Source organism: Oryctolagus cuniculus, chromosome 8 (assembly GCF_964237555.1).
Source record: "Oryctolagus cuniculus chromosome 8, mOryCun1.1, whole genome shotgun sequence".
Lineage (NCBI taxonomy): Eukaryota > Metazoa > Chordata > Mammalia > Lagomorpha > Leporidae > Oryctolagus > Oryctolagus cuniculus.
This window is the reverse complement of record NC_091439.1, coordinates 44,264,911-44,336,999: the sequence shown is the minus strand read 5'-3', so window position 1 is coordinate 44,336,999 and position 72,089 is coordinate 44,264,911. Positions and strand designations below refer to the sequence as shown.

At 41.0% G+C, this 72,089-nt stretch overlaps 1 protein-coding gene and 1 pseudogene across 9 annotated transcripts; one reads left to right on the top strand and one right to left on the bottom strand.

Moving 5' to 3' along the window:
• Positions 1 to 2,942: 2,942 nt before the first annotated feature.
• LOC100341370 (probable UDP-sugar transporter protein SLC35A4) lies at positions 2,943 to 3,912 on the top strand (annotated as a pseudogene).
• An 11,218-nt stretch (positions 3,913 to 15,130) lies between these two features.
• Positions 15,131 to 58,146, bottom strand: NDNF (neuron derived neurotrophic factor). Of its 9 annotated transcripts, none has more exons than XM_051819811.2 (6): positions 57,583 to 58,146; positions 36,470 to 36,537; positions 32,670 to 32,746; positions 27,806 to 27,994; positions 19,135 to 19,259; positions 15,131 to 17,159 (listed from the first exon to the last, which is right to left on the bottom strand). In XM_051819811.2, the coding sequence occupies exons 3-6, from the start codon at positions 32,687 to 32,689 to the stop codon at positions 15,766 to 15,768; spliced, it is 1,728 nt and encodes a 575-aa protein (XP_051675771.2). In that variant the 5' UTR covers positions 32,690 to 32,746; positions 36,470 to 36,537; positions 57,583 to 58,146; the 3' UTR covers positions 15,131 to 15,765. The 9 variants fall into 9 exon arrangements, with proteins under 9 accessions (XP_051675771.2, XP_051675770.2, XP_008266126.2 ...); XM_051819810.2 differs by lacking the exon at positions 57,583 to 58,146 and adding an exon at positions 45,935 to 46,021; XM_008267904.4 differs by lacking the exons at positions 32,670 to 32,746; positions 36,470 to 36,537 and adding an exon at positions 45,935 to 46,021.
• Between the last annotated feature and the right edge of the window lie 13,943 nt (positions 58,147 to 72,089).

Here is a 72,089-nt window from a genome sequence, read left to right as displayed (position 1 = left end):
CCCGACCGGGACTAGAACCCAGTGGGCCGGCGCCGCAAGGTGGAGGATTAGCCTATTGAGCCGTGGCACCGGCCCCAACAATTTTCTTATACTAATGCATTAGAGATCTATCTGGAGAAAACTTTTCATTGAAAGAACACCTATTATAACCAATGAGCTGTTGCTTTTCACAGCCCTAAATCCCATCTGTATCCCTCGGGAAATGGCATGTTTTAAAATGATGATATGACTATATAATATTTTAATAAACAAAATTTGCCAGTTCCAAAAAGAAAGAGCATTTTGGAGATTCAGTTGAAAGAATATAATAATTAGTCCTTTCAAAGAAAAATTTCCTTGCTTGGGAAAATTGCTAGACATAATATGATTGATTCTTGTACAAGTAGGGAAGGTATGAATAAATGAGATCTCAGTAACTGGCCATATCTCCCCTTTGAACTCTGGCCGTGGGAAAAAGTTCAGAATTTGAAATTCAACTTGGACCACTAATTAGCCTTTAAATCAGCTTATTACTAATGTTGCAGTCTCATTTATATGTCATCACTCATGTTATTGACAGCCATAAATGTTACGACATTTACCACTCAGATGGCTGAGATATTGAACTCGTGCCGCTACTCTTTCTGCCACATCATAAGTCCCCTGTCTAAAGATTCCAAAGAGCAGCAGGCACAGGAGAAGGATTCCAGGTGACTTTAAGATGTTTGTTGTTTTCACCTGTGACAGAATTGTCTGGCTGTAATGCACGAACATGTAAGTCTTTCCTTTCCCACTACACCCAATTGAAACAGAGAGCTATCAAACCCTCTGGATTTCTGACTGTGTTTCAAAGTTTATGTAAAAACTCAGTTTGAGGGGCCAGCACTGTGGCGCAGTGGGTTAACGCCCTGGCCTGAGGTGCCGGCATCCCATATGGACGCCGGTTCTAGTCCTGGTTGCTCCTCTTCTGATCCAGCTCTCTGCTATGGCCAGGAAAAGCAGTGGAGGATGGCCCAAGGCCTTGCGACCCTGCACCCACGTGGGAGACCCCGAGGAGGCTCCTGGATCCTGGCTTCAGATCGGCATAGCTCTGGCCATTGTGGCCAATTGGGGAGTGAACCATCGAATGGAAGACCTCTCTCTCTCTCTGCCTCTCCTCTCTCTGTGTAACTCTTTCAAATAAATAAATAAATAAATCTTTCAAAAAAGAAAAACTTACTTTGAAAGGCTATAGATATGACAGCAAAAGTACAGACAACAAAACCAAAAATCAAACAGTGGGATCACAATAAACTGAGAAGTTTCTGTTTAACAAAGGAATTAAGTAACAGAGTAAAAAGATAGCTTTTCACTCTGTTTTTACAAAATCTATGGGAGAGGGGCCGGTGCTCTCCTGTTGCACCAGCATCTCATATTGGCACCAGTTCATGTCCCAGCTGCTCCTATTCTGATCCAGCTCCCTGCTAATGACCTGGGAAAGCAGAAGATGGCCCAGATGGCCCCTGCACCTATGTGGGAGACCAGAAAGAAGCTTCTGGCTCCTGGCTTCAGATTGGCTCAGTTCCAACCATTGTGGCCATTTGGGGAGTGGACCAGTGGATGGAAGATCTCTCTCTGATTATCCTTTCTCTGTCTGTAACTCTGCCTCTCACATAAAGTCTTAAAAAATATGGGAAAAATATTTGCAAAATATACATCTGATAATGAATTAATTTCCAAAACACATAAGAAACTACTAAAACTCAATGGCAAAAACCACGTAGTTACCAAATTTAAAAGTGAGTTAAGGACTTGAACAGGCATTTCTCTCAAAGAAGACATAGTAAATGGCTAACGAGGATATCAAAAGATGATCAATATCATTAATTATCCAGGTAATACAAACTAAAACCACAATGATATATCATTGCCTCACATCAGTCAGGTTAGCTATTACAGAAGAAGAAAAAGAAGAAGAAGAAGAAGAAGGAGGAGGAGGAGGAGGAGGAGGAGGAGGAAGAGGAGGAGGAGGAGGAGGAGAGGAGGAAGAGGAGGAGGAGGAGGAAGGGGAAAGGGAAGGGGAAGGCGAAGAAAGGAAGGAAGAAGAAGAAAGAAGAAAGAAGAGGAAGAGGAGGAGAAACCCAAAAACAAATATTACTGAGGATATGGCAAAATTGGAACCCATACACACTGTTGGTAGGAGCATATAATGCTGAAGCCATTAAACAGTATGGGGGTTCCTCAAAAGAATTAAAAATGAAGCTAGGAAGAGAAAATGGTGGATGACAAGGATTCTCTACTCAAGCTAAAGGATGTGGCATTTCTCAAGAACCAGCTGGAAAACCTACAGTGATGCATGGAGATCAACAGTGGCATGAGCCAGGATGACTCACTCTTGTCTTCCCCATTCTGAAGGATTTCCTAAATGGCTAAGTGGTGGCCAAACTGAGGGCCTCAGAAGTATTGGGCTTTGTTGTGGGCACCTACACTGGCATCCACACAGTTCAGACATTGAGGGACTGTTTTTGGTCACTGTGCAAGTGGCTGGACTCTTTCCGGGTCCCAGGGGGAGGCTGGATGAACAGCTAGGGCCTGCAGGTGGAAACTTTTCAATCATAGACACTTTGTCTGGCTTCCCTGGAGGTCACCTTTTGCTTTTTCCAACTTCCTTACCACCTTCATCCTTACTTCTCTTCCAGCAGAGGGTTGGCAGTGGCTTGTCAGCCTGCGCCCTGCACTTCTTTTTCTTCCTTAACTCCATGTGACCGTCTCCAAGAATGTGGCTTCAAGGGCCGTCAGCCCCTCCCTGTCCCAGTCCTGAGTGTGAAGTCTGCAGCTGACTCTGATCCTCAGTATTCTCCCTGGCAATGTGCTTTGGCTCCTCCCTCCTGGGAGTTGGCTCTATAACTTGATTCATCTCAAACACATCACAACCCCTGCTGTGGCTTGCTTGCTACACAGGTCATTCAGGGTCTGGTGTGGTGATGAGTGTAGAGGACAGAGTATGCCAGGCCTGGGCTGTCATAGGCAGGCCCTCAGGACCCTGATGCTACTCCTGTCCACTGCCATGTATGGCACCCATGCCCCATTGCTGGTGTTGTGTGACATAGATAGCCAAGTGCCTTTCTGGTCCTCCTCAGCTATGCTGCTGACAGAATTGCCAAGTTGCTGTTGTATGCTTCTCCCTCCTGGTGTGTTGGCAAACATAGCCCCTAAGAGCTCCACTCTGGCACCAGGCTGCTTCCTTTGCCCTATCAGCTCTGCCGTATGGTGCTAACAACAACCTGGTGATATATCTTCAGTATTACATGGATCCCAGCAACTACCAAGTGTTGTGCAACCTCAAGATTGGAAGCACAGCCCTGTTCTACTGCCTGTGCCTCTGGCACCACCTCTCTGCACACCAAGGGTTAGCACTGCTGCTGCTGATGGCAGTGTGGGCCTGTTATGCAGCAGGTGGCCTTTGAGATCCTGGGAACAGTCTTCCCAAGCCTCCTCCAGCAGCTGCTGCCAGCCCCATACCCCTGCATATCATTCCACTGGGACTGCTGCCCCTCATCCTGTACTGCCTCTTCTCAGGCTTATGATCTGTGTATAAAGAGCTGCTCAAGAAGTGACAGTGGCTGCCCTCAGCACTTCAAAACATTTTTCCTGTGTATCTTCGGTGTGCTCCTGAACTTAGGGCTGCATGTAGGTGGTGGTCCCAGTCCAGGCTTCCTGGAGGGTTTCTCAGGATGGGCACTGCTCATGGTCCTGAAACCAGGGCTCAATGGACTGTCACATCAGCTGTCCTGAAGCATGGCAGCAGCAGTACATGCCTCTGCACTGTGTCCTGCTCGCTGGTGGTCAACACTGTGCTCTCAGCAACCCCCCTGGCTGCAGCTTGCAGCTGCCTTCTTCCTGGTCACACTGCTCAACAACCTGACTGTGTTCCTGTACTATGGCAGCCACTAGCCCCTGACCACCTCCACCCTGACCCTAGACACGATATAGATTGGGCACCACCTTCAGAGCCTCCAACCCCTTCACCTCAGCAGCCCTGTAACAAGTGACTTGTGAGAAAAGCTGTGGAAGTGAGAGCAGCCAGGTTGGTGTCTGGGAGATGGGTGGATAAAGGGATATCCCTGGAAGATGCAAACAGTGGGTTTGGTTAAAGGGATTCTTACCCCTCCCCTACAAATTCACAATATCCAGGTCTGAGAAATGACCCCGTTCCTGAGGAGGGCGGCACTCTGCCTCATCCTGGATGAACGCAGTTGCTCAGATAAGGGTGTGGGTGACAGGTGACTTTCCTTGACCCTTGACCCCTCTGCACTGCCATTCCCTACACCCAGCCTTTGTTCTGGAAACCCCAGAGAGGGCTGGGGCTTGACTCAACTCAGGGAATGTTTACCCTGGGCCCTGGGTTAAGCCCACACTCCTGACCTCTCCACTCACCTAAAGGGACCTCTTGAAGCCCATTGCCACCTCTGAATTTCCTGGGAGGGTCCATCCTTCCCACTCTGGGTCCTGCCCTAGCCTGGAAGTGTCTCAGCTTCCAACAACCTGGGAAAACTCTGCATAGTGACCTTGGACCAGGTACAGGAAACGCCTGTAACTCAAATCAAAGTTTCTTTATAACTAATAACATGATAATAAAACGTTCTAGGGTATGGGCACAATCAGCCAAAAAAAAAAAAAAAAAAAAAAAAACGAACTACTATATGATCCAGAAATCTCACTTTTGGGTATTTATCCAAAGAACTGAAATCAGGATGTTAAAGATATTAGCACACAAAAACTAAGATATGGAAAAAACTTAAATATCCATCAACATATGAATGGACCAATAAAATGTGGAATATAAGAGGGTACTTCAAAGAGTTCATGGAAGATCAGATAAAAGTATGAGTTCATCTTAGTGAAAGTTTGCTTCATAAATGTGAATTATGTAAAAATATGTGTATTACATAAAATGTTTATTACAAAGAAACTGTGCGTGGATTTGAAAACCATTTTTTGCTACTAAGCAAATTCATACTTTTAATTCCATTTTCCATGATATTTCTGAAGTGCTTTCAATGAAGTGCTTTCAATGAAGTGTTTTCAATGGAAGACTGTTCAACCTTAAAAAAGAAGCACATTTTGTAATATGCAACAAAATGGACAAGTCTGGAGGACATTACTCTAAGTGAAATAATTCAGTTTCAGAAAGACAAATACTGTAGGATTTTACTTACATGAGGTGTCTGAAATGGTCAGATTCACTGAATAATAGAGTAGAATGATGGTTGTTGGGGGTTGCAGGGGAGGAAGTGGAGGGTTGTTCAGCAATGAGTGTGAAGCTTGAATTAATAAGGCGTAAGTTCCAGAGACCTGCTGTACAACATTGTACCTATAGTTAACAGTAATATTAATGTATTGTGTGCAAAAGTTTAAACTTTTGCTAGGACCATAGATCTCATTTATATGTTTATCACTATATCATTATGATCTAAAATAGAAAACTCTTGGTTTCTTGCTCTTATTAGAGCAAGTGTTTGAGAAGTAGAGGTTTGTGAGAGGATTGCAAAAGAGAAGCCAGGGGGTTATCTGCTTTTTACCTGACCTCTATGTCTCAAATGCACTGAGCGGAGATTCCTACTTAAAATGTAAATTGTGTTTGCATAATGTCAACATGATTGGTGTGGACCAGAAGCACAAGATCACCTTTTGAAATGCTCAATATAAATGCCAATATAAAAACCACTTGGGCTGGGCTTTAGAAACATTTTCTTTGAACTTACATTTAAATATAGTTGTTTGATTCATAAAGTTATATATGCATTAACCCCTAAGCAACATTCTATATTGTCTGGGGAACACCCCCCCACACACACACACACAAGATTTGTAGGAGGCTAAAGATGAAGACAATTTCTACCCTTTCTACAAGTATGCTCCTTGTTGGCAGAGGAGGCTCATATGCAACAGTGAACATGGGAGAGGTAGGTGGTGGTTCAGCACTGAAATTCAACATGGTTCCTCATGTGACAGATATAGGCCCTTACTGTGTAATGATAGGCTACACACCTTCACAAATCCGGGGCGAATGTCTGGGAAGAATTATGTTTTGGGAAAAAATGAGATCAAGCTGGCATAGAATGTGGGCCAAAATACCAAGTTCAGGGAAAAAAGCCAGGTGCAATCTGTGTAATTCCATATTTGATAAAAATGAAATACATTTTATGTACAAGAAAGGTAAAAGTATTGGAAGGTAAGTGGTTTGGACTCTTCCTTGGATGTTTTCTCAGGCCTGGATGTATGGGCTGCTCCTTTTTTTTTTTTTTTTTTTTTTTTTTTTTGACAGGCAGAGTGGACAGTGAGAGAGAGAGACAGAGAGAAAGGTCTTCCTTTTGCCGTTGGTTCACCCTCCAATGGCCGCCGCTGCAGCCGGCGCACCGCGCTGATCCTGGCAGGAGCCAGGAGCCAGGTGCTTTTCCTGGTCTCCCATGGGGTGCAGGGCCCAAGCACCTGGGCCATCCTCCACTGCACTCCCTGGCCATAGCAGAGAGCTGGCCTGGAAGAGGGGCAACCGGGACAGAATCCGGCGCCCCAACCGGGACTAGAACCCGGTGTGCCGGCGCCGCAAGGTGGAGGATTAGCCTATTGAGCCACGGCGCCGGCTTGGGCTGCTCCTTAAATCTGCTAATCCTATATTCTTTTAGAGTTCTCTTTTACTTCATTTTACTTATTATTATTATTTTTTTTTTTTGACAGGCAGAGTGGACAGTGGGAGAGACAGAGAGAAAGGTCTTCCTTTTCGGTTGGTTCACCTCGCAATGGCCGCTGCGGCCGGCAAGCTGTGGCCGGCGCACCACACTGATCTGAAGCCGGGAGCCAGGTGATCATCCCTTATTACTCCAGCCCCCGTGAGAATTTATAACTCTTTAAATAAAAGTTTTCTTGTAAAAATAAATAATTTTCTTTGGAGAAAAGATTTTGGGTGAAGATTCCAGTTTCACAGTCCATGTTTCAGAAATGTAATTTACATATGAAGTGCTTTAAAAAGCTCACAGAAGGGTAGGTGTGTGGCACAGTGGTCAGGATGCTGCTTGGGGTAGCTGCATACCATGCTCAAGTACTCGGCTTCTGAGTCCAGGTTCCTGCTGCTGCACACCTTGGGAAATAGCAGGTGATGGCTCAAGCACTTGGGTTCCTGCCACCCGTGTAGGAGACCAGGATTGAGTTCTGGTCTCTGGGCTTCAGCTTGGCCCAATGCTAGCTGTGATGGACATTTGGGAAGTGAACCAGCAGTCAAAAAATCTCTTGCTGTCTATCTCTCTTTCTTTCAAATAGAAAATAAACAAAGTTTTAGAATTTCATGTAAATGGAATTAAAGATGACTTTACTTTGCTGCAAAAATCTTCAAATCCATGCATATAAAGAATGGAAAATAGACATTATGACAAATTGCATAGATTTCAAAAATTTTTTGCAACATATATTTACTTAACTCTATTTTCTAAACTTTCTGAAGCCCCTAACATAGATGTGTGTATAAATTCATCCATATATATATACATAAAACATATACAATTAGAAAATTAAAAAACATAGACAATTAGAGAAAAATTTAATTGGGGAGGGGCAAGACCCTCATCCTTTCTTAGCATTGCCTAGGAAAATTTAAGCAAAGAAGTTACATTGACTAATTCCTAGACTCCAATGACAGTACCAGAATCCTGTTACCAGCTCACTTCTTTCCTACGTGGGGCACAAAGATCACTAGCTTTCAGCCTGGAACTTCAGTAGTGACCGTGTGAGTTTCTTAAATGCCACTTGAAAGAACTTACAAGAGAATAAAAGTGTAATGGAGTGCATCATAGAATATCTGTAATACTTGTTGGGCCCTCAAAGCAAACCCTCTATTGAATGAGCAGAAATCTAACACACTCTAAAAGTAGATTTTTGACAGCAAATTCCATGGGAAGCAGTTAGAGTTTTCCCAAAAGCAGTGAATGAGAATCCTCTCTTCTAGCATTGGCTTTATCTATAACTTTGGATTTGACTCAGAGTTGCTTCCCTTATGACATGCAAGAAATTGGGAAAGTTACTTAACTCCTCTAACTCTTGGTTCTTAATTGGTAAATTGTGGCAAATACCAGTATCTGTCTCATAATATTGCCATGTACATAAAAGACTTAATGGCTCTCCTCAGAACATAAGTTCTAGCTCAGGGCTTGGCATACAATAAAGACTCAGTGAATATCTGCTATTAGAAAAACTGTTACAAATGAAACAAGTAAGTGCAGAGGAAAAACAGAAACAAAAACAAAAACAGACAACTCTTTATATGTTAAAACATAGAAAACGTTAAATGGAGATTTATTAACATCATGTTATAGACACATTATATCATATATAAGCATTACAGCTTAAATTCTGTATAATAAGATATCTAAGCAAACATCAAGCCAGTTGGTTGTGGTGGCATAAGTCACCATTAGATGAGAAAATTCTACACAGCAAGAGGAACTTAGCAAGAATTTGTCCATTACTTCTTTTATGTCTCTAGCTCTTCATATTTATCTATGTTAAAGATAATTTGCTTATAAATGTCCAGGCCAACCTTGACTATACTTCAACTTTCTCCCTTTTTATTTCAATCTACTCATATATTCTACCCTGGTGAAATATTGCTTCACTAAAAGCAGTAGAGCCCAGGCCCATACTGATGGATACAGAAAGGTGCATACATTTGTGGTCAAATATATCCACACTTAACTTCCAGCCTCACCTTGTATTAACTTTGAGTGCAGAATGTAATTTCATTGTTCTTTGCCTTCTTCTATTCAATGAGAATACAACAAAGTCTTCATTTCAGAGTTCAAAAGAGGATTAAATAACTTATTTCAAATATTTGGCATTCATGTGCTTAAATGTTGTTGGTTTCCCTACTTTCCCCAAAAGGAATCTTAGAGATTGCCACTCTTTTTGTTTCACAAACAAGAATGCTCAAATCCACAGAAGTTTTTAAAAAAAAAAAACCCTAAGTCCCACTTCTACATCATTTCTACTGCTATCCTTTCTCTCTCTCTCTCTCTCTCTCTCTCTCTCTCTCTTATTTATTTATTTGAGAGATAGAGCTACAGATAGTGAGAGGGAGAGACAGAGAGAGAGGTCTTCCATCTGCTGGTTCACTCCTCAAATGGCCACAACTGCCAGAGCTGGGCTGATTCGAAGCCAGGAGCCAGGAGCTTCCTATGGTGTCTCCTATGCAGGTGCAGGGGCCCAAGCACTTTTACCATCTTCCGCTGCTTTCCCAGGCCATAGCAGAGAGCTGGATCAGAAGCAGAGCAGCTGGGACTAGAACTGGCACCAGTATGGGATGCCCTGCTGCAGGCGGAGGATTAACTTACTGAGCCACAGCGCAGGCCCCTTTCCTTTCTCTTTTTAGCTTGATTAACTTCAACAGAGAAGAGAAAATTCACTGTAATGAAAAAGAATTCTTTTCCTCTTTTTAATATACGTAAGCCATCAAGAGGCTTTTAAAGTAGGAGTGAGCTTTACGAAAGGTAATAAGTAGTCTAAGAACTGTTTTAAATCCAGAGAGATATTAAAAACAGAAGTTCTGTTCTTCCAAGATTTCCGTAGCAGAACGTAAGTGCTCTGTATGCTTTGGCACCAGAAACTCCTGCACTGAGTATTCATCTGCAGGTTTCCACTCGGGCCTCCCAGAATGCTTGCCCATGGAATTGGCAAAGGACCTGGCACTGGGGTTTTAGAACAGTCAAGTTTGCTCAGCACACAGCTGGATCTGAAGCACAGCTCTCTGCTATTAGTCCTCACACAAAATGCAATTTACATGTAAATATTGTGATTCTTCCCCTGCTTTCATCTCTCTGTCATCTTCTTCCATACCTGCAGACCACCCAGGGATAGCCAAAGATAACCCGTGGTCATGAGCATGATTGAAGGAGGTAAAATTCAGCAGCCTGTAATTTACAGCTTGGCCTCTTTATCCGAGGAAGCTTGGTAAGTGGTATTCAGCAGGGAGGGCACACTCACATCTACCATTTAAAACAGCCAAGAGACTCTGTTATGACTTTAAAGTATGTTTTTAAAATGTCATTTGCCATAATTAAGCTGGTTGGATTTCATTTGGTTATTTAAAAAATTATATGAATGCTTGTTTATCTCTCTCAAAGTTCTTACTACATCCAGAAAAAGCAAGAAACCATAAATGTTGCTAAGGCTACTTGTAGCTACTGCAACACATGGAAACTCAGCTCCTGGAACCTGGCCATGTTTGTGACTGTATGAGTTGTTCTTATCAAGCCTCTCATATAGCAATCCATATCTATTGTTATAACTGTAAGGTGTTTAAATCACCATCTCATTATTTCAGCCACAAGGACCTGTAGAGGGGCAAAGAGAGGTACAGGCAAATGCAGAGGCCTGTGAGCTGTTCACAGGTGCTGCTTCTAAAAACTGTTTGCTGCTCAGGTACTGAAGAAAGTAGCTAATGTATTCCTCATTTTATAGTTCTGACTTCATTTTATGGAAAGGGATGGAACTGAACACACCCTGATGCCTGCTGTGTACTTATTAATGTTCTTGGTTGTGTTTATTGTAAATAATTTTTCTCAAAATCAAAATCCTGGCAGATTTATCATTAAATATGGACATTTTGGCTCTTCATATATAATAAGACAACTGTTTATGTTATTCTGTGCTATGCTATAAAGAGAACTTGACAAGACAATAATTGGGTATTTGCTTATTTCTATATCATGGCAATCTGATGGGACATTAATCTTGTCAGATATTTACAGGAAAAGAGAGAGACATGCCAACATTTTGCAATGATCATTTAAAAATGACCGTTTTTAGACAATAACACCAGATTCAAAACCTAAACAACTTGTTTATAACATTGCTTTGTTGCAAGAGGATTAATTTTTTTAGATCGTGCTGTCTGGATCTCATCATCCATAACCAGAGGTGATTTGTTCTGATCTCTCTGTTTTAGACGTTTGTTTTAATTTAAATATTTATTTCAAATTCGGAAGAGTCCCGGGGCAGAGTTATATTGTAAGAACTTGCTAGATATATCTCTAGCTGAAAGTCTGTAAATTATATTTCTAACAAGTTTCAAGAAAACCTTGCAGTTCCATGAAAGTTCCCTGTGGCACCAATGGATGGTGAGTTACATTCAGGTACTTCATTCTTATTTCTGGCTTTTAATGATCTTTAACCAGGACTCAAAGTCCCTTCCTCAGCATGGTGGGAAGGCTAATCCCACCCTGTCTCTATCAGGATCTAAATGGTGACAATATAACAATGGAACTATGCCAAAGACTGAACACTTCAACCAATTTCCTTTCTGTGACGGAAACCAACAGGTCTTATTTCTTTTACGCTTTGAAAGAAAATTTAAAAATACCTTTCCAAGAGGTGTAAGGGTGGGCCTGGAAAGCCATTCTAAGTGACTCCTTTGTTTCTCAAAGGTTGAGAAGGAAGAATGTAAAGAGAAGTGAAGGAAATCTTGCCCAGATCCATGCTCAACCACACCCAGCAAATGAAAACGTCTACCAAGGGGATATAGTTTTAATAGAGGGGATTGGGATCCAGGATAAATTTTCCAGTGCAAGGTTGCCTGTAGGTCAGAATGCACAACCTTAATGAAATCAGACTATATCAAAGCTCTTTGTCCTGGGGCTCTTGATCTCATAGGCCTGTGAGAGAAAGAACTTAAATAAAACTATACCCTGCACACTCCACTTCCTCTCTCTCACTTCCCACTTTCAAAACAACAACAAAGGCTCCAATTCCATGGTTTTCTGGCCAAAAATCTCTGCGGAAAACACAGTGATGAATGTGCCCTGATTTCTCCCAGGTCCTTCAGACAACTACAAAGGGAGGACAGCTGATGTCTGACAGCCGTCACTCTGCCTGGGCCTAGGAAGAGAACCAAACGGCAGATTCCCAGCTGATTTCGTCTCTGCCACACCATTTCACAGTGGGGCAGGAGGTGGCTGGAGGTGCTCCAAATGCCCTTGTTCTAAGTGTTTTTTGTTTTGCTTTGCTTTGTTTTGCTGTGAAGCTAGCCAGAGATAGAGACAGGGACTTATCTTCAGGGCCAGCTGCTGCATGCCTTCTAGAGCGATGCTTAAAGGGAAGTCTGAGTGAAACTTAGAATGGGAGAAGAGGAATCTGCATTCTGTTCTTATTTGAACCTCAATGTTCTTATCTGTAAAATGAGACAGTGGATCTAGATGATCTCTAAAAAGGGTTGGTCAAGTAGTGGAAGGGATTCTAGACTGGTTTCAGGTAGACCAAGTTCTTGAACTCCACACAAGTGTGTGTGTGTGTGTGTGTGTGTGTATTTCCTTGAAGAAGCCTGGGCCCCTTTGTCAAACTACTAAAAATCATTGAATGTTCAATGTCAAGCTCATTTATATGATTTCTTAGATTGAAGTCTGTTCACTTGACTCTTCAGGCCACCAAAATTTTAATTTTTTCAAATGTATGCTGAGTAACAAAAATAAGGAACACATAATGTCTTTTCGGCACTAATCTTTTAATCCATATTTTAAAAAAATCAATCCAGACATTGGTTATAATTCAATCAAGAAAATAATCTGATATGATTGTTTGTAGACTCAGAATAATTTTAACTTAAGAGAAGAGCTAATCATTAAAGACTAATGATATCCAAGATTTAAGCTTGTGTGTTGCAAACCTAGATGAGAAATATCTATTTCTCTAAAAATGACATGGTGACCTACGAACATTTTTCATACAAGTTTGAAGTGGTTAGTTACAGGTAGCACAAACATTCTTAAGGAAATCTAAAATGGCCTTGAAGAATAAGTCACTCAGAAATAATAAATAGCGGGCTGGCACTGTGGCACAGTAGGTTAATCCTCCACCTGCGGTGCTGGCATCCCTTATGGGGTTCTAGCCCCGACTGCTCCTCTTCCAATCCAGCTCTCTGCGGTGGCCTGGAAAAGCAGTGGAAGATGGCCCAAATGCTTGGGCCCCTGCACCCGCATGGGAGACCAAGAAGAAGCACCTGGCTCCTGGCTTCAGATTGGAGCAGCTCCGGCCGTTGCAGCCATTTGGAGAGTGAACCAACGGAAGGAAGACCTTTCTCTCTGTCTCTCCTTCTCACTGTCTGTAACTCTATCTCTCAAATAAATAAATAAAATCTAAAAAAAAAAAAAAGGAAAAAGAAATAATAAATAGCACCAAAATTTATTTCTGCTTAGAAAATGATCCACAAGTGATTTTTTTATACTTAGAATTGATTATTTGTAATCTGGTCAGGACTTCGGAGCCTAGGCAATGCCACTACTTAGCTGTTTCAACTATGAGAAAATTTTTATTGGTTCATTTTTTCTCTGGTCTTAAATGTTCTTTGTTGTCCTTTAAAATACAAAGATAGTGAAATAAATGTCTTCAAATAATCCTCCTTCCTCAATGATATATGACTATATTGGGATTCAAAATGCTCTGCTCTCAATATAGCGATCCTGGAGCTTAATGTAGTCAAGTTTGTGCTTCATATTAGCTACATTCTGTGTTTTTTTGTAAATTAAGAACACATTTTTCTTTATTGTTCCAAGTTTATCTGAATGCTCCAAAAATAAAAACATATCACTATGCATGAGAGCTTTATTTTTAAATGGTTTTCCCCTTCCTTTATGAGCAATAGAAGTTTCATGATGTGTGTTTCATTTTCCTATAACTTAAAAACAGGCAAATTTCACTGGGGCCACAAAAAATACTCAGATTTACCCAGATTATAGAGAAACCACCATCACAGCTGGCTGCAGAGTCAAAGCTTCATTAAATTGAATTGGCCTGATTCCCAGGGCTTTGCAAACATTAAGAGGTATCTGAGAGTTAAGTCTGTCCACTTTAGGAGCTGCAGTAACTCTTTGATTAAATCTAGTCCCATTTAACAATTGCTCAGTATAATACACTTGGATATATGTGAGTGACAGGAGAAAACTGGTTCAACTGATTCAAAGGCACAATTTTAGAATGTCTTCTTCTGAAGAGATTGGTTACATGACCACTGGGTACATGTTCTTTATCTTTAAAAAATTCTTTCAGACAAGGTGTGGTCCATTCTGTTTGTACAGATGTGTTCGATTTGTTTGGATTTCTTAGCACTAAGGAGTTGGATGATATGCTTGTAAGAGGGATGTCTTCTCCTAAGGTGAGAACAGCGCATTTCATAAGGGGCACAACTTCTGCTACCTTAACAATCGTGATTCTGCACTGTATAGGAATGCTACTTATGACCGCAGGCTGCAGGAAAGTGGTCAACATGCAGGGGACAAGGAAACAGTTAAGAAATTATATCTGTCTCCACTGTCATCAGGACACTTGATAGTTTAGAATCACTGACTTCTACAAAAGACAATCTCTGATGTTAGAAGGTATCTTATCCAAATCTATCACCACCTCAGTTTATAAATGGGAAAGGGAGCTGATGGGAGGTCACAGATTTTTCCTTTACCCTCTTTATTTTAGGTGATTGTAATTTCCAGACTTTTCTGAGTCCCGGTCCAGTGTTCTTGTGACTGATTATGATGAATGTATAAAACCTGTGGAGAATGAAACTATACTGTGTGGGCTCTAACAAATGGTTGATTGTTTTTTGCCTAAATTGATATCTACTCAAATTACTTTTGAGAAAGAATCATGAGAATTCAAAGTTAAAAGCAGCAGGTTGTTAATGTTATAAAACAGCAGCTCTTGTAGTTTTCTTGTTACCAACCGAAGTCCTCATGGATGTTTGTCAAATAGCTTCAAGGCAAGATTAAAATAATTATTTTGCTAATATTCAAACAGATGGAAAATACTCAGAAAACTCAATTTTGCACTTAAAATAAATACTTAAAGTATGACATATTTTAGACTGTTAAGGATGATTTCTTGACTACTTATTGCGTTAACAGTGTTTGGCTTGCCCTAGCCTTGCAGTCTCTCAATTCTCAGAACAGCCAGGTACTATTCAATGCCAAAATACAAGTTTTACTGTTTCTAATACTGTAGTAACTTTAGAGGGATGTATCATCTCCTTTGAACTATTAAAAAAGCATCAATTTTGGTGCCAAATTAAAGAAAGGCACCATTTGAGAGGGAGATTAGAAATGCAACACACCAAAGTAATTGCTTAGGAAAATGAACAGTATATAATCTAATATCTTTAATTTTATGTACATGAATATAATGTATGTCAACTTTGTACATGAGATACATACAGCATTTAAACATTTACTCAACAAATAAGAATTTACAATAGCAATATAACTGACTAGAGGGCTGTCCACTCAATAATACTTAGATTAGATCTGTACTTTAACAGGAAAAGAATTTAATAGTTTACAATCATAGAAACACTGACATTTAAAACAAGACTTTATAAAATAATTTATATATATATAATATATATCTCCTAGCATCTATAGAGAGGAATGATTTGCATTTGTGGATGTGTGCAATGTATGGCATCTTTTATATTTTCAGGTAATAAAATAATTTAGAAGCAGTTCATGCAGTGGTCAAAGCAAGGAATGTCAGGTCCTCCGAGATGTCCTCTGTCTTTGACATCAGCCAGCATCAGACACACACCAGGTGCCATGGAGGCACACCAGAGCAAGTCCCCTCCGACAGTAACTCTTAGAAACATCCATAAACACACACTGATAGCCTCCCTTCTGTGGCAAGGGCACCTCTTTTTCTCAGCTGTGGGAGTAGTCAGTTTATGCTTAAAGTGACGTCACGTCCCTCCTGGCATCCTACGTCCCACGCCTCCATGTGGGGTAACTAACAGAACTTCCTGGTCTTCACAACTTTGCTCTGGTACCTCACTGAGTGCCCCCCATGTCCTATGACATAAACATCCAGCAGGTAAGACTTGCCAGGCTGGAGCCCAGTGATTGTCTCTGTGGTCACCGCCTTCTTCAGGTTTTGACCCTGGAAATATTTACAGAGGACCTTTTCTGATTTCTTCCTTGTGTCTGGTCCTAGGCACTGGTTTTGCTCTCTTTTCTTCTGGTCATCATTGTAGTTATCATCCACCTCTTTTTTGTAGATGCAAAACTTGTTTCTTTCCTGGGTGCCTAGCCAAGCCACCGTGGCTGAGGAACAGGTGCGGAGCTTGTCAAAAGCTTTGATTCTTGTGTCTTCGGGGAGAGAGGGAAATGCGTGCTTGCTAGGCCTTGTGCTAGCTAGTATTTTCAACACAGATGCACCCTTCTTGTTTCCTTTCAGTCGAATGAGATATTTTGCTTTAGGTTTTCCTCTCAGCTGAAACTGCCGAATGCCTTCCACATTCTGAGACAGAAACAGCTTCCCGTCTCTTCTCACTTGGATTTGGATAGCGCCCAGACAGGAGTGAATGAAGAAGGTGACTTTTTGGTGAGAAGAGACTGGTGCAAACCTCAAAAACTTTGCTCCCTTCCTTTTAACAAACACATCTGTAACTTTCCCGTCTTTTAGCTCCACTGTCTTCTGTTTAGCTTCTTCTTTGGTCCTGGCAAAGGTACCTACGTAAGCTGTGCTGGTATTGCTATTGCTGTTGACCATAAAAACGTCAAAGTAGTACTGTGTGTTGGGTTTCAGATCAGACACGGTGAAGATGTTCTTATTGCCTATGCAGATTTTCTGAATGTCAGGCTTGGGCCTCGAGTAGACATGACGCCCCAGCTTGGGGGAGGCTTTGGTGAGGAAGCTGCGTTCTTTTACCAAATGATCTGAGTGAAATCCAAAGTGGGCAAAGTCAAAGGGGTTGAAGTCCAGACCAGGTTTCGGCGCCATCATGAAGGCGTCATCCTCGCTCAGCTTTTCCTCCACGGCACAGAGACTCTTGAAATTGTGCTCTTTGTTGATGACCACACAGTACTGGATGGGCTGTTTCAGCAAGGAAGCCGTGGGACTCGGCTTCCAGGCCAAAGTGATCGTGGTGCGTCCCAGGGAGGTCACGTCTACCCTGGGGTCGTAGGGCAGTTCTGGGTATGGCTGATCAGACTCTGGAGTTGTGGTAGCATAGACTTTGAAATGGGTGTCTTTCTCTGTTGAAAGGAGTTCCAGCTGATACAAACCGGCTGGAGAGCTGGAGGATATAAAATACTCAACGTCGTTGCCTTTGTAGGAAAACAGCTCGGTGCCTGGCTCATTCGTGGTCTGCTGCTTCTGCTGTTCCAGAGGTTCCGGGTCACCTAGAAGGCGGCAGAGCAGCACAGGGTCAATGCCAGGGTGCAGCCTAGCTTGCCAATCTTACCTTGTGTTTTGAAGTTCATCTTCTCTTTTTTCTCCATTACAAAAATAAGACATGGTCATTGGGCAGCAAAGAAAAATGACAAAATAAATAAAAATCATCTATTCATTATAATCTAGTAATTCCAGAAACTCTTCTTTATGAATTCTTTGGTTTCTTTCCATCCAGTCTTTTCCTGTACATAATTCAGGTGATTTTCTTTTTTTTTTCCCTGTAATTTAATAACACTTACTCTCATGCATATATGGACCTTGGTAAATTTTCACTTTTTGAATCTTGTTTTTCTCCCTTAATATTATAAAAATAATACTGCTGGCCAATTTGGGGTCTTTATAAATAATGCTCTTGTGTATGTGTGAGGCTTTTCTGATTTAAATATTTCTTCAAGACAAAATCCAATTAGCAAAATTTTCTGTCATTGACTATAAATTTTAGAGATTGCTAATCCTCACTGTCAATCTGCCTAGCAAAAGTGCTCTACCAGTCTTTATTTTGATGGCCAGATAACTCACTAATTAGTATATTGGACAGCATGATTCAAATAAAGAATAAAAGCACCAGTAAAAGTACCTAGCCTTCCAGCATCAAATATGTACATGCTCAGGAATAATAAAGGAGAAGTGCTGCATCCAAACTGATTATTCCTTTTTTTTTTAACTGTTGATATTAGATACCAGTGTATAGATGGATTTTCAGGAACTGATGGACTGGACAGGCAGAATAGGCACTTATCACTGCAGGTAGGAAGTGAGTGGTATTCAGTGTCGGATTCCCACATCATGGGAGTGAAGACAATCACGACTATATTAACGTCAGAATTCCCCTTCCTTAAGTCTCAAGTCTCATCACACCCCCGAGAGGCACTTCCAATACCCTCCTCACTGTAAGTGTGACAGCTTGTTAACATCATCTGCACAACTCCCGGCAGTCACAACTTCACCTTTAAGCTGTGATGCCCTTAAACAGGGGAACATCACTTCCACAACACCATACACATTCTCATTTCTCATGAATCTTGCTATTTGTGGTCTATAATCTGCATCTCTGTTTTTCTTTTCAAATTTATTTTATTAATTTGAAAGGCAGAGTGACACAAAGACAGGAAGATACACACAAACATGCTCACACACATACAGAGAGAGAGAGAGAGAGAGAGATTTTCTATCCACTGGTTCACTCCTCAAATGGCTGCAATAGCGAGGGCTTGGCCAGAATGAAGCCAGGAGCCTGGAACTCCATTCATGTCTCCTATGTGGGTGGCAGAGGCCCATCTTCTGCGCCTTCCCAAGTACCTTAGCACAGAGCTGGGTGGCAAGCAAAGCCACTGAGACTCGAACGGTGCTCAGATTAGGATGCCAGTGTCGCAGGTGATATCTTAGCTTGCTGTGCCACAATCCTAGCCTCCATCTGCATCTTCCTTAAGTGTCCATCTCACTCCTACTAACTTCCATCTTGGCCTTTAACTGCTGCTAATGGCCTCCTTGTGCTTTGAGTCATTCCTGCCTTTTATTCCCCTGAGATCCAGGGTTTTTGATCTTGGCTGCACGTCCCAGGAGAGCTGTGAAACATCATGATATCCAGACCACATCCAACAGCCACAAAAACAGAATGTCCAAAGGCAGAGTCCAGCCATCATGGTTTTTAAAGCTCCCCAAGGGATTAATGTCCAGGCATAACTGCCAACTAGGCCATAGAGGCCAGTCCAAACTTTTCTCCTTCAGTCCTCCCAACTGTGTCTCCTAACACTTTATCTCACCAAGATCAATGTCATCTGATGCCGTCTCCACTATTTCCCCCCTCTCCACCACTAAAGCTCCTGCTAACCCCCACGTCTATGCTGTTTTGCCTGCTAACTGAAGGTTGAATGTTTTACAACTATCCTTACAGAACTCAGGGCCAGATCTGCTTCGGCTTACCTGAGCTCTCCCCGCTGGCCTCCTCAGGCAGCTCCTGGAGTCTGAGCTTCCACTCCAAAGGGGCATCACAGGGAGTCACCGTAACTGATAACGGAGTGTTGTCTTCTTCAACCACAAAGAAATACCTGTGGGAAAGTAGATGAATTCATACCAAAACCATGCTTCTAACCCTGACAACCAAGACTTAGTATTCAGGTCACATAGTTTTCACTTTTATTCATTTAACAGAGACTACCACTGGCTATTAACCAAAATACAGCATTGACTATGGAAGATCAAAAGCCTTAACATTCTGCAAAAAGGTTTACCATCACTGAGCATGGTGTGACATAATAAAAATACATACAGTCACAATGATTCTGAGTTAAAAATCAACACTTGCCTGGCTGTCTGGGTAATATTTAACACAGGCCCTGCCATTGTAAGGTAAGTCACGACCAGGAAAAATGTCCCAACATGTTGCCCTACAGATGCTGGTTTTTTTTAAAATAAATTTGGTGATCCATTTGCACATTACCAGAGTCACCAACTATTTCAAAACATTTTCTCAGCAACCTCGTCTAAAATGTGTGTCGATCTCTGGTAAGTAAACAATCCATTCACATTTCTACACTAGGAACTTTTATTCTTGGCTTTACATGTCCGTATGTTTTTGTATGGAAGTATCAAGTTACCATCTGGGAGAGAATTCTAAAAAACAACGACCACTGTGTGTAAAGATAGACTTGTCTCTTACTTCTTTACGAGTTTCTGTTGGATTAAAAGTGAGTGATTTTAAAGCAAGATGAAAGAGTGAAAACATTCTGCTCTGTGCCTTTCCTCAGACATTTTGGTGATGCCTCCAAAAGATTCTATGAGGAAGAGGAAAATATTGCTTAACTCTAAAAATGCTATATATTCTTACTCCAAAAACATAAATGATTTCATTGAATTAGCACTCCAAGCCTTTAACCTACAAATGAGGAAGAACAGTAGTTTCTACTGTGGCCAGGCCAGAGTTGCTTACTGGTTCTATGGCAAAGAAAAGCAGGTTTTACCTCTTGTTCATTGCACCTGCTTGTCTCTTGCTCCCCATCCCCTCCATATCCACCTGCAACACAGTATCCAACCTGACCTGACCACCATAGCCTTCCACTTGTTGGCCTCATTGCTATTTCCTTTTCACGTCTGTAACCTCTAACCTCTTGAGTGAGCCATAGATCTCTGCTTGGACATCTCATTTAATTTTTTAAAAATAATTTTTGTTTATTTATTTGAAAGTCAGAGAGACAAAGAATCAGAAAGAGATAGAGCTCCTAACTGCTGATTCACTTCCCAAATGCCTACAACGGTTGGGGTTGGACAAAGTCAAAACCAGGAGCTGGAAACTCAATCCAGGTCTCCTATACTGATGGAGGAAGTCAATTTCCTGAGGCATCTCTGCTGCCTCCCATGGTGCACATTTTCAGGAAAGTGGAATACCAAGTGGAGCTGGAACTTGAACCTAGGCATTCCAATATGGGATGCAGGCATCTCATGTGGTACCTTAGCAGCTAGGCCGCACACCTACTCTCTTTGACATCTTTTTTCTAGCTGGGCCAACACCTTGTGTGACTTACCTATGCTCATGCCTTTACCTTTATGTATGTTAACGACTTCAAAATTTAAGTTATCAGCCTGACCTCTTGCCTTAATTGCAGATACACTGCCTTCTTGCCATATTCACAATGATATTAAGGGAATTTCATATTTGCATGATCTAATCCAAGCTTCTGATATTAAGGGAATTTCAGATTTCATTATCCAATCCAAGCTTCTGATTCTCTCCCCCAATCAACTTCTCCTGCAATGGATCCCTTCCTAGTAAGGTTGTTTCTCAGGACAGTTTAGAGTCATTCTTGACTTTCTTTCTCTCCCTCATTCAAGGATCAGCAGACACTTCCAGCTCTACTTTCAAAATAGATCCAGAATCTGCCACTTTGTCCCACTTTACCTGTTACCACTTGCTCCATGTCCCACGTCTCCCATACTTGAGCACTATGACAATCTCTTGTGTGGTCTCATTACTTCCACCTTTTACCCCCTCATCCAGGCAGGGTGATTCTTGGAAACCTAAGTCAAAACATGCCACACCCCACTGCTCAAAAACCCTCCAAGATATCCCTGTTCCTTCAGAGCAAGAACGACTAAATTTGCAGTGTCTTCTGAGTTCCTTCATATTCAGCCCCAAACAACTCTCAAAACATTTCTCGTCCTCTGGTCTCCCCTCCTTCATTCACATCCTTGCTGTCCCTGGGACGTGCATGGCACAATCCTGCCTCAGGGCAGCTGTCCTTGCTGTTCCTCCATCTGAGGTACTCTTCCTCCCAGCGTTGACGTTACTTGCTCAGTCTCTACTCGAGTACCACCTTTCTATAGACCTATTCTGACTCCAAATGTAAAATTTCACCTTTCTACCTGTGACGCTGTCTCTTACGAAGTAAAAGTATTTTGGTTTTTAAGGTACTTATTTCTACCAGACATCTTATATATTTATTGTTTCACATTTTTTTATTTTTCCATCTCCCCCCAACTAGTATGAAAGCTACAAGGAGTAGCGCATTTGGTTCACTGATGAGACTCAGAGATTAAAGCAGTTCTCCATAACGATGAACTAATGAATAAGTGTTGGCTCCACATCTACTTTTACCACTTTCAAGTCATCCTTTACACTGCATCAAGAGCAATCTCTAAAAAAGTAAATGTATTATGTGATTTCCAGCTTAGAGTGTCTTCTTTATAACTTTTCTTGTAGAAAAAGTCCTTAAACTGTTCATATAGTCCAAAGGTTGCACAGCAGTGGGGCCCCATCTACCTCATCAGTCTCTCCTCGGGTCTCTACCCTTTTAGGTTTCTGCACTCAAATTATATAGGACTTCCTTATCTTCCCATGCTTCGCTCATATTGGAATATTTGGGATGATTCTCTGGGTCTGAAATTCAACACTCTGCCCCTACTCATATTGAAATGTCACTTCTTCAGTAATGACTTTTCTGACTCTTTTTGGGTCAGGTTCTCTTAAAAACTCTGAGTGTCCTATATTTTTCATTTCACACACTTATCTGTAATGTGTGGTAATAGATTGGTGTTATTTGATCAATGTCATTTTCCGAAAAAGGGCCACTTGTTCATGTTCCAAGTCACTGTATGCTCAGGACATAACACAGATTTCTGCAGGTAACAGGTAGCACTCGGATAAACATTTGTGGGTGAATTAATTCTAAGTTAATCAATAGAACCCAAGAATGTTAATGCATATCTTACGCTAGCCTAAGAAGCAGTACACTTAGAATCTCTTTCCTTCTGCAGATACAGAATCTGAACGGAAATAATATAAGTACTTCTCTCCCCTTTCTATTCAAAGATAAATTTGGAGATGAAGGGTAGAGATAGGATAGTGGGAGGATCAATAGAGTCAAGATACTATAAAACCCAACACAGCTTGTTCATCAAAAAGTAAAGTAAAACATTCATCCAGAGAACATAACCAGATGATTAAATTGTTCACTGCATTTAAAGTTTTATGTATAATAGGCATTCCTAATCACAGATATCAGAAGGTTTATTTCTCAATTCAACCTATCCTTTTTATTTAAAAAAGATTTATTTATTTGAAAGGCAGAGAGACAGAGATACAGAGAGACAATCTACCATCAGTTGGTTCACTTCTCAAATGATCACACCAGCTAGGTCTGGGCTAGACCATCCTGGTCTTCCACATGGGTGGGAGAGCCCAAGCACCTGCTTTATCTCCCTTTGCCTTCCCAGGCACATTAGCATGGAGCTGATTGGAAGCAGAGCAGCCAGCACTCAGACTGGCATGCTGCTATGGGATGCTGGCATCACAAGCAATGACTTAACCCAGGCCCTTAGCCTACTTTCTGGATAGTAGAATTTTGTTCATTTGGACAGGTAAAGTGGGAGATATTAACCACATAAACACAATAGAAGCTTTCTATGCTACAAAGATATAGGTTCAACAAACTAATTTATTTGGCATCACTCATAACCTCTTTTTTATTTTTGAGTTTTATGTGGGTAGTATTACTAACCAATGTCAAAGCAAAAAACAACATGTAAGTTTTCCTATTTCCTTCTGTTCTCATTTCATATATGTAAGTAGTTTACTTCCCAAAGGAAGCAACTGTGTCTTGGTATCTTAAACACAGGCCATACTAATAGCAAATAAAGCAATGTTTGCAAGGCACAAGGTAATCACTGCACATATAAAGCAGCAGGGAGTCTTTCTAGGTCAACATTTTCATATGGAAGCACTTATGATTAAGGATAAACAATAATTTGAATAGATGTAACAGTTTAACAAACATTTATTGTCTACCATGCATAGGCATTTGAGAAGAGAATGGCCATCAAAAATAACAGGGCATGATCTATGTGTTCAGGGATTTACTGGCTGGTAAGGGAGACAGAGATGAAAGGAAAAACTAAGGAAACAAAGAGCCAAATGACAATGCCAAAGCTGAGGGGTAAATACACCACCAATCATGTAGGCTTTAGGATTTATGTATAAACATCAGAATAATGAATGACTGTGCTGTCTTTTTCTATTTACAACTGCTTGGGTCTATCTGGAGTTTCATCTTTAGCTGGAGCATCAACGATGGCCATGTGTGCTTACCACAGCATCTCACCCTCAGAAATGCTGTTCCTTCTTGTGCTGAGACTCTTTATTTAACTTGTGTGATAGCCAGTAGCTAGCATTTCATTCACAGGCCCTTGAAATTATTCGTAGAACAAAGAGAAAAATAAAGAGTGAACAAATGAAAGAAAGAAAAATGAAGAGAGGAAGGAGAAAACATGGCCTACTTTGTAACATTCCATAATAAAACATACTGTTTTAAAGGAAAAATTGTAAAAAATTGTAATTTTTAAGAGCATTCTTAGAGCCAAAACTTGCTTAATTTTGAAGAGACTGGAGGACCAAAGAGGATAAGCAATTTTTGGATTAAGTGATATGATTACACAATGTAGGATGTTGTATTTAACGAATACTGCAAGCAAAGCAATGCACAAATGCATTTAGGAAATGAAAGTATTCATAAAGAAAAGCTTTGATTTTATCTGACTCATTCAAAATTTTCAAGGGGCAAAATAATATGAAAAGCAAACAGTATGACACAAGAATTCAGGTAACATTTAAGATTGATTTGAAGTATTAAGACTGTTTTATGTGTCATTTCCTGTTTTCACAGACTGCATAAAAGTAAGGACTAGGACAGCAAGTTCCCTCAATGCAATCATCCTTGTTTTCACTCTCATGAATGTTGTTGAAAGATTCAGTTATCATATAAGTTAATGATCAGCCAGGTTCCAGTCTATTGCTTTCATTCAAACAAAAAAATTCACTCGGGAAGTGCTGAAATGACAGTGAGACAATAGTTCACTTCACAAAATAAGAAATCCGATCTCCAACCATCATTTAGACTGACCAGATGGTGGAATGGCTGGGCCACTCAATGGAAGAGGTTTAGAGCCCCACCTTCCATTATTGTCCACAAACAGGAAAGATAACCCAATGATCACTGATCAGACACACCTCAATCATTGGAAAATAGATTATTGATGATATGACAGAATAAAAATGTAAAAAAAATTATTTGAGAGGCAGACAGACAGCAAGTGAGAGAGATAGACAGAGATGGAAATAGAGACAGACTCAAAGACAGAGAGACAGAGAGCCCCCCTATTCACTGGCTTATATCCATAACACCCACAATAGATGGGGCTGAGCTGGGGTGGGGGCGAGGAGCCAGGAGCCATGAATTCAATCCAGGACTGTCACTTGGGTTTCAGGAACTCAATTACTTGAGCCATCTTCACTGTCCCCAGAATCTACATTGGCAGGAAGCTAGAGTTAGGGGATAGAGCTGGATATCAAACCTGGGTATGATGATATGGGAACCAGATTTACCATTTGTAATGCCAGCTTGCTTCAGGTTAAAAGGATAAATTGCCTTTGAAGTTTAATCATCCAAAAATTAGCCATGCACTCTGAATTTATAAAAGTAGAGAGGAGTCTGAGTATTGCAAAGTAAGTAACTTTAAATATAATTAGTTTAAAAATATGCATTATTTATAGGACACAAACCTTTTTAAAGATCAAGATATTTTGAAATATTCTGTGAGCCCAATTTTTTTGAAGTTGGAGTAAGGGAAATGAAAGATGTCAGTTTTATATTACTTTTGTTAATTCTCTCAAGATCTAATCATATTTGTTAAAGAAATGTTACCTTCTACAACTAAATGCAAAACCTTTAAAACTCATGTGTATTTAATTATTTTCATTTTGACCCTATTAAGTCCTTCTTAGAAATCTCCTTCTCTGCTGAAATTAAGAAAATAATCATTACAAAATGGAAACAATGAAAGAATTGCTTCCTCTATCTAAGATTACAATCAGCAAAAATTAGTTTGTATTTATGGGTTACAAGTTTCATTACCTATATTTTCTTACTTAGAGAAAATAGTTAATGCTATTCATAGGTTGATTTGCAAATATTCTAAACTAAGTCTAAAAAGTTATTTTCTTTTTTGATTTTTTTTTTTTTTTTTTTTTTTTTTTTTTTTGACAGGCAGAGTGGACAGTGAGAGAGAGACAGAGAGAGAAAGGTCTTCCTTTGCCGTTGGTTCACCCTCCAATGGCCGCCGCTGCAGCCGGCGCACCGCGCTGATCCTGGCGGGAGCCAGGAGCCAGGTGCTTTTCCTGGTCTCCCATGGGGTGCAGGGCCCAAGCACCTGGGCCATCCTCCACTGCACTCCCTGGCCATAGCAGAGAGCTGGCCTGGAAGAGGGGCAACCGGGACAGAATCCGGCGCCCCGACCGGGACTAGAACCCGGTGTGCCGGCGCCGCTAGGTGGAGGATTAGCCTATTGAGCCACGGCGCCGGCTCCCTTTTTTGATTTTTGACTTGATCAGCCCTCACCCTGACTGTTGATGAGCAACTTGATATGTTATCCCTCTTAGTATTTTTTTTGTTTGTTCTACTTAATACTTTTGGTTGAATACTGTAATCAATACACAATTCTTCTTAAGTGCTGAAACTTAACTGAAAAGTAATCACTGTTAAATATAAGAGTGGGAATAAGAGAGGGAAGAGATGTGCAATTTGGGACATGCTCAGGCTGACTTACCTCAAACGGCAGAGTTAGAAACATACCAGGGGATTCCAATTCAATCCCATCAAGGTGGCATGTACCAATGCCATCTCACTAGTCCCAGTGATCAATTCCTGTTCACAATTGATCATAATGACAGGACTAAGAACCAAAGGGATCACATAAACAAGAATAGTGTCTGCAAATACTAGCTGATAGAATAAACAAGGGAGAGAATGATCCAACATGGGAAGTGAGATACGCAGCAGACCCATAGAATGGCAGATGTCCTAAATAGCACTCTGGCCTCAGAATCAGCCCTTAAGGCATGCGGATCTGGCTGAAAAGCCCATGAGAGTATTTCAGGCATGGAAAGCCAAGACACTCTGGGGGGAAAAAAAAAAAACACCTAAATGAAAGATCCCCGAGAGTGAGATCCCAGTGGAAAGAATGGGTCATCTAAGAAGGAGGTACCTTTCTCTGAAGGGAGGAAAGAACTTCCACTTTGACCATGGCCTTGTCTAAATATGATCAGAGTCGGTGAACCCAGGGGGCTTCCATAGCCTTGGCAGCTCATGACAAGAGCCTAGGGTGATTACTGATGCCATAAACAAGAGTGTCAATTTGTTAAGTCAACAACAGGAGTCACTGTGCACTTACTCCTCATGTAGGATCTTTGTCCTTAGTGTGCTGTACATTGAGATTTAATGCTATAACTAGTACTCAAACAGTATTTTTCACTTTATGTTTCTGTGTGGGAGCAAACTGTTGAAATCTTTACTTAATGTATGCTAAACCGATCTTCTGTATATAAAGAGAATCGAAAATGAATCTTGATGTGAATGGAAGGGGAGAGGGAGTGGGAAAGGGGAGGGTTGCAGTTGGGAGGGACGTTATGAGGGGGAAGCCATTGTAATCCATAAGCTGTAGAAATTTATATTCATTAAATAAAAGTTAAAAAATAAAGAAATGTGAGAGGAAAGTTTGGGGCCACTTGTATTTTAGTTAGTTTCTAATTCTTATGAAATAAGATTCACATATTTATATTATGGCATAACAATATCATCTTCTATTGTTATATAATAAATTCAGTGTTTTAAAATAAATATTTTAAAGTCTTTTTGAAAAAAAATTTTAATGTTATTCTCATTTTTGAAAGAGAGAGAGAAGGAAAGGGAGAGGGAAAGGAGGGGAGAGGGAGGAGATGTTTTGAATCACTTCCCAAATGTAGGCAACAGCTGAGGCTGGGCCAGGCAGAAGCCCAGAATTCAATCTGCATCTCCAGTGTGAGTGACAGCTCCCAACTACTTGAACCATTACCTGCTGCCTCACAGGATGTGCATTGGCAGGAAACTGAAATCAGAAATGGAGCTGGGACCCAAACCCAGGGTGTCTGAAAAAAATGTGGTATCCAAAGGAGTGTCTTAACCACTTGTGCCAGACATCCACCTTCTATTTTCTTTGTTGGTGGCATCTTCTGTAAGCTTATTGATCCAGGAAAAAAAAAAAAAAAAAAAAAAAACTATGATGTGAATACCTTTTAGGTGTATCTCTAAAGAGATAACTGCTGATTTCAGCCCCATCTGGAATTACTGATGAATCATGAAAGAATGCCTTGTCCCGGATCTGCATCTGAAACAGCTCCTCATCTCGAGTGGGTAACTTCTGAGTCCTCGAGCTGAGCGGTAAGAGCAGCCACAACAGACAGCAGTGGAGCAGCACCATCCTGGGCCAACAAAAATGATTGCTCTTGTTAGTTCTGCAGGCAGACCTTGGGCAGGTTGCAAACTTCTGAAACATTAACACTGTAGTACTTTTAACACACAAGCTTAGACACGTGTCATGTTTTAAATGCAGGCACATGATCTTGATACAATTCTCCTTTGTTTTTATTCTTCAAACAATTTTATGAAGTTGAAAATGAATTCACTAAAATTTCAGATATCAAAATGATTTGGAAACAAAAGGACTCTTGAAACATCAACTTTCTTGGGTCTTAGGAAAGACTATCCTCATTTCGTTGTGGCAGAAGCCAATACAGTCATTACAGAGAATGTCACATCAGTGTCACAAAACTTGTACTGAAATGATCAGTTAAGGTCAGATCTTCCACCTGTTATAAAAGTTATGCCAGTGTTTGGTTGGAATTACTCATGCCGTCAAGTCTCTAATTGCTGATACAGTCAATTTATTGCATTCGACACAAATTGCAGGGGCCAACTGACAGCCCAGATGTTACCACTGTTCAATTAGTTTGCCTAAAATTTGATCAAGGATTGCATTATATAGTATTATGCTTAATCCAACGTCAAATTTTCCTAAACCAGAGATTGCTAGAGATTATAGAATTCATTTTCTCCTAGGTTAAACAAGTCACTCCAAATCACAAGTTGAGTTATTTGTTGGTCTATAATGATCATAGACTACCTGACTGTTTAATGTTACATTTACATTTAAACCTAAACTTCTCCATGTTAGAAAGTGGGCTTGGGTTTCCACTCTCATGTCAAGCCAGACCTCTGAAAAGTTATATGTTTAGAATGTTGGTCTCCACTCCAGCAGAGTATTTTCATGAGTTATGATTCAGCATTGATCACTGACTTACATCAAAGATCCTATAAGTAATTGTTAATCATTCTCTATTGCACATGACTGTAGGGATGGTGTGAAGAACCCCGTCTTACCTATGCCTCAGCTTCCCAGGAGGAAGTCCCAGGTAGACAAGTTCTTTATGTGGCAAGTGCTAGTGAAAGGCTTTGCTTCCTCTAATAATTTGGTACTTCTTTTTCTCACAGAAACAACTACAGTAAGGAATGATCTCTTTCACCTCTTGAACACCAAAGAATCCAAATTATAGAAATACCTGTACAATGTTCTGTTTTTAAATACTGTTAAAAAAGTCAAATACAAATAATTTGAGATGAGGTGAATACTTGTTTTATGTTTAAATAGTCATTATTATAGAATGAGTAATTAACCTCTACTTAAAACAACAGTTGTCTTTAATTCCATTTTTATCTGAAATGACATCAAAAGTGACTAAGATAACTAAAAATATCTTTTAAAAGGAACAAAATTTTAAGCTTTATTTTTATTTGTTTGACAGGTGGGGGTGGAGGAGAGAGAGAGAGAGAGAGAGAGAGAAACACCTCTTGTCTGCTCACTGGATGAGGAGCATGGAACTCAATATGGGTCTCCCACATGAGTGACAGGGACTCAATGACTTAAACCATCACCTACTGCTTCTCAGGGTACACATCAACAGAAAGTTGGAATCAGGGGTGGAGCTGGGACTCGAACCAACAATGTCCTAACCATATACCAAATGCCTGCCTGGATTTTTTTCTCAATTTTAATGAGGGTGTTAGAAATAGTTATTTTTTTCAGTGAGTTTGCTCAAAAAGTTCATTTAATTTCCTTTTTCCAAATATCTTTTCCCTGTGTTCTGCAGTTTTCCATACAAAGTGTCTGAAGTGTTGAGAGTTACAGTGCAAAGCTCTGCACTAAGTTCACGAACTGCATTGCCACATTTGTCCTCACAGTAATCCTGTAAAGTAGGCATTGCTTTTAGATGAAAACGAACTTCCATCATATACTTAGAGAAAGGACACAAATCCAGGTGGGACTCACTGCAGAGCCCAAGTGATATCTCTTAAGAAAGCCATAATAATTTCTTACAAGAGGCTCCTAGTCTCCATCTTTATGTCTTATTGTAATTGAACTTGACCCAGTACTCAGAAACTCGAGATTTAGTTTCAGCTTCTAACTAGAAGATCTTAGGCAATTCCCTTGATGTTTGTAGACCTTGGTTTCTGAAGGGTTTGGACAGATGGTCTCTATACTCTAAAAATGAGCAATGATTCTGCCACTGAATATTAACCTCCTCTTCTGAACAAGCTGGCCATTTAGGAATAAGACCAGGCCTCCTTTCGTTTCACAGAACAATCTCCTCCTCCAAAATGCAGAAAACTATCAAGGAGAAAGCCAAAGGGAGCTGGGGAGTTAAGTAGAAGCTCACATGAGTTTTACAAAGAGGAGACAAGGCTATGTCCACAAAATCAAAGCTCAATTATCCTAAACACACAGGGACGTGGGGGACTGAAGTAGATGAGGTCTCCACTCGCCATCCTCTTTCTTCCTCTTCTGCCTGATCAGAAATACTGCTATTACCCCACAAGAAAACATACTCCATTTACTTCCCTTGTAGTACCATTCCCTAAACTTGTCTCCTGAGAGCAAAAGAGGACACACAATAAAAAAAAAAAAAGTCCTTTCCATACCTAGTAGGAGCTTGGAGCAAACATGCTGTGGGAGCACCTGAGTGTGAGGGAGTCAGGCGTGTTTGCCCTGGTGTCAGTCAAGTGCAGCCTCCCCTTGTTAGGCTCCAAGTGTGCCCATACAGCTGTCAGCTTCACAGTGCCACTGCACAACTTCACAGGATGAGCTCCTGGCGCCCCAGGGTCCTTGGGATATTTAGGTCAGCCCCAGAGTCAGAGAAGCAGCTAGTCACGATTAGCAGGAATTTTCCCAGTGTCCTCAACTGCCCGTTGAAGAGCTCTCTCATTATGAAATCAGATAATTACCAGAGCTGAATTTTGAGAGAATGTCAATATTAATAAATATTTTGTAGACTTGCTGCATGCCAGGCCTTCTTCTGGGTGCTTTTTATATATTATCTCATCTAATGCTAGCAGCAACCTGTGAAATAGGCAATGTTTTCATGTATTTATTAGAAATGCACTGTGTGTGACAGAAAGAGTATGATAGAGACAGAGGGAGAGAGATGGGGGGAGGGGCGAGACAGAGAAAGAGAGAGAGAGAGAGAGAAACTTTTATCAGATGGTTCATTCCCTAAATGTTCACAACAGCAGAGGCCGAGCTAGTCTGAAGCTATGAGCCCGGAACTCCATCTGGGTCTCCCACTTGGGTAGCAGGAACCCAAGTACTTGAACCATCTGTTGTCTCCCAGGTGCAATAGTTGGATACTGTATCAGAAGCAGAAGTGGGACTTGATTCTAAGCACTCTGATATGGGTTGCAGGTATCCGAAACAGCAACATAACCTGCTGTGCCACAATGCCTGCTCCTATTTTTCTCATTTTAAAGATGAGTCAATAGGCTTAGACAGGTAAGTCACAAAATAAATACTATTGAGAAAAATATGAACTATTCATATGGGTGACTTAAAGCATGGCAAATGAGGGAGCAGGTGTTTAGCCTAAAGGTTAAGATGCCTGCATCCCACATTGAAATGTATGGGTCTATAACTACTTCCTGCTCCTGATACCATCTTCCAGCCAATGCTGATCCTTTGGGGGCAGTGGTGATGGCTCAAGTAATTAGATTCCTGTCCCCTACTGGGGAGACCTGGCTTGCATGCATTGCAGTTGGCTCTTGCCATGGCCCAGGCACATCCATGGTAAGCATTTAAACGTGGAGCAGCAGATGGAACTCTGGATTCTCTCTCTCTCTCTGCCTTTTAAATATTTAACAAATATAATTTAACAGTATATAAATATCATAAATCAGATTAATGTATATTTCCATATTAGCTTCTTAGCACTTTAACATCAGTAAACAATTTCGGATTTTAAGAGTTATGTAGAGTGGAGTGCTAGAAGGCAATTCTCCCTGGGTCTCTGTTTTTGTTTGTCTTGTGGGTAAAAGCACTGACTCGTCTGTTCTACATCATCTTTTCAAGGTTGTTTGTTCAGCAAATAGCCTTGGAAGATAAAGCCTCTGGATACAGCAAAGAGCAGTCCTGGTTCCTACCCAATAGAAAAGGTTTGGGTTCCCTACATTTGAGGCTCCTCTCCTATCATAGAACCTACTTCCACAGGCTGGCTTCATCTGGCCCTCTTTGCACCATCATTTAGTCAAGGAGCCAGTGGAAGAAAGCGCTGATTCTGTGCCCACCACTATTATTTTGAGTAATATAGGCCTTTGTCTCTGACCCAGGAGCCTTGTGCCTTGCTGTAGGCTTATTCACTCACTTGCAGGTAGGGGAAAATTTCAAAACCCCTACAGTTCTTGAAACTAAGCTTTACATATTATTTTACTTGTTTATCTCTTTTATTAGCTAAGGTAGACATCTTTATTTAAATTATTATTTTATATAGATTATCACCAAGAAGGAATAGACTCAACTTTATCTTTGTTCTTTCTTCTTTGAAAATACTTACTTCTCTCCAACTAAAAATCTACCAAGTTACACTTTTTGTTTCTGAAACAGTTTTAATCATCTTAACTGCCACATCAATTATAGGCAAAGCAGATATTTTTAATAAAAGTGTTTAAAATTAATATGACTCTAAATCCCAGAAATTTAAATTCTGTCAGGTTATGGTTTTCAAAACATTATCTAGGGGCCGGTGCTGTGGCGCAGCAGGTTAAAGCCCTTACCTGAAGTGCTGGCATCCCATATGGGCACTGGTTCAAGACCTGGCTGCTGCTCTTCCAATCCAGTTCTCTGTTTTGGCCTGGGAAAACAGTAGAAGATGGCCCACATCCTTGGGCCCCTGCACGCATATGGGAGATCCAGGAAAAAGTTCCTGGCTCCTGACTTCGGATTGGCTCAGTTCTGGCCATTACAGCCATCTAGAGAGTGTACCAGTGGATGGAAGACCTCTCTCTGTGTCTCCATCTCTCTCTGTAACTCTGTCTTTCAAATAAATAAAATAAATCTTTTAAAAAAAGTTATCTAATAACATTCAATTATTGTTGAGGAAAAGCTTAATCAGATATCACAGAATATTAGTCATTTGTTCAACTTGATCTGGTTGTAGAATGAATTTTTAGCAGAAAATATTTAACATTAATTTTATTTATTTTGAAAGTTGACGAGAGAGAGAGAGAGAGAGAGAGAGAGAGAGAGAAATATCCTGTTCTCTGTTTACTTCTCAATTGGACACAATAGCCAGGCATTTGAAGAATGTATTTAAAAGAAGCATTAAATGTAACTAATGAAAAAAACTACTTCACAGATACACTCTGCATATTTTTACAACTTACATTCATTCACTGATCAAAAACTTGAAGCTTCATTTAGATATTGCTTCAATGATGGTTTTAATATTTCCGATTTTCCCCTTATAAATAAAATATTTGCTCTTAGACAAACAATTTCAGAATTGTTCCCTCTAAATAAACAACTGGAAATTCCTTTTTAAGTCTTGGGTAACTCAGTCTCTAAGAACAGACTTCTATGATTACAAAAGTGCCCTCTAATGGCATAACTTCTCCTTTCATTTCTTCGTGTTACTTCTAAGTTTCGAGAGCTTCTCTAGATCTGAAGTTTAAATGAAATAGCATGCAGCCGAATTGTACTTTTAGCAGCTCCTTTTCTCCTGGCCATCTGGTGGATAATGTAGGAAATGTGTCTGTACAGCAAGAAGCCTTGCTGCTTTTCTCCAACCGAAGCTCTAGTTCAAACACAAGCAGAAAGCTGCTAGGATGATTCCAAATATTTTTATTTTGCTAGACAGGTCAGTCAACTTGGCTACACAATTAGTAATAACCCAGAAAAACTCAATGGTGTCATCCCGATTACTGAGAAGATTGACTGTTCCGATTGCAAGGTTCTAATGAAACCAAGCATATAGATGCTGATCTCAAATTCTGATATTATTCATGCTGTCAAAGGCTTTCTTCACATTCAGCACACACTTTCATATCCTGCCAAGACTGAAGTGAGAAAAAAGTGACCCAATGATTTCATATTCCCCAATCTTTGGAAAATACATTATTGGTGATGTGACCTAACTTTTTGCTGGAATACTGCTGTGTCCCAGGTTAAAAGGGAACCTATTCTTGAAATGTAATTGTCTAAAGATGAACCCTGTGTTCCATGCTTAACAAAGGTGGGGAAGGGCTTGGGTATGGGGAGGTGAATAACTTTAATGTAATTAGTTTGCATCATATGAATGTGTACACACACACACACACACACATTCTGTGTCAAACTACCTAGAAACACTACACTTCAATGAGTTGGTGTGGGAGTAAAGGTAAATGAGTAGAGGCCCTAAAGGAAGAATCTTTTAAATATTAGAGTGGAAGCTAAAAGGCCCATGAGAGTTTCGCAGGCATGGAAAGCCAAGACACTCTGGCAAAAAAAAAATGACCTAAATGAAACATCTCTGTGAGTGAGATCCTAGTGGAAAGAACAGGCCATCAAAGAAGTAGGTACCTTTCTCTGAAGGGAGGAGAGAACTTCCACTTTGAATATGGCCTTTTCTAATCAAGATCGGAGTTGACTAACTCAAGAGGCTTCCATAGCCTTGGCAGCTCATGATAAGAGCCTCGGGTGATTACTGACATCATAAATAAGAGTGTCAATTGTTAAATCAACAATGGGAGTCACTGTGTACCTGCTCCCCATGTAGGACCTCTGTCCTTAATGTGTTGTACTATGTGAATTAACGGTAAAACTACTACTCAAACAGTACTCTATACTTTGTGTGTCTGTGTGGGTGCAATTGTTGAAATCTTTACCTAGTATATACTAAGTTGATCTTCTGTGTATAAAGATAATTGAAAATGAATCTTGATGAAGAATGGGATGGGAGAAGGAGTGGGAGATGGGATGGTTTGCTGGTGGGAGGGAGGTTATGGGGGGAAAGCCTCTACAATTCAAAAAATTGTACTTTGGAAATTTATATTTATTAAATAAAAGTTGAAAAAATAAAAATAAAAAAGAATAAAAAAGCAAGATGTACAGTGGGAGAAGATATTTGACATATTTAAAGCCCACAAAGAACTCACATCTAGACTATATGTAATATCTCTTATAAATCAATAAAGAAATTTTTTCTAAAAAAAAATAGATTGGAACATTTGCTGCCCACTTTCTAGTAAGCAGGTAAACACAATAGCCCAAGAGATGTACACAAAGGATTTCTTTTTCTATTTTAGGACTTGATGGTGGAAGCTGCTTCTTCCACTGGTCTCCTTTGCTTTCTTTGCTGATTCTACCACTCCAGCCCTCAACCTCTCCAATCTAGTCTCCTAATGATCCAGAGAAAGTGGGAAGTATGGACTGCAGAGGCTGAATTGTAGACCAATCTCTAAATAATGCCAATGGATAGATATGAAGTATTTTTTATTGTTCCACATGGAATAGGGAGTACAGCAAATGAAAGGTAACTGGAAACATATAAGTAGTTCTAAGATATAATTTTCGGCATTAATTTGAACTCTTTTTTTATTCTGTGGAGGCTTCAATATAGTTACAATAAAGGGCCAAATGACCTGGGATATCCTTCTGGAAATACTTGTGATTGTAAAATGGTCAAGTCAAAAGCAAAGTAAAAAATGGAAGGAAGCTTGAATAATTTATCATTGTATCAAGGAGACATCTAGGCTGACCTCCAACACCACAAAAAGCACAGAATGCCTCAGAGCCAATGACACCTGCCCCAGGGGTCTGCAGCAGCTCCATGACTGTCATTTTGAAAAATTTATGAGCAATTACATAAGGCCAACTAGTCAATGCACCAGTCTTGGTTAAAGCATTGGTCAACCTGGTGAACATAAAAGTCTATTATTTGAAATTCCAGAAACATGAGTAATAAGTGAATAAATCTGGTTAATTTTTTACTACTTATAAGAAGTTTTTAAATGTATTCAACTACAAAGCCTAAATGAGAATCTTGCCTTAAGTGTATGGAAATATTTCAAACCACTAGAAAGTCTGCCTTTAATACAATTTACTTTTTAATTTGAAAGGCAGAGAAACTGAGAGAGGGAGCTCCCATTCACTGGTTGCTCCTCGAATGCCCAGAAGAGCTGGAGCTGCGCCAGGAGAAAGCCAGGAGTCTGGATTTCAATTTAGGTCTTGCACACGGCTGTCAGGGATTCAGCTACCAGGCCATCATAGCCTGCCACACAAGGTGTGCTGTAGCAGCAAGCTGAAGTGGGGAGACGAGACAGGAGTCAAACCCAGGTACTCTGATAAGGGATGAAGGCATCCCAAGTGGTGACTTAACTTTGGTCACCCACACCTTCAATACTTATAGACAGCTATTTCTTTATGGCATCTCACCAATGCAAAGAATTTTCTAATCTTGTAAATAAAAAGTTCTTTTGAGTTTTTATGTAACTGTCCAAGGCTCTCTGAAAGCAAAGCATGGCACTAATGAGGGCATTGTGACATTTCTCAGCACTGTAGATTCCTCAAAACAGCAGTCAGCCATTCTACCTACCTGTGGTAATATGCTCAATGCAAACTTCCCCACCTCTCTGTCACCAACAACCAAGGCCCTACAAATTCCTGCAGAAACATGGGAACATATTGGTAAAAAACATATTCAAGCTCTTATATACATTACATGTTATAAAATTTAAGATCACATTTATTCATGTAAATATGCCTTGGAAACTATACTATTAAAAATAGTATCATTAAGAGTCACTTAAAAACCTGTAAATATGTCCAATCATGTGTAAGCCACAAACTTGAAATAAATTTATAATGACCAAAAATAAGGATGGACATTCAGACTAACTTAAAACAAATGCATCTGGAACAGATGAAACCTAATGTTTAATTATAGAGAGTGGAAAGTGTATGATTACAATTTAGTGAGGATAATTTCAAGGAATGGTCTGCTGCAGAGATTTCTGTTATTTTCTTTTCCTTTTCAAGTGCAAATATTTAGTCTTTTTTAACTTCTATTTTTAAACTCAAGGGCATTTGTTTTCATTTGGATCATCCATGCCACATCTGATAATAAATCTGAAACTTTTGATCTAACTGGAAAGAAAGGTAGCCTTGGTCGGGACAGGCCCTCTGTGTCTGCTCTGCTGCTACCCAGCCAGCACAGAAGCCTCTGTGCATTTCAGCACTAACATAGAGGGCAGGGGCTAGTGCTGTGGCCCAGAGGGTTAGCACCCTGGCCTGAAGCGCCAGCATCCCATATGGATGCCGGTTCGAGACCCAGCTGCTCCACTTCCTATCCAGCTCTCTGCTGTGTCCTGGGAAAGCAGTGGAGGATGGCCTAAGTCCTTGGGCCCCTGCACCCGCGTGGAAGACCAGGAGGGGGCTCCTGACTCCTGGCTTCGGAATGGCACAGCTCTGGCAGTTGTGGCCATTTGGGGAGTGAACCAGCAGACAGGGGACCTCTCTGTCTCTCTCTCTCTGCCTTTCCTCTCTGTGTAACTCTGACTTTCAAATAAATAAATAAATCTTTAAAAAAAATAAAAGATTAACCAAATTAATGATTAACCAAATTAATGACATCATCATCATCTTCAAAGTAATATTCCAGAATACTAGAATGAGAATTAAAAAAAAAAAATTGCATCTTTAAAAAAAATAGAGGGCAGACGTTGTGGTACACAGGGTTAAACCACCACTTGGAACATCTATATCCCATATTGGAGTGTTGGATTGAATCCTGGCTTCACTTCTTCCAATCCAGTCTCTTGCTAATGCATCCTAGGAGGCAGTGGATGAAGGCTCACAGGATCAGGCTCCTGCCACCTACACAGGAGACCTGGTTGGAGTTCCTGGCTTCTGGCAAGGGCTCCTGGCTTTGACCTGGCCAAACCCTGGTGATTACAGTCAGCTGGGGAGTGAACTAGCAGATGGAGGTTCTCTCTCTGCTCTTGCTCTTGCCTTCCTTTCAAGTGGATGAAAATAAAATAAAAATAAATGTTAAAAAATAAAATCTTAAGAGAAAGGTGTTAGAATGCCCCCACTTGCCAGCGGGGATATTCAATTTCCCTGAGGGCAGAAATGCAGCAACAAAAATTCGCAGCAACAATTTTATTTTGTTGTCATTTGTGAACAATGAAATGTTGACTCAAGTTACTTTATTGTTCTTAGAAATTATACAATATCTTCTACCATGGTGGAAAGTTGGAGGAAAATGCAGCATATTGTGGTTTGGTAGATCCTATTTGTAAAGGGAGAAATAAAGCATGTAGAAATAAAGGGTTCGTTTTCTGCTATAATGAGTGGTCGCTGGCATGTGCCAGGTGAACACTCATTCTGCAGTAACGGTGCAGTGCAGCTGAAACATGCGAACTCCTACCTACAATAAAGTGGAGCTGATATTACATACAGGACCTGTGTGCTAAAGCTCTCTAAATGCAGGCTGTCATTACATAGTGGCCGGATTATGAAAGGTTTTAGAGTTCATTTTGTCAATAATCTATGGATTAGGGACCTTCATATACATTTCAACTGCACTGATTCCAACCTCCACTAACACTTCCCTCGATGACTGCCAACTTTCATTCTAGAAGGAAATTAAATTAATATAGAAAAGCAATGTAGAATTGCAATATGCCAAGAATTCAAGTAAAGTTTCCATTCTGTCACCCGCCCTCTCTGATCCTCATGGTGCATAGTTCCTGCAGGGTCAAAGTCGGGGTATTCTAATTTTGTAAGTGGCCAAGTCTACAGAGTAAGAATTATTTAAGAAAAGATTGGATTCTAAAGTAAATAATCCTGTATTTCTACCATCATTAATTCCAATGAAAAGAAAAAGGGACAAGAGAAATGGCCACAGATAAGAACAGTTTTTGACCCAGGGAGTCAGATGCATTCTACTAAAGAAAGAGTAGATTCTCGATGCATCTGAATGGTGATTAGCAGATATGATCAATTTCAAAAGCAATGTATAAAATATTGTCAAGTAAAACTGAGACAAAATATGGAATATCATCTTCTTATCACAATGTCTTACTTGGGTATATCTCTGATAGCAAAGATTACTCCCTTATCATGGGAGATGCTAATACTTCCTGGAATAATGATAGCTCCTAAAGGAGGAATATTATGCTTAGTTGCTTTTCTTACTTTTGTAAGACTAAGCCTTGTTTCCTGTTGTTCTGCTCAAAAAATGAAAATCATTTCCTGTGCAATGTCTCCCAAAGCAGTTTGCAAACTGTACACCTCATTCTTCACTGAAATTTAGCACTTGGGGCCCTGCCACCCACATGAGAGACCTGGATTGCACTCCTGGCTCCTGGCTTTATCCTGGCCCAGATTCAGGTTGTTGTGGGCATTTTGGGTGTGAACCAGTGGATTGGACCACTTTGACTCTATCTTTCTCTGTGCCTCTGGCTTTCAAATAAAACAAACGAACAAATAAAATAACACTTCAGGAGGAAAATGTCTTAGAAATTCCCATCCTATTCAGTCCTCATAAGCAACAACCCTGAATTGTTTTTATTGCTTACTTATTTTTTAAACATGTATTTAGTTATTTATTTTATTTGAAAGGCAGAACAATGGAGGGAGGGAGAGACTGAGAGAAAGATCTTCCATCGATTGACTCACTCGCCAGTTGCCTGCAACAGCCAGGTCTGGCTAGGCTGAAGCCAGGAGCCAGGAACTCCATTGGGTCTCCCTTACGGGTATCAGGAACCTAAGTATTTGGGTCATCTTCTGCTGCTTTCCTGGGTGCATTAACCAGAAGCTGGATAGGAAGTTGAGCATCTGGGACTTTAACCTGCACTCCAAAATAGGATGCTGGCATCGTAGGTGGTGGCTTAACCTACTGTGCCACCGTGCCAGTCCTTGAACATATATATATTTCATCTATTTCATGTAGCACGTTTTACCCCAACAAGGATTTTTAAAAATTCAAAAGACCTTTCTAGTTCTACATCACATTAACAAAATAAAGTACCTAAATTACTCAGGATCAAAGATCCTCCTGTTCTTCCACTAAACTTAGTCTGAAAACCTGCACTGGTGACTCCTCCAGTGACATATGCCAGGCACAGGGCCTGATCTTCCATAAACTTGGGATCAAAGACTTGTTTATGACCCAGCTGCTGGTGATACAATAAAAAGCGAGATCCAACAAGGCAGTGACAAACAGAACTCTCATAAAGAGCAAGCATGGGCGATGTCTAGATGTGGCGACTATGGCGAGGTAAGGCGTCTGCTCTGTGGTGGGCACTGCCTGTGCTCCTGAGAATGCAGCAGTGCCCAAGACGTGTGACACTCTTGTGCTTGTGGGGCATCCCCTAGGTGGGTTAGAGAGACAGTGATGAAGTAAGCAACTCAGTATAACCAATGACTCCAGAAAGCCAGGTGTACCATGAAGAAAATGTAACGGGCTATGGATCAAGAGGGAAACCATGGTGAAGGGAAGGCTGACAGAAAGATCTATCCAGGTGCAGTGGTCAAAGATAGCCTCTGTGAGGAACTAACATTTCAGCAGGATCTTCAATGAAGAGTTAGCCTTCCAGTTGCAACTAGAAGGGAATTGTGACACACAGGAACACTGGCCAGACAATGGTCTCCCAAGCTTCACGCCTGGCAACCTGCCTCACCTGTGAGTGATACAACATCAGCCACTGAGCAGATACCCGGCACCCATGGGGCCAGCAGGAGGGTGCTGGCTCACCCAGGCCACAGCAGCCCTGCAGGGTGAGGAAGGACCGGCCACTGTTAAACACAGGGGGCCAGCAGCTGCCAGCAGGCCCTTGAACAGATGAAAGCTGGATTAGAGGCACTCTAGCTGGACCAGAAGGGCATTACAGAGGAGACAGCAGCTCAGAAACATAAAGAGTTTATCTGCTAAAGTGCTCGCATGGAACAGAGGAGTTTTAAAAGGAAAAGGGCCCCCAAAAGAGGAAGGATGCTTCCTGACTTTCCAGAAGGAGTTACCAACACATAGTGTGCTATGAGAACCCCGGGGAGACTCCTCATAGGATTGCTGTGGTACAGAGTTTACTTAGATGCTTTGTTATCTGAGCTCTCTCTTTACAATGTCAATAAGTCAACTAGTGTTTAGTAAGTGCCCATTGCAAGTCTCCTAGGGACCCCAAATGCCGATAAGGCAGGATAATAGCCCTTCAGCCAAACCGGAGACATTGTTTCTTGCAGTTCTTTCTTATCTCACTCTGATTATTATTTTTAGATCTTTTTTCTCCTCCCTGTGGAACAGCTCTTCATGAGGCTAAATGACATAAGTTGAGAAACAGAAATTACTTTTTACCCAGTTTGTATGCCCCATGTAGCTGTTTCTAGTTTTCTTGCACAAAGTTGGCACTAAATATATGTTTACTGAGTTAGACTGCTTTAAAAGGGCTAACCAGCAGAAAGCCAGGCAATCTGAAATCCCTTCCATCAGAAAAATCCTGAAAACTCCTGAATTGTGCAAGGAAATTGGAGCAGGTTTTTTGCCAAACCCTCAAGGCTCAGTCTTCATTCTATATCCATTTACCTTCTTGGTTTTATTTTTTGGAGATTTATTTATTTGAGAGACAGAGTTATAGAACAGAGAGAAGGAGAGAGAGAGAGAGAGAGAGAGAGAGAGAGAAGAGAGATCCTTCACCCACTGATTCACTTCCTTAATGGCTGCAACAGCCATGGCTGTGTAGGCCAAAACCAGGAGCCAGGAACTTCTTCCGGGTCTTGCACACCGGTGCAGGGGCCCAAGCACTTGGGTCATCTTCCACTGCTTTCCCAGGTGCATTAGCATGGAGCTGGATTGGAAGTAGAGCAGCTTGGACTGGAACCAGTGCCCATATGGGATGCCGGTACTGCGGGCAGAGGTTTGACCCATTACTCCATAGCACTGGCCCCCTATTTCCTTTCTGATGCTCCAGCACCAAGCCCTCCATGGTGTAAAAACGGCCCTCTGATGGCTCCTGCAGAATCCACTTAGGAGAAAGGCTTGATTTGGGTGGAACCTGGGCCCTAGTCCTTCCTCTGCCAGGAATACCTCTGTACCACTGTGACTGAGAGCAGCTTAGGGAACTCCCACCCAGAGCCTTGGTTTCCTTGTCATTGGCTGAAATGTAGCCATAGTTCCTGACAATGCTGCTGCAGGATTGAGTGGTGGATGAGAATAAGGTTGTGCTATGATTTACCACAGCCACACACAGTCTCCCTGGTTACTAACCCAGGGACTGTGGTGCGATCTCCATTGTCCTTTTAGCTGTCAACCCCAGCCAATCCCTCGGCTACACCTTTTTTCTGATTTGGTCTCCCTTCTATATCCGAGCTGCCATTGCCTCCAACTTACGTGTTGCATCTCACCTTCCTGCTCTCACACCTGTTTCTAACTTCTCTCCTCATCTGTTTTCTGTGGTGCTAGCATTGCCACTTTTCTCAACAAAAATCTATTTTACTGTTTTGTTAAAAAAAAAAAACCCACAAACATAAAAACTGCAGGTGACTTCCCATGGATCAGAGCATGAAGTCCCTGGCATCCCAGATCCCTTATCCTCCACAGCCTCTCACTCCATCAAACTCATCTGCTACATCCTGCCCACACTCTGCTTCTCTAGACCTCAGCACAAGCCACTCTCTCTGCTCCGATGTCTTTGTCACTTCTATTCATTCTTTAAGACCCAAGAAACTATGACAACAGAAAAATTAAGCTGTGCACTCTTCCACCCTAATACTTCTATTGCAGAACACCTTAAATTTTCTTTGTACAGATTCCTGAGATCCCCACGGATAGAAGGAGAATTTAATTTATGTTCCCAACAGTTAGAATGCTGAGCACAGAATGCAACCTCAAGTTGATGCTCATGACATTTTGTGAATGCATAATGAATAAATTAAAATTAAAATAATATTAAAGGTGAATTTTTTGCTGATGTATGGAATTTCTTTCACCAAGAGATATGATAAATAGGAAACAAGGTGTAGTAACTTTTGACAATCTTCTGGGCACTCACAATAGATTACCATATGAAACTTCAACCATTTGGAAGAATATTTTTACTCTTTGGAGGTGGTCATCATGGACACCCATGGCATGGCCACATGGATAAATGATGTATGGTGGGTGGTCTGGGGATGAGGATGCTTCTTCTCTGCTCTCAAGCATACAAAAATATCCTAGTAAGAAGCATGGCCTTACTCAAGATGTTCTTTTTCCTCTAAAAATAACACTCCATTTTTTCAGTTGGGAAAATTCTGATCTTAAAACAGGAATGTTTTATAAATCAGTGCGTCTCAAATCTTTATTGTACAGAGTATCCAATTTCCCCATTAAGATACAGATTCTGGTTCGCTAGGTATGGGCTAGGTCCTTCTAACAAGTTCCTAGGAGATGCAGACCATGGACTACACTTTTATTAGCCAAGTTATAGGTGGCTGTGTCCCTTCCAATCCTGTGGTCCTCATATACATTTATGTGGAAACTTCTCAAATAGTGAGACCCATCATCTGGAAACAGCAGCATCAGGATTTTAATCTTAAGGATTTTGATTTTTTTCTGGCTTTTTAATCTGTGATTTTCATTCATTAATAATGTTTCATATTTTAAAGATCTGTCCAGGGAGAAGCATGGATTAAATAGATATTCTACATACCCTCCTACCCTTTTTTTTTTAATAACTATAACCATGTGAATCCACAACATTCTCTTTTTTCTGTCTCCTTTACATAAAGAAAAAGTCTATTCCCTTTGAATAAATTATTTTCAAGCACAATATAGATTAGTGGGCCATATGTGAGATTGTAGCAAGATTTGGGGTTACAGCAATGTTTTTAGCTTGTTCATATACTTTATAGCATTTGCAAATACACTACTAAGAAAGAAAACGCTATCAAGAAGAAACCAATTTTTTTTCTGCCATACAATAATAAGTACCATGTAATAAAAAGTAACCCTTTATTTCATGGGCCTAATCCTGCATATGATGGCACTTCAAAAACCTTGTGGAAAATCCACACTCTAGGTTTTTTTTATTTTCAGATTTATTTTTATTTATTTGGGAAGCAGAGAAAGAGAGAGAGATAGAGTTAGAGTTCGAGAGAGAGAGAGAGAGAGATCTTGCATCTGCTGCTTCCCTCCCCAGATGGCCATGGTGGTCAAGGGTGGGCCATGCTGAAGCCAGGAACTCCATCCTCATCTGTCATAAGAGTGGCAGTGGCCAAGCATGTGGGCCATCTTCTGCTGCCTTCCCAGGCATATTAGTAGGAAGCTGGATTAGAAGTGGAACAGCTGAGACTCCAACTGGCACTCAAGATAGTGGATGGCGGCATTGCAAATGGTGGCTTAAAACCTGCTACACCACAATGCCAGCCCCCATATTTTCTTTTAATTCTATTTTTTCCATGGACTTTAAAAAATTCTCATCTACTTATTTAATTTATTTTAAAGGTGCTGGGACAAACAGAGAGAGAGATGAACAGATAGACAAGCCCAGCTCTCCCATCCTCAGGCTCACTCCCCAAATGCCTGAAACAGATAGTGCTTTATCAGGCTGAAACCAGGAGCTAATAACTCCATGTGGGTCTCCATGGGTGGCAGGAACTCAACTTCTTGAACAATCACTTGCTGCCTCCCAAGAGGCCTGTTAGCAGGAAGTTGGAATCAGAACAGAGCTGGGACTCAAACTCAGGTACTATGATATGGAATGTGGGTGTCACAAATAGCATCTTAACCACTACAATAAACAGCTTTCCCTTCCATGGACTTTCTGAAGCTCATGCCCAAATAGCTTACGGTGTGAACCTTCCCTGCCCTTTGGTCCCAGCAGTTTGTCTGACCTGTCAGAACTATGGCCTAATATCAGAGGATTTGTGGGTGCCTTCATTATCAAAGCACACGACATAACCAAAGAGTAAATAAGTAAAGATAATATGAGGCCAGCACCGCGGCTCACTAGGCTAATCCTCCGCCTGCGGCACCCTGGGTTCTAATCCCGGTTGGGGCGCCGGATTGTCCCGGTTGCTCCTCTTCCAGTCCAGCTCTCTGCTGTGGCCCTGGAGTGCAGTGGAGAATGGTCCTTGGGTCCTGCACCCGCATGGGAAACCAGGAGGAAGCACCTGGATCCTGGCTTCGGATTGGCACAGCCCGCTGGCTGAAATGCACCGGCCATACCGGCCACTTGTGAGGGTGAACCAACAGAAAGGAAGAAAGACCTTTCTCTCTGTCTCTCTCTCTCTCGCTAACTCTGCCTGTCAAAAAAAAAAAAAAAAAAAAAAAAAAAAAGATAATATGACCCATAAATAGATAGATAAGTAAGTACATGTACCAGGGACCTAACATAGTTCAAATGGTTAAATCCTAAATTATTTTTACTTACAGAGAAAAGAAGAAAGGGGGAGGCACACAAATATATAACTGCCTTGGTTTCATTTAAAAAAAGCCTTTAAATATATAGGCCTTTTATAAATTCAAGCTTCCCCCCAACCCCACCCCACCCCACCCCCCACCAAAAGCAAACACAGACACATCTTTGGAAAGACCAGATAATATTTTCCAAGGACACCGGTTCCTGACAATCTGTAGAACCCAGCAGAAAAGTAGAGTTCCCAAGTCACTTCCCTCTTCTCTCACTCTCCCTTCTAGCTCCTGTCTCATGTCACAGGTGAGCTCTTCTTACATCTTGGTTTCCTATTACTACAGGATCAAATCTTCTTACAAACTCATGTACTTAAATTTTGAGTCTCTTTACCGTTTTCTCCCACTATCTTGTAACTTTAAATTTATTTCTATTTCTGTTTTTATACTCATTCATTCCTGTTTTGGGATAGTTACAAGGCTGTCAGGAGCAGGTGGTTAAGATGCAGAGTGAGATGCCTCCATCCCATATCCGAGTGCCTGAGTTTGAGTTCCAACTCAGCTCCCAATTCCAGCTTCCTATTTATGTGCACCCAGACAGGCAGAAGATGATGAATCCCTGCCACCCACATGGGAGACTCAGATAGAATGCCCAGCTCCCAGTTTAGGTCTTACCCAGCGTTGGCCATTGCAGATATTTGGGGAGAGAATCTATACAAGAGCTCTGTTGATCCACTTGTCTTTCTCTCTCTGTCTCTCTGCCTGTCAAATAAATAAAAATAAATGTAAAAAGACCGCCAAAGCAAAATAGAAAAAGGTCACTCAGCTTAGAAGCTCTGCATTGAAAAACCATGACTCAATCATTATTGTCTTTTTTTTTTTTTTTCCTTTGCATGATTCTCTTAAACTCTTCCAGTCTGTTTGCTTGTCTACAAATATGGAGACAATTATTCCCAGGATGGTTATGAGAGCAAATCAAACAATGGATATGATTGTTCTTTTAAAATTAAAAAGTTGCAGGACCAGCGCTGTGGCGTAGCGGGTAAAGCAGCTGCCTGCAGTGCCAGCATCCATATGGGCACTGGTTCAAGTCCTGGCTGCTCCACTTCTGATCCAGCTCCCTGCTATGGCCTGGGAAAGCAGCGGAAGATGGCCCAAATTCTTGGGTCTCTGCACCCATGTGAGAGACCTGGAAGAAGCTCCTGGCTCCTGGCTTTGGATCAGCCCAGCTCCAGCCATTGCAGCCATCTGGGAAGTGAACCAGTGGATGGAAGACCTCACTCTCTGTTTGCCTCTCCCTTCTCTGTGTAACTCTGACTTTCAAATAAATAAATGAAACTTAAAAAAAAAAAGTTGCTATTTATCTATCTAATGTAGACCAGTTTCTCAAACTAGTTGCAAAGTTTTATTCAACAGCAAAAAAGGACATGTTTTGATTCACTGTTAAAGCAGGAATATGAGAGGGAGTTTCAGCATCTGAAATTCTGCCTTTATTTACCAAGCCTATCAGATAAAGGTTAGGACCTTATGCAAGGAGACACTGACTAGGAAAGCCCAAGATGTTGGATTTAAAAAAATAATCACAGAAACAGTCAACACATAATATTCCCTTTGTTATCCTTGATACGACATATCCGAGGACATCAGAACTGCTTCATGCACAAAGATGGATCAGACCAGCTCAAAGGTGAGCACGCTCAGGCTTTTAAGGAGCCAAATCTAGCAAAGGATTTAAGATACACGTGTCGAGATTAGAGTGCTGCGGATCAGGATCAGTTCCTGGGATGTTCTGCATTATTATCGCTGGCTTAAGAGATGATTAAAGAAAAGGACACTTTCAAGAGGCAGATGACGCTGGCAGATCCCACAGTCATTTTTAATGAAGAGTTTCTAGCAAATGATGATGAATACAAGCACATAAGCCTACAACAGTGAGAGAGATGACAAGCCACAAATAGTGACCCAATATGGGAATATAGACCCACCATTATGTCATCCTTTCTCCAAAGAAGTAATGGCTATACGTAGGTGTGGTTTCTCTCTGTTTTTAAGGGACGCACTGAGGAGCAGGCTGCAGCTGGGAAGGGAGCACTGGGGGTCAAAGATGTTCAGTGATCACTGCGTGAGGCAGAGCTTGCCAAGAAAAAAGAGGTCTCGAAGCTGCCTCCTGATTGTCATTGTTTGGTAGGAGTTAGTAAACTTTAAGTACAGATTTTTTTTTAATTATAAACTACATTTCATGGCTGTATATTTTAAAGGACTTAAAATACTTAGAACATTTGAAATATCCTTTCATATATGCCTAAATAGAACTCATTTTTTCATTGCAAGTATGATTTTACACAATTTCTTGAAATTATGTATTTAAAAAAATTGTGTATTTTAAAAAACTTAAAACTGATCTAACTCAACTCTTACCTCTCGAGAATGCCATATAATGAATGGAACAACCACATAGCTGAATTACTGCTAACTACGCCTAATTTCAACTCATTGGCTTTTCACTGTCGCAGTTATCCTTCAGAATTGGAATAGGTTTCAACATCACTGGTTATGTGTCTTGAATAAACTTATAACTCATTGCTCTAATTTTCAATTGTTGTATTATGCTCTACTTACTAAAGAAAATGTTATATTAATTCCTTTTGCAGATAGCTAGTCTCCAAGGTATGTTAAAAGATTTGTCTGTTTTATACACACACCCACACCCACACAGGAAAAGCAGTGTATCAGGTCAGGAAGAAGAAGAGGGGGAGGGAGAGGGAGAGGGAGAGGGGGAGGGGGAGGGAGAGGGGAGAGAGAGATAGAGAGAGAGAGAGGGAGAGAGATAAAGTGAGAGGGAGAGGGAGATGGAGAGAGAGAGATCTGAGTACTCAACAGTGTATCACAGAGGGTTTTAATACCCAGACTTGAGTGGATGGCCAGTTAGACTAATTAAGAGGAGGGCTAAAGAGGGGAAAAGGGATTTTCTTTCAAGAGGAGATTTCATGGCTATAAGTAGACTTACAAAAGCAAACTGATGACCTTGTTTGCCTTTTATGATTGGAACAGAATTTGTGCAAATTGTGGAGGGAAGGAAGAGAGGGGTGGGGAGGCCCAGGGAGATTTACAGCACAACCTCCATGTGTTCAGAAATTGGCGCTCCATTTCACCTGTTACAAAAGACTAACTTAGAAGGACAGATGCGAAGCACTAGTTTACAAAGGATCTTCAAAAAGTTCATGGAAAATGTGCATGATCAACTGCATGAATCTCTTTTTTTTTTGCATCAAAATAAACTCACCATTTAATTTTTTTCTGCAAATGTTTTGATGTGCCCTCATTTCTATTTTTCACTGCTATTCCTTTGTGCCATTCAGAACCAGAGTGTTTTCACTCTGATAGGGTTGTCTGTATTATCTTCAATAATGCACTTCACAGTGACAGTGGTAATCAGCTTCCCATAAAAACATTCTCTAATAAGTTAACTACTACCCAAAAACAAACAAACAAACAGGCAAACATTTAGTACATAAGCAGCCTACAATGAAAGTCTTGTGGATGTGTGCTAAATAAATGATATTTCTGAATCGTCAAATTATAAATAAGTCTAAGCAAATTGTGTCCATATAAGTTAACTTGACAGTTATGCTCAACATAACATTTTTAGAAGTTTTCATCAAGCTTTCTTCTTATTTAAAAGGTTTCTGGGAGTTTAAGTTAAATCTTTTCACTGTAATTGAGTCTCACTTTTTGAAGAGTAGGGGGATATGATGTGTGTGCTCCACTGGCTCTTTCTGTGGGGCAACAAAAATGATGGATGTGGAAATACCTGGGAACAAAGACCATACAAAGTTAACATTTTACCACATAGAGTCATCTCCACTTTCATTTCCATTGTGAAATTCAACGCATAGAAACAACTTCAACAGTAGTTAATTACTGACAATTTTACTGAAAACAATGGCATTTCAAAGAAAAAGTACAAAATATAACACAAAATATATGAAAAGTTGGATAGCATTTTTTTTTAATTTATTTATTCATATGAAAGTCAGAGTTACACAGAGAGAGGAGAGGCAGAGGGAGAGAGAGAGGTCTTCCATCCCATGGTTCACTCCCCAATTGGCTACAAGGGCCGGAGCTACACCGATCCAAAGACAGGAGCTTCCTCCGGGTCTCCCATGTGGGTGCAGGAGTGCAGGAACTTGGGTCATCCTCTACTGCTTTCCCAGGCCAAAGCAGAGAACTGGATTGGAAGTGGAGCAGCCGGGTCCCATATGGGATGCCGGCGCTTCAAGCCAGGGCGTTAGTCCGCTGTGCCACAGCACCGGTCCCATGGCTAGCATTTCTTAATTCTCATAATTCTGAAATCTTCAGGACATAATAGGGTACAATATCTATTTATTTGTATCAAAGGAATTGCGAAACGCTTAACACGTATCACCAGAAATACTTTGGATAAAGGTGACTAATTTTCTTGGGGGTTTTTCAGTGTCCTGTTCACCTTCTTTCAAGACTGTTCACTTGTAACTTGTTGTGTACACTGTGGTCCCTATACCTGTTATAATTGCCAATAAAATATTTATGCATGTGTGTGTAAAGTATAAAAATACTTAAAGGCCTCTACACTGAGATGAGTATTATAGTTAATTACAATGGATGAAGCTGTACATTTCAAATCTTTTCCGGTTTATTATCAGGAGCATTTTGTGGGTAGGGCTAATAAAGATGCCATTATTTTTATCTTGTATTATATTTATTAATTGATTTTACTTCATAGAAGCTGTCAAAGCTGTTACCTATCACCTTCTTTTGTTCCTTGTTCATCTGATAAGCTTAGTAAGAGTGCCCTTACTAACTTGTATATTAACTAATAGTCACAAAACCTAATTTATTTTTTATACCTAAAAGTAAATATAGTGGGACCGGGGCTGTGGCATAGTGGGTTAAACCCCCACCCTGCAGTGCTGGCATCTATATAGGCTCCGGTTGGAGACCCGGCTGTTTCACTTCCAATCCAGCTCTCTTCTGTGGCCTGGGAAAGCAGTAGAAGATGGCACAAGACCTGTAGGAAGCTCCTGGTTCCTAGCTCCAGATGTTTCGGACAATTGGGGAGTGAACTGGTGAATGGAAGACCTCTCTCTCTCTCTTTCTGCCTCTCCTTCTCTCTGTGTAACTCTGACTTTCAAATAAATAAATAAATCTTAAAAAAAAAAAAGTAAAAATAGTTAGGTTTTCTGACATTTCCTTCTTGTACCATAATGCAATATATTATGCTCTACAATGTGGCACAGAGGACATTCCCTTTCAGAGACCTCTGCTTTACAGGTATAGACCAACAGAAATCAGACACTTGTTCAGTATGATTGTAGAGGCAATAAGAAAGCTCTGCCTTAATTGTTGTTAAAGGAGTATCCCATATTTTTCATTTTGCATCAAAGTCGGGTTGTTTGTAAATGCAAATATTCACTGGGCCTAACCTTATACAGATGATCTCAAATTTCCTTTCTAATTTCTGGATGTCAAAATTGTATGCCTTGAATTCACACCAAGACATAATAAGGACAAGTTACAATATTCATGGGGTCCGGTATAAAACAAAAATTTGTGGGGTCAAGGGCAAGATGCCTTGTTCAAAAGTTAGGAATCTCAAGATGATGATAGCACGCTATTCAACCAAGTGGAAGACCCTTTAAGAGCAGTCCATGAAAATGGTCCTGAGAATAGTTTATAGTAGAATATATGAAACAGAATTATCAGAGGAAGAGGTTAAAGAGCAGGCATATACTAAAGAGGGGTAGGCTTCCAAAAAAAGGAGAGGCCAAGGGAGTTAAAGATATATCTAGGTAGGTAGGTAGGTAGATAGATAGACAGACAGACAACACCCCTCTCTAAAATCCTGCCTTAAGCTAGTCTCACTCCTACATTGTTTTATGTAGCTATGAACGTATCTTTCTAAGTTGTTAGCGGTTAGCTATTTAGTCTATTTCTCAAAGCAGGGATATTTTCATATTTATAGGGGACACTGATAGAATTGCTTTAAACATTTAAAAGCACACCTAGTTTTCAAGTCCTATCTTAGTACTCTGAGAGCCTTGTTATCATCCAGGTGGCTTCCTCAGGCCCTCTCAGGCTATCTATCATGTAACTCACTTCTTAGTTCATCTACTAGTGTGGTGAATCCTGCTACTGCAGTGTTAAGAGTGTTACATTTTTATGCTCCATTTAAGAGGCAGATTTATGTTTCCATAAAAAAGGAACATGATTTTACAGTCCATTTTCCCAAATTCATAGAACTGACATCTTGGAGACTCAGGGAGACAAGGAGATGGCTGTCTCTTGTCAGGTGTTTTAACTAGCACTACTGTTTCTCGTCCTTGTCACTACCATGGTAACAAGTGTATCTTCAGGATCCAGTGACTTCCAAATAACCCAAATTTGAAGTTTTTGAAAATGTCAGTGAATTTTGGTGAATGCTATAATTCAATATGAAATTAAAATGTATCTTGAGGGCCATCAATGTAAGTGAGTATGTACACAGACACATGCTAGTATATCCTTATGGGTTAAAACAAATTTATCAGTGTTTTTAAATGTAGTTTTCAACAAAATAATCAAATGGATTAAATACATTTATGTTCATGTGCTTTTGTGCCTGACAATTCAATAAGAAACACATTTTATTGCTGGAATAATGCATCATGTCCACTTGCCCTTGCCTGTGTGCTTAGTGTACCTGTGATTTAAACTTCAGAGAGTCATCACACCAACACTGAGGTGTGTATGGATAGCTGTGGTTTACTTTTCTCCACAAAACGTGCTGTAAATTGTAACCATCGACACTGCAGGAGGCACCTGAGAGTTGGAGCATCTGAATTGGAGAAATCAATCCTAAGCAAACCAGACCCTTTCACATTAGCTTTTTCCTTTCAAGCAAAAGATTTTTCAGGAAGTACCACCATGATGGTCCCTTATTTTATTTGCTGTTTGGGTATGTCACTGTCTGTCTTTGCATTTAATGATGTTTTCATAGTTTCTATACTTTAAAAAAAGTATTACAAGTATTTCTGAGTTCAGATTTTACTGCTTATTTCAGTCTTATAATTTACTATATCTTTGTACGTGAGGACATTTCCTCAGAAAACAAGATATAGTTGTGGTGGATTTTTAGTGGTTGATAAAACACACATTTGAATATAGTCCATATTCTTGGCGATGTCTGTAGATTGTGGATATATGTTCTCTGAGCACACAGCTGGAACAGGAGAGTGTTTACCTCAATTTCCTCTTACAAGAAATGCGGACAGAAAGTTGTACAGTCTCCCACTTACTTCGGCCAGACGCTACTATTTGTGATATTAGCTGAAATCATTCCAATTTTAAAAAAGACATGCATGCACATTGTTAACTTAAATTTTTGTGATTCGATTATTTTATTTAAAAGTTTGCATACTGAAGAAGCAGTGTCTAAGAGATTTACTCTTAAATGAGCTGATTTCTAGTCATTGTAATCATGTTTTTATTGAATTCTTTCTAAAATTATTTCTAAAAATGTTTTTCTTTACTATAAAGAGGCAGAAAATTATTTTGAAAGAAGAATTAAAAGATACATTTGTTAACTATACATCTATACTCTGCAATCAGCCATATTTTTGGTTTTAAAGAAAAGATCCATTTCAGAGTTTTCACAAGTGAAACTAAAATAGTTCAGAGAAATATATGAAACACCAAATATGTGTCAAGTTCAAATTTGTCATGGATCAAAATTAATAAATGATAACCAAGAACTATTCACCAACTGACTAGAATAAATCACTCTCTAAAGGATCCAGAAATTATTCAAGGAATAATAACATGTAATCTTGAAAATTTCTTATAAACTGTGTACTTTAAAGTAAAATTTACATCAATTCTATTTCAGTGAGTTTCTTGAAGAAAACACACATTGTAATAGGACCCTACATCCAGCTGGTCTGTGGTCAAATTCGTCTCTTCATCCCAAAGGGAAAAGCTAAAAAAAACTGCTTATTTGTTTTTATTCCACAATCATGAAGTTCATTACCCTTAATTTTTTGAATATAAAGCAAGCAATTATCTATTCTTTCAAAATTGGGGGGTTCATATTACAGTATTTATTTATATCACATTTTCAATATATTTCAAAAGACTAAAATTAATGGATTTGTTGCTTTGCAATGTTTAGTAAAATATCAAAAGGAAGAGGGATAGTATGGATGTCACATTTTTGAGTTGCATGTTTAGGAAGCAAACAGCCACAAATACACCTGCTTTCACTGACTTGGGCACTAGTGGGCCATGGAACAACAGAGTGGCAAGGATCCATGAATCTGGACATGCATCCAGGCAAACACATACTCACACTGAACTCGTGAGGTTTCTGTCAGAAATAGGCTTGAATGCACAGTCAACATATCAATGTATGATACGATAAAGTATTAGGCTTCTTGTTTTTCCATGTCATCTTATGTAGTTATTTTTTAAGAGCAACAGCAGGATATTTACATGGCTTTTTCCTTGGTGGAAATTAACAAGGTACATGACTGTATGCATCCTAGGTGTCATTTCATTTTGCATTTGTGATGTAGTTTTAAAAAAAGAGTTTTGTGGCATAAAATACAAAGTATTTTTAAGTGAAGTATTTAAATACTGGAGGATTTGGTTTTGAAGTCAGTTCATAAAGCAAAAATTTGGTGTGGTTTGCTTTTAATACTCAATAATGCTGTGGCTTCTATCAAATGACTGTGAACCAACAGGGGAAGAATAAATTGTATTCTTCAGAATATTCATTCCAAATAAACATTTGGAGTTTCTAGATTTTATTTCAAGGTCAAATAGATTACATGAATGACTTTGGTGGGTTATGCTTGCCTTTGGCCCAACACAGATCACTCCGGGATACACTGTCTTCCTAGTGATTAGCAACTGGACTAGCAAGGTTCAATCATTAACCAGTTGCTACTGGGGATGCATGGCTCCCCAAAGCAAGAACTGACAAGAACATAGGGAGCACCAACAGTGAGAACAAGCTCTACTGGGCCACAAGAATCACCACATTATTGCTGACAAACCAAGGACAAGAGATTAACATAATTCTAAGTAGCACAAACGAGGTGGAGTTCACACACTTCTCCTTTGCTCTCTGTTAATTCAGAAACCACCATTGCTTTCCAATTCTGCTTACCACATCATGTCAACAAGAAAAAATAAGTTTTTTTCTAACAACAGCAACAACAAATGCAGTTTTAAAATAAAAATTCTCACCTCTAGATAGGCTGAATTGACCTGCTGTAGAAATAAACAGAAAGATCACAGATACACTTTATTTTCACCTTTCTCCTCTTCACTTCAGATAACCTGTTGGAGTGTTTTTTTCTAATTGCTCTTATTTATTTTTACTTATATAAAGGAAAAAATTTCGTGTATCTCGTATATACAATTTTAAGAGCATAATGATACTTCCCATCCTAACCTCCCTCCTTCCCTCACTCCCTCCCACTCCCTCCCATCCAATTTGTTGGAGTTTTAAAATGCATTTTTTTCACCCTTACCACACACAGAATCTGATTGGTAAATCCAAGTGAGGGAACTGAAATCTGAATTGCCAGGTTCATGAAGTGAATGGAAAAAGTCTCTGGTATCGGAAGGCGGACCTGCTGCGGCTACTCTGAGGCAGCATGGCTTTGCAGGGTTATGACATCAGCCTTTACTCTTTAGCATTCGTACTTTACCACATGAATAGTCAATAGACCCAGGACAAATAAACTGAGGGCAGAGGCTTCCCTCGGGCTCTGAAGGATAATTTTCAATTATATATTGTGTTACATCTTAGGAGATAAAAGCTGTATCTGCAAGTGATTAAAAGATGTTTTATAGCCATGGTTTCATTTCTGCTGAAATAAATGCTTAATTTAAACCACACATAATTCACAGCAATTTAGGCCTATTACAGAATACTAGTTCCTTTTTTTAAATGATAGTTACTAATTAAAACAGAGTGTCGCTGCCATGCTGAGCTGTAGTCTTTGACATAAAGGTTTAATGAATAAAACGTCCTGACACAAAAATGAAAACAATAATAGAGACAAGGCTGCAAGCTGTTAGGTTGCAAGTGTGTGGTAAAGATTAAGTTAAGAATTGTGCAGAGAAGGAACTTGGAATTCCTTTCTTCAAAGAAAGAAGCAAAGGGATTTTGAGAGAAATTTGAAGTAGTATTGAGTAAGCTAACCTAGCCCCTCATTCTCAGTAGCTACCTTCTCCCTGAATTTGAACTCGTAGGAATTACTCTTGAAGAATAAATGACAGAGCCTTTTAATATAATCCTGAATATAGGTTTAGATTGAAAATGGGAATTGGGACCATAATTAATTATGTTGTCAAGTTTTTTTTTTTTAACTTTAAGAAGACATACTGAGGCAAATGACATTTCCTAAGACTGCAACCTTCTAAAAAGTTCATGGATTAGAACTTTGTTGAAATGACAGTATCTTTCTGACGTTTGATTAATCCCATATGCAGAATCAGTGTGAGGAATTAATACGGTTTCGGTGTTTTCACTTTCTGAAACCAATGAAATAAGAGACTGACATGAAAATCCAAGCGAGTATCAACACAGCCCTCAGATAGGGTTACGGCCTTATTATCACTCTTAATAAACACTGATGAACAATAATAAATACCGACCGCCCTCAGTGCACTCTGCTCGCACGCATATCCCTGCCGCCTCCATCCATCACTTCTTTCAGGATAATAAAGCAATTCAACCCCATCAAATCCTCAGCAGCCGCTCCCTCGGGAGGGGGGTTCATCTCTACTTCGGCGAGCCCAGGGAGGATTTTACTTGTTTGAAGGGGGCGGAGAACGGAGCCGGGTCCTATTTATTTCCATTGATGACTCCCAGGGTTCTCACAGGCGCTCTGGGACCGGGCGGGAGGAGGAGGAGGAGCGGAGATTCCCTCGTCGGAAAAGAAAGAGGGTTCAGGAAGCGAGGCTGCAGGAGGAGGGGTGGACGCGGAGAGAGCGGGCAGTGTTTGGCGAGGTCAGTAACTACATGAAAAAATTGCTTCTTTCTTGTGACTTAGCAGGATTGAAAGGCGAGACGTGAACAAATTTGCCAACCCAACTAAGTTACCGGGAAAGAACTCCGTAAAAACAAAAGCACACAGAGACGTTTACTCAGGTTCATTTCCCGCTCAAGGTCTCGGTGTCAGAGGGAGTCACCCGCACCCAGAACAGGCGATGGACAGCGCCCCGAAGGGGGCCGGGAGGGGGACCGCGACCTGGCCAGCCGTGAGCACAGCTCCGCGCCCGCGTACCGGGGCCCGGCAAACTCCCACGGCCCCGGCGAGCCCCGGGGCTCCGAAGCGCGGGGCTGCGGGCGGGAGTGGGAACCAGGGGCACACAATGAAACGAAACCGCACCCCAAAGTCAGCAGTTTGCGAAAAGCCCCCAAGAGAACAGCTGGGATCTGAGACCCCTTACTCTGAATCCAGAACCCCGAGCCCGCTGTGACCCTCAACTCGGGAGTAAAAGGAACGAGGAACTGAGCCAAGCCCTGCTGCTCGCAGATCGGGCGAGGTCCCCAGGTCCTGGGTCAGTGTGTGTGGTGGGGGAGGGGTACGGGGCGTCCCCTCCAGCTGCTCTGCTCACCAGGCAAAGGCAGGAGCCAGTCCCCGGCACTCCGCTCAGCCCAAGGAAGTTTCCCTAGCCGCGCCTGCCTTATCCAGCAGGGGACCATTGAGGAGCTGAACTACGCGGGGGAGGGGGGTCACGGACCGCCGAGAGAGAAGACCGAGATGCCCTCGCCAGCCCGCTCTTCCAGCGACCTCTGCGCTCTGCTGCGACCCCCAACTTCTAGCCCCAAGCCAGAGTTTGCACTCCGCAAGACCTCAGTCCTGCGGACTTTCTCTAGGGTGGCCAGAGGGCATGAACCCGGGGAAAGAGGCAACCGCTCTCTCGGCAGGCGGGGAAAGTAAGTGTGTTCCGGCCAAGGCAAGGATAAAGACTGCAGCTCCCCGACCCCGCCGCGCCCCAGGTTCCGGGGCTTCCGTCTCCCACACCGGTGCGTTGTCTTTCCACCTCCCAATCCCGCTCCACAGCAGCCTAAAACACCGAGGGAAACCCGCTCCACGCCCCTCTTGGCTTCAGCTCCTCTGGATCGGGCGCGCTCGAGAACCTGGCCGGGCCCTGTCCAGTTGGGGGACGCGCGCCCCAGTCTCCCACCCCGGACAAGCGCTCCGGCGTGAACGCTCGGTGCACCGGGTCTCGGGGTGGCGAGCTATGGCATCTGAGAGCCGCGGGATTGCTTTCCTGCTTCCACTTACCTTGAAAACTCAGGTTTTCCTAGGGGGAAAGCGAAGAAATCCCTGCCCGTGGAGTGGGATGCAAAGAGTCCACGTCCCCCTCTCTGGCCAAGATGCTGAGCACCAGTATCCAGGCACCGAGAGGGCTGGAGGCAGGGGCGGAGACAGATAACAGAAAAATTCAGTCGGCTCAAGTGTCCCAACTTTGCGGTCTGCACTGCAAACTTCAAAGGCGGAAGGAGAGCGGGTGGCGCGCGGCCGCCGAAGTTGCAGCGAACTGGAGCGGAGCGCAGCGCGGGGCTGGGGGGTCCCGGGGCAGGGCTGGGAGGCGGCGGGAGGTCCTTTTAAAAGGCGCGGAGCGTGCGGGGCTAGATGGCGGGAGGATGCTGCAGAGCTCTGCCGCGGTGCGCTGGCTCCGCGGGCAGCGGCTCGCTGCACCGGCTCGGGGCTGGAAGAGCTGTGCCGGCAGAGCGGGGCGCACCGGGTGGCGGCGGCAGGCACGCGGCTCAGTCCGCTCCACTCTCGCGGCTCGGAGAGGGGAGTGTGTTTTCGCTCGAGAGTGTCACTGCTAAAGCCTGGAGCCTCTACGCCTCCCACCCCGCCGCTGCCCGCCCGCCCCTCCCTCCGCTCTCTGCCCGCTGCCTCCCCCTCCGTTCCTCCTTCCCTCCCTCCCGCTGCGCGCCAGCGAGCGCTCTCCTCTCTCTCTCTCTCTCTCTCTCTCTCTCTCTCTCTCTCTCTCACACACACACACACACACACACCCCACAGTCTCTTCTCACACAGACACGCGCGCCCTGCCCAGCGACCCGGCATCGCGGGCTGCACGCCGCTGTCCTTACCTCCCGCCACCCGGGGACAAGGACAGCGAGGCCCACTAAGACCCCGGTAAATCTGCAACTGCCCCCCGACCCCACCCCGAGACAGGCACGCGGGACCATCGCACTGTCAGGGAGACGTGGGCGCACAATAGATGTGAACGCTGCGGTTGCCTTGGGGGCGGGATGGCCGGGGGAGCCGGTGTTAAATCCCGAAAGAGGGAGGTTGGGAACGCAGGCAGAGTGTGCAAACTGTGTATTGCTGGTCCAGTTTCACCCGAACGCCGCCCAGCATAGCCTTTGCTGGGGAGCGCTTCCCCGGGGCGCGGACTGAGCCTCCTGGCTCGGAAACTCCGCGGCTGTTTGAAGGATTGAAAAGCTACCCTACAGGACCAGAGAGGCCGAGGGGAGTGTGTGAAACCATTAAGGCTGACTAGGTAATTATGATAAGAAGTTACCTAATTAGCAACCTGGCCTGGGCACAGGAAAACGGAAGGAAAAAAAAAAAGTACAGTGATTCAGGGAGCTCATTTTTCACAACTGTGAACCTAGTTTCCAGCAAAACTGGGTTTTAAGACTTTGATTTTTAAGTTCTAAGAATATACTATATAGAGGGTGGAAGATATAGTGTCAATACTGAAACCATGGGAAACACTTGCCCTCTCTCACTGTGACAGCCAAGTGAAGATAAGTAACAAGGACACCAGCCGTACCAATATCAAATTGAGAACTATGATCTTTCTGTTTTAAATGCCTGATCACAGAGGGCAGTCCTATGCAGCAGCTCCTAAAGTTTTGTGGCTCCTTCATAAGAATGCTGCAGTAGGTGGATTTATGAAACCGTTTATAAGCCACAAAACCGTTTTGCAAAAGCCATTGGATTTTTAGATACAATAAGAGAGCTCTGAGATCACTGTGGAAGCTTATTTTTTGCAGATGAGGGATGAGGTGGGAGACAGGAAGTGGAAGATCTCCACTCAGAAGAACTGAAGAAGCAGCTTAGGAGATAGGAGGCAGAGCAGGTCACTGAGACATTCACTATCAAGCACTTACTGATGTCCTACTGGGAGCTAACTGTTGTCTTAGATTTAAGGGGAAGACTGGGGTCAGGAGCTTGCAGCCTACCGGGATGCAGGAGACACAAATGAACATAGGATTCGTACTGTACAAGGATGTTTGTGCTGGGCCCATGAGAGCATGAGAATGGAGCTTACACCTCTTTAGAAGTGCTTTGGGCAGAGATTATAGTGCAGAACTCCAAAGGACAAGGAAGAGAGTGCTAACAAGAAGCAAAGGAGGATGGGGGTGGGGGAGGGAACTGTCTGCAAGCAGAGCAGTGAAGAGGTTAGTAAAGTGTCAAAGTACATGGGATGTCCTGGGAGCAGGTAGCTGTGGTTGGTTGCAGATGACATAAGCGAGGCCAAATCACACCAGCTCTTGGGGCCTAAAGAGCCAGAACTTCCCTGGAGGTGGTGGGTGCATGGGAAAGCAACGGTTTTCAGCAGGGGTAGAATGGAAGGGTTTTAAGGGCCACCAGGTCCATGCTATGGAGGTGCCTCTGGCATCACTGTAAAAGAAGCAGCAAGGAGGTCATTTCCAGAAGAAAAAAATCAGGTCTGAACTTAGGCAGCAGAAGAGCCATTTGGAAGGTTGGGGCAGCTCTAGAGATACTTAGGGAACAGGAAAGACAGGACCTAGTGATTGTAGTGATTGATTGGCTATGGAGGGGAATGGCGAGAAGGAGAAGTCTAGACTGACTCCCAGTTTTCTGGCAGGGGCAACAAGGCAAGGGATCGTGCCATGGGCCAAGAGAAACAACACTCTGGGAACAGCGGCTTCGGGAAGAATGTAATGAGTTGTGTTTGAAACTTCTTCAGCTGGAGGTGTCAGTATGACAGAGGAGTGCAATAGGCAGCCAGCAGGAGACCTCCTAGGGGAGAAGAGGCAAGCTGGGAGGAGACATCATGTTCCACAAAGCCTGGGAAGGGGGGAAGAGCAGAAGACTTAGGAGGGAACCTGGCAGAGCACCCATGCTCTAGGCAGGAGCAGAGAAAGAGCAGCCTGTAGGGGAAAGACCTGAGTAGCAGAGAGGACAGAGGAGACCAATGATGGAGCAGAGTGGTTGTAGCCGAGGTGAGAACAGGGCTGGGGACCAGGGTAGAATGGGGCGGACAGAGCAAGAGAACCAGTTTGCAAGGTAATTGCTCCTCTTTACAGAACTTTCCCATGATCTGGACGCCAGTGATCGTAGCTTGTGTTGTGAGTGTGTGAAGGATCCACACGGTAGCAGGGAAACAGGGTGGGATAATGAGACCTGAGCTCATTTACCTGCTGGTTTGGCTGAGTGGAGATGGCAAGTTAGGAAAAAAAGCATTTTTTGGTAATGGTTGCAGTTGTGGATTTTTCTAAAGTGGGGTCTCTGGATTGAGCTGCTTGATGCAGAAGAGAGAGAAGGTAGAGAGGAGAAGGTTGACGATGGAGCAGAGAGGTCTATTAAATTCTTTGAGGGTCGGTTCCCTTCTCGATATAATGGGGACAACAGTGTCTACCTTATGAATCCCATAGTGTTTATGGGGATTTCAATGAACCGGTGACTTAGCAATTGATTTAAAGTCGCGATTAAGGGGAGGCAGGCATTTGGCCTAGTGGTTAAGACACTGGTTGGACACCTGCATCTCATATTGGACCACCTTGGTTCCAGTTTTGCCTCAGTTTGCTTCTAGCTTCCTGCTAGTGTGGCCCTTGGGAGGGAGCAAATGATTACTCAAGTAGCTGAGTCCCTGCCACCCATATGGGAGGCCTGGCTTGGGTTGCTGGTTCTTGATTTTGACCTGTCTCAGCCCTATCCTTACTGGCATTTGGGGAGTGAACTAGTGTTTGAGAGCTCTCCTTGTCTGTCTGTCTCTTCCTGTCTTGGACTCTCTCTCCTCTGTCTCTCTGCTTCTTAAATATAGACATATGTAAAATATAGACATATGTACATAAATATATAGAACATTAAATCTGCTATTAAGAAAAAGAAGAAAGAAGTTCCCATCAGGAAGAAACTGACTGTTAAAGATATTAAAATGACTTTTGTTAATTCAACCAACTAGTGACAAACCTGAATCTATGGGAAAAGTTGTGTCAGAAGCATGTGGAATATATTTAATGAAATAAAATTTAATAAAAAATTCCTAAAAGTATTTGTGTTTTGGACATTAGGATTTACATATATAAATATGCCCTGTCTTCTCAAAAAATCAAGCTGTTTTTAAAGGCAGTGGCACTAAGTATATTAGGGTATATATAGATATAGATATGAGGATACTTCAAAAGTTCATGAAAATAGAATTCAAAATAAGTTTATTTTGGTGCAAAAATATTCTGAAGTTTGCATATACAGGGGTTCTTCAAAAATATCATGGAAAAAGCACATTTAAAAACAAAACAAAACTGTATGAGCCTGCCACTGTAGCACAGTGGGCTAAATTTCCGGTCTGCACTCTGGCATCCCTGTGGGCACCAGTTTGTGTACCAGCTGCTCCTCTTCTAATCCAGCTCCATGCTAATGTGCCTGGGAAGGCAGCGGAGGATGGCCCAAGTCCTTGGGCCCCTGTACCTACATGGGAGACCCAAAGGAAGCTCTTGGCTCCTGGCTTTGGATCTGCTCAGCTCCAGCCATTTGGGGAGTGAACCAGTGGATGGAAGACCTCTCTCTATGTGTGTCTCTACTTCTCTTTGTAACTGTCTTTCAAATAAATAAAATAAATAATTTTTAAAAACTATGAATTTTATTTTTTTGCACCAAAATACTTATCTTTGAATTCCATTTTTTCATGAATCCCTTTGAAGTATATTGATATTTTTATGTGTAAGCATCTTCAGTGCATTTTGAAAAACTTGGGCAATGTGCCATATTAGTAGAAATGCATCTTTTAGCCAGACTTCTATTTAATTCCAGACTCTGACAATTATTTGCTATAGGAAAAAATCTTTCTGAGACTCAGTGTCTTTTTCTCAAATATAAAAATGGAGCAAATTATAGCTGATTTACAAGTGTTTTGTAAGGATTGGTATAGTATAATGTATTTGAGCGTTTGTCAGATACTTATTCATATGTGAATTGACTTTTACATTATGCAATTCATAAATATTCAGTCAATTTGAAAAAAGTTCAAAACAATTACGAAATTATGAGTGCAGTTTAATTCTATTTAGGATAAATCCTAGTTCAAGTCTGTCCTGAGGCAGTAGTGTGGTCCACAGACTTCTAGAGATTCTTTTCAGGGGAGAGCTTCAAGGCCAAAGCTATTTTCATAGTAATTCTAAGACAGTCATTAGCCTAATGATACAAAAGCAACAGTGCCCTAGCATGATCAAGGCAGCAGCACCAAACTAGCTTAGTAGTTCTTGTATTTTCGTTGCTATAAATGTCAAGTTCGCTTTGGAAGGTCTTTGATAAAGAAGTAAAATTGTTCATTTTATTAAATTTCAACCCCTGACTTGGTCTTTCTAATATTCTGTATATCAATATTCTGTGTACCCTTGAAGGTCTTCTGCACATACCAAAGTATGTACAGTGTTGATCCTGAACCAAAGAGAATTGTGAGCTAATCTAGCTAGTTTCAAAAACTGTATGTTTACTGGAAAGAATTATTGACAAACTATGGTGATTCAGACTGCGACATTTGTAGGACATTTGTAGGACATTTGTAAGACTTTTCTTTTTTTAAAAAAACCAATGAATAAATTGACATTGTTATTTCAAGGTAAACAATCAGCAGTATTTTTTTTCCAAAGAAGAATCAAAAAACTCAAATCTACCACCGTGAGCTTGACAGTTTCCTAGTACTGTAAACCTTTTCTAGTAAAATTCTGATCCTTTAAATTAATGTGATTTTAAATATTGTACAATGAAATGTATCAACATTTGGAAAGTTTGTGAACCAGCATGTTGTCATAGAATCATGCATGAGTTACATAATGCAGTCAACGTGCAAAAACAGATGAGTGGATTTTAATGTAACGTAGTATGGAAAGTGAACTGACAGCATTTCATATTCCACATTTGTAAGTTTCTTAAACTTTGGTGTAGCATCAAAGAATAATATCCTAAAATATTTGAAAAGATTATCAAAGTTGTGTCTTCATTTTCAACTACTTACCTGTGCAAAATAAGATTTTCCTCATTCACTTCAAACAGAACAGCAAATTACAACAGATGGACCAGAGAAACAATATGGGACTTGTGTGGTCTTCTGTCAAGCCAGATATTAAAGAAATTTGCATCAATATAGAACAATGCCATTTTTTTGCACTTAATTATTTTCTTTGGATAACAGCTATTTTTCAAAAAATGATGTTATTTGTGTTAACATGTAGTAGGTTTCCCATACTTATTCTGAAATTAATAAATATTTTAAAGACTTCTGTTGTGATTCTTAGTATATTGAATACTAATAAAAATACCCTATATAGGAGTGTTTGGATGTTTGGCATAGTGGTTAAGATGCTTTGTGGACTCCTGCATACTATATCGGAGGACCTGGCTTCTAGTCCCAGATTGGTTCCTGATTCCTGCTTAAGCTGCACCTTGGGAGGCAGCAGGTGATACATCATGTGACTGAGTACCTATCATTCATGTGGGAGAACTGAATTGATCTGGTGTCTGGCTTCAGCTTGGATTAGTCCTGACCATTGTGGGCATTTGGGGAGTGAACTAGGCAGTAAGATACTTCTTTCTCTGATAATAAAATAAAGCAAAATAAAAACTTTTTAAAAAAACAAAAGCTCCTCAAGGTTCTCAGTATCTTTTAAGGCTGTAAGGTGGTATTGAAGACCACTATCATATGGAATAGGCACAATCATGAAGAGATTAAAAAGACCATCAAATACAACACTATGCCTATAGATGGGCTGTCACTTGAATTGTATTTCTATAATGTGTTTCTCATTATACACAAAGGTAAATAGGCCGCTTCTGTAGATAAGCTTAATTTTACAGAGTTGTTTTTTAAAGATTTATTTATTCATTTGAAAGGCAGAGTTACAGAGAGAGATAGAGAGAGAGAGAGTCTTCTATCCGCTGGTTCACTTCCCAATTCCCCAGTGGCCGCAGAGGCCAGAGCTGCGCAGATCTGAAGCCAGGAGCCAGGAGCCAGGAGCTTCTTCCAGGTCTCCCACATGGGTGCAGGGGCCCAAGGACTTGGGCCATCTTCTACTGCTTTCCCAGGCCATAGCAGAGAGCTGGATCGGAAGTGGAGCAGCCAGGACTCAAACCAGCGCCCATTTGGGATGCTGGAACTGGAGTCAGCAGCTTTTACCCACTATGCCACAGTGCTGGCACCTGTAGAGTGTTATAGTCAACGTCTCTACTCTGGGGACCAATACAAGATAACTGATGGCAACCATCCTACAAACCCTAAGATTTGGATAAAATAGTGTCACACTCCCTGGCCTACTAGCACCAGGCATTGTTTTGTCTGTTGCTTCATTAACCAAGCCCTTCCCTATCCCACTGTCTCCATGGCAAGATTGTTACACAGCACATGAAGTAGTTCTCTAATGTCTCTTCAGAGTTAATGATTACCTCTAATCTGATGACTCTTACACACTTAAACAATGTAACGCTTAAACACAAAGTCTTAGTCATCTTTCATTCTTCTCTAGGGCATTTAGTCACTTAATAAATATTTGTTGAACACCTATTATATGCCAGGCACTAGCTGCAAGGAATAAAAAGAGTGAGTCCCTTCCTCTGAAAAATCTGAAGTCTAGTGGAGAATTAGGTAATTAATATGTGATGTTAGAATAGAAAAGGGGAGTGTTGTGTAAGTACATGAGAAATGTGGAAGTAGGATACTGAAGAACGATTCTCAGAGAGAGTGATATCTAAGGAGGGATGTAAAAATGGCTCAGTTATCTTAGCTGCGAGAATGGAGTATGGAATATGCAAGGGTTTGAAAAAAGAAGGGACATTATAGATTTATAGATTTTGATAAATTTAGAGAATGTTATAAAACTAACCATTACTGTAGAAAATGACCAAAATTTTAACCATATTGTTAAGATCAAGATATTTTCCTTGAGCTTTAGTTTGTACTAGAAGTAGAATATAGTATTTTAAAATCATGCTACTACTTGTGTGTTTCAATATATTTAATTTACATCAGAATTACCGCATGTTTCAGAATAATTATTGGAAAGAAAAGATTAAAATTTTATTTAAAACCTCAAATAAAACTTGCATGGATTTACAAAGAAAATTTTTAAAAATGTAAACTCTTACTTGTTCATGCTTCTGAGCTCAGTGTTAGCTACAAGAGAATCTAAAATATAGCATTTGCCCTGGAAAAGTCTGTAAGATGAGTTGAGACTATTTTCTTTCATTCTTTTGCTCATTCAATAAATATTTATTGAATGTCTATCATCTTTCAGACCCTGAGGGTGCACGATTACCCAAATAGTACCCCTTCCCTGAGAGGGTGTGTGACACAATAGGGACAAGTTGGTTGGCTTTCAAACATTGCTCACAGCATCAGACACCAAATAACACTACACCCAAGGTAGTAGTAAGAATGGTAGGGTATAACTTATTCACTCCTGGGAAAGGTTTCAGTGGTGAAGGAGAGGATGAAAGCATGAAAACCACAGGAATGCCATCCAGGAAAGGTTCACAGGGAGGAAATACCAGGGCGCACTTGAGAGCAGTGAATCGGAGAAATTGGCTGGGATGGATTTTGCTAATGAAATTCTTAAGAGAAGAAATTGAATACATAGGTAGGGCAGATTGGAAAGATCATGTTCTTGGAAAACATCTGGGCTTCATCCTCCCAACACTAGGCAAAACCTAAATTTAAAAAACAATAAACAGGGATGGGTGTTCATCCTAGCATTTAAGTTGCTGGTTACCTAAATTCCATGCCCAGCTCTTGTGCCTGACTCCAGTTTCTTGACAGCAGCAACTCTAGGAAGCACTGGTGATGGCTCAAGTAATTGGGCTCCTGCCACCAACATGGGAGCCCTGGATTAAGTTCCTGGCTCCCAGCTTTGGTCTGGCCCAGCTCTGGTCATTTAGGGGCATTTGAGGAGTGAAACAAGGTATGGGAGCTCTCTCTCTGTGTTTTTCTGCCGAGAGAGGAGAGAGAGAGAGGGAGGGAAGGAAGGAAGGAAGGAAGGAAGGAAAGAAGGAAGGAAGGTAGGAAAGAAGGAAGTATTTATCTGCACATTTGTCCCATTCCTTGTGGACATTATTGTTAATTGATATATTTTACTTTATCAGTTACACAATGGAAAAACTACTATTTTTATTTTTAAAGCTTTTATTTAATGAATGCATTTTTCATAGGTATAACTTTAGGAATATAGTGGTTCTTTCTCTCATACCTGTCCTCCCACGCCGATTCCCATCCCACCTCCTACTCCCTGACCCATCCCATTCTACATTATGGTTCATTTTTAATTTAACTTTATATACAGAAGACCAACTCTATTCTAAGTAAAGATTTCAACAGTCTGTGCCCACAGACACACGGAACATATAAAGTACAGTTTGAGAACAAGTTTTGCAGTTAATTCTCATAGTACAACTCATTAAGGACAGGGGTCCTACATGGGGAGTAAGTGCACAGTGACTTCTGTTGTTCATTTAACAATTAACACTCTTATTTATGACAACAGTGATCACCAGAGGCTCTTGCCATGAGCTGCCAAGGCTATGGAAACCTTTTGTGACCACAGACTCCATCAGTACTTAGACAAGGCCAAAAGCAAAGTGGAAGTTCTTTCTTCTCTTCAGAGAAAAGTACCTCCTTCTTTGATGGCCCCTTCTTTCCACCGGGGTCTCACTCACAGAGATCCCTCGTGTAGGATATTTTTTGCCATAGAGTCTTGGCTTTCCATGCCTGAAATGCTCTCCCAGGCCTTTCTGCCAGACCAGGACGCCTTAAGGGTTGATTCTGCGGTCAGCTACTACATTTTTTAATGTGAACCCAGAAGACATTTCCTGAGAGCCTCATGTGTTTTAGAAGAAGGAATACACTGATGCCATTGACTCTGTAGTATCCCACCACTTCTTCCAGACTGGCTGACTAAATCAGCATGGATTGCTATTTTCAGTACACTGCAATATAGCAATTATGTAGCAACGACAGGCAAGGCAAGCCTAAGCCAGCAGTGTCCTGAGGGTACTGAAGCTATGTGCATACGAAAAGAGGCAAGAGAAAACACTGCCAGTTTAGAGTATAAAAATGACGGAAAGAAAGAGGGATAGAGGTGTGTCCTTAACAGAGAGTCCGGGATTGTGTGATAAGCATGTCCCCATCATTTGGGTTCATTTATTTGCTGCATTGCACTGCTAAAGAAGAAAATTCTTTCATGTGAGAAAATTGGCACAAGTCCCTAGTAGTTATGTGCTAGTGATATCATACTGCCTAAAGGCCACACAGACACAAAGCCTGGTTATTTTTCCCATGTTGCAAATGTGAGTGGCATCAGATACAGTGGAAAGAACTTAGGTTTCCACATCAGAGGTCTCGGGTACAGTTATAACTGAGACTGTGTGTACTTGGCAAGTTGTTTAATCTCTCTGAGGCTCTGTGTTCTCATCTGTAAACTGGGAACAATAAGATATACCTGATAGCTATTGTCAATCTTAAACCATTTTGAATCAAGCACCTGATACATAACAGACACTAAATAATTGCCAGTTCTTCAGCCCAAGTGTAATTTCCCTTAACATGGGTGAACTGTTCACCTCAATCTAATCAGTAAAGCATCTGTAAGAAAAAAAAATTTCAGGTTTGACAAGATTCACAAGAATCTAATAATCTTCCCTGTATGAATTTAGTCTAATTTATTCCCAGACCATCCAGTGTGGAAAAAAAAACCAGAATAGTCCCAATTCACAGATAAATAAATTGAGGTTTAGGGGCACTAGGGCCAGGCCACAGTCTGGGTTTCATTCTGTCTGACTCCAAAACCTGAGCTCTTAACCAACTCGGGTTGATCTAAGATACCATTTGGAGCCCCTCTATCAACTACTTTCATAGATTTATTTTCTACTTTTTCATGTTGTCATGCATGTTAATGAACATTTTCAAAACAGGAATTTTTGCACAGAATTCGATTTGCGGCTCCTTGTTGGCACCCTATGAGAGCAGACCTAACTGCACACAGCACTTTCACAAAAGTGTTCCTATTCATCAATTCTAACCACAAGCCTCTCAGGTCACAAGTCTAGAAGATTAAACCAGAGGGAGGTAGAATAGTCCAAACTGATTTAGCTGCTTGAGTCTTCTTTTTTATTTGAAAACTATTTAAACTCTGTCATTCTCACAGTATGAGTTCTTTCCTAAAGACACTTAACAAGCCAGCCTGTCTCTGAAAAGCAGTGTGGACAGGAGGCTAACACAATTTTAAAAGATCATAACATGTGCAGCTCATAAAAAGTAGATACATGGTTTCAGATGCTCCTTGACACATGATGGGGTTATGTCCTGATGAAACCATCCTAAGTTGGGAGTATGGTGAGCCAAAAGTGCACTTCATAAAACGAAACACTGAACGTTATAGCCTCGAATAGCCTACGTTAAACATGTTCAAAATACTTATGTTAGCCACAATTTAACACAAAGCCTATTTTATGATACAGTGTTGAATATATTATGTCATCTATTGAATGCCTGTATCCAAAAAACATTGGCAACACAGTGCACGGTGGGGTACCAGTTGTTCACTGCCTGACTGCATAGCTGACCAGGAGTTGTTGGTGCTGCCACTGCTTAGCACCCGGACAGGGTGTCCCATGGCATATCACTAGCCCAGGAAATATCAAAAGTCAAAAATCAGTGATTTTTTACTGAATGTGTATTGCTTTTGTACCAATCTAAAGTTAAAAATAATTAAATCAAACCTTTGCTTTAACTAGTTTCCATTACAAGTAATTTGTTAACCAAAGAGTTTTATTACTTAATAAAAGGCATTGTCATATCAATGTTTTGGCTGTTTAATCATTGCTGTTTACTGAATGATTTCTATGTGGCTAAAAGTATCCCTGTTCACTTGTCCCCATGGGCGCTGTCTTCAGCAGGTGATATTAGGATTCCCCTTTTAGAGATGAGACTACTGAGGCTATCATAACTTGCCATATTTCTTGCCAAGAAGTTTTTGTGCAGTCAATACTTCTATCTGTTACACTCTCCCTTTCTCTCCAAGATAGTCCCTCATCAACATGAAGAATGAATGAACTAAAGAACAAATAATGAACCAAGTCCACTCATCTCAACACCCATTTTTAACTATTTCTAGTAGTTTAACACATAAAACATTTTCTCTTGAGAAAATAAAACTTCTCCTTAATCAAATAGTATTATTCTAAAATGATGTCCAGCTTTTCAGTGTGGATTATTAGACTGAAATATATTAAATTTTTATGAGTTTAGACCAATTAACACTGGATTTTGTTACATTTCTACTTTCAAATCCCACATCTAGGAAAGAAATGTGTTAATATTTATTCATTGTGTCAAATCAGATTCCTTTATAAAACTAGATCAAATGTGAATCACTGTTCTGTAAAATTCAAAATCTGTGTGTGGAATGTAATGAGAAACAGGGGCTGTTTTCGCTTTCTGAGAATAACTTTTCAATTCTCATTATACTCTGTAGAGGAAAAAATTACATTAATTCTATTCATTTAATAAAGAAATAGAGCCATATTTTCCTGGATAATTAATTGTAATTGAATCACTGAAATTATTTTGGAAAAACAGCTTCCATACCAATAGACTCTGGAAACTTATGGTGTTATAAAGGAAAAATTTGATTTTCTCCAATATGAGCTTAGACCTTTCCAGTCTAAATCTTCTCCATCCCTTCAGTTTAGTCCATACCTGTCATTGTCTCTCCAAAAAAACACTAAACATAGAACATTGAATATTTCTCTCTCTACTTTCTAGTTTTTTTTTATCAATAGTTCTCAATTTTTTAAAAAGCATTTATTTATTTATTTGGAAGTCAGAGTTATACACAGAGAGAAGGAGAGACAGAGAGAGAGTCTTTCATAGGCTGGTTCACTCCTCAATGGGCTGAAACAGCCAGGAGCTGAGCCTATCCGAAGCTGGGAGCCAGCAGCTTCCTTCTGGTCTCCCACACAGGTACAGGGGCCCAAGGACTTGGACCATCTTCCACTGCTTTCCCAGGCTACAGCAGAGAGCTGGATCAGAAGCAGAACAACTAGCACTCGTCCTAGCACCCACATGGGATGCTGGCACTGCAGGGGGAGGTTTCACCTACTGCGCCACAGCACTGGCCCCTCTCAATATTTCTAAAGCCATAAATTCCTAATAATGTGATAATCACAGTAATATTCTATACTTCCAATCCCCAAATTTAAACTACTCAGTCAAAATCTGATGGGAATCCTATTTTGAAGGAACTGCAAACTTAGGGGTTGGACATTTTGCTGCAATTAGAAGCAAAGAAGAGCATAATGAAAATTCAAATAGATTTGAAACTCAGAGGTCATTTGAAACACTAAACTCAAAAGAACTCATTTGTACATCTGTCAAAACATGGGGAAATCATTTTGATTTTGAAAGAACCTTTTCAAAGACCTTATCTGTGTGGGAAATTGCATACCAACCTATGAGGAATATGTAATTTGGGTTAAACACAGAGTCTCATTCAAGAACTGAGGACAATTTTATATTCAATCAATTCTAGACTAGAATTTTTCTAGGTTATTTTGAGTAACAATGTTCTTTAGGGAATAAGTCATTCAAAACAAGTAGTGTTGAATTGCAGAAAGAATTTATAAAGCCCTGGAAATGTCTGACTCTCTTCACCTTTACCTAGCCGGCATATACATTTCCAAATCTTCTGTCTGCTTCTCCTCTTTATCACAAGGCAAGTGCAACAGTGCACAGTGTGGGGAAGAAACAGTAAAATGAAGAAGAATGATGATAGGTGTTGGGAGATAAAGAGGAGAGAGGGTGAAGAAAAGAAGTGACAATGATGGAAAAATAAAAGCAAGTAAGTAAAATCACTAGGGTTAAGTTTCATCAGTGGCGAGTTGTGGAGACAGAGGATTTAAGGAATGAAGAAGACAAGACAGTAATGAGGACCAACTGCATCAGAGGGGTTGAGAAGTCCACAAGAAAAAGGGCGACTATAAGCCCCAAAACTAGAGGTGACACCAGCAGTGTGTTACTTACTGTAGTAAGTGTGGGGAAGATGGGAGAGGAAGAAAAGATGGAGAGAGGCGCAGACAATGCAATGAACATGGCTTGCAAACTCCTGCCGGGACACCTATGTAACACCATAAAGCCAGTATTTATGTAATAAGGAAAGGAAGTGGAGTAGTGAAATGTCATTGTTGAGAACAGAGTAGTATATTTCAAGAATCATCTTGTTAGCAGTCATGAAAGCTTCAAAGAGTTGCTTGATTTTCATGAGCAACTTCAGTGAAAGAAAAGAGGATAGAAAGCCAAAGTAGGGGAGATTGTGAAGTTAGAAGGATTATGTTGGTAAAAAGAGAAAATAAAATTGGATTGTTTATTTATATCAAGTGGGGTTTGAGCCAATTTGCCTTAAAGCAGAATTTCCCAAGTTTTCCATATTTAAACAGTGCCGCTACTATTACTTATTTGATTGATTTGTTTAAGCTATAGACCTTCATTTTACTAAATAGCTTATTTAGAAGGGAAATGAGTAACCTAAACAGTAATATCT

Bases quoted from the DNA above. Each gene is read 5' to 3' on its own strand.
- NDNF (XM_051819811.2), bottom strand. From the start codon at position 32,689: ATGGGATGCCAGCACTTCAG. The intron at 19,260-27,805 runs GTATTCACATCA...ACTTTCCCACAG, and splicing joins TTTAGAGATACACCTAAAAG to GTATTTCTTTGTGGTTGAAG. The intron at 17,160-19,134 runs GTAAGCCGAAGC...GCCGCCTTCTAG, and splicing joins GGCCAGCGGGGAGAGCTCAG to GTGACCCGGAACCTCTGGAA.